General features: G+C 35.0%; 3 protein-coding genes across 3 annotated transcripts; 2 read left to right on the top strand and 1 right to left on the bottom strand.

Annotated features, from left to right (window-relative positions):
* Positions 1–22,835: 22,835 nt before the first annotated feature.
* On the top strand, positions 22,836–28,602 carry LOC110689842 (uncharacterized protein At4g18257-like). The gene is made up of 3 exons (XM_021866676.1): positions 22,836–23,232; positions 24,451–24,771; positions 27,939–28,602. Exons 1-3 carry the CDS (start codon positions 22,955–22,957, stop codon positions 28,102–28,104), a joined length of 765 nt encoding a protein of 254 aa, XP_021722368.1. The 5' UTR covers positions 22,836–22,954; the 3' UTR covers positions 28,105–28,602.
* Positions 28,603–28,913: 311 nt separating this feature from the next.
* Positions 28,914–34,023, bottom strand: LOC110689849 (pectinesterase-like). Its single transcript, XM_021866685.1, has 2 exons — positions 33,024–34,023; positions 28,914–29,883 (listed from the first exon to the last, which is right to left on the bottom strand). The coding sequence occupies exons 1-2, from the start codon at positions 33,961–33,963 to the stop codon at positions 29,192–29,194; spliced, it is 1,632 nt and encodes a 543-aa protein (XP_021722377.1). The 5' UTR covers positions 33,964–34,023; the 3' UTR covers positions 28,914–29,191.
* A 24,168-nt stretch (positions 34,024–58,191) lies between these two features.
* LOC110689371 (protein ALP1-like) lies at positions 58,192–61,047 on the top strand. Its single transcript, XM_021866153.1, has 5 exons — positions 58,192–58,276; positions 59,562–59,614; positions 60,232–60,462; positions 60,546–60,771; positions 60,857–61,047. Exons 1-5 carry the CDS (start codon positions 58,192–58,194, stop codon positions 61,045–61,047), a joined length of 786 nt encoding a protein of 261 aa, XP_021721845.1.
* The last annotated feature ends 11,042 nt before the right edge of the window (positions 61,048–72,089 follow it).

Genomic DNA, 72,089 nt, shown 5'->3' on the forward strand with positions numbered 1-72,089 from the left:
TAGTTGACAGCACGAGGGTGTGATGTGTCTATTTTATATAGTATTTTACCCCCGTCCCTTGGTCATAATTAGTAGTGTTTTTGGCTCTTTAGAGCCACTTTTATTACTAATTGGTGTTTTTTAGTGTTTTCGTAGATTTGGTTGACTTTTGCAGGGATTTATTCTTTTGGAGTATTTTCCCGAGATATTTTGGAGCAATCACGAGCATTAGAGAAACACGACCAGATTTTATAGCCCAGGGCCGGTTAGAGCCATCGAACCGGTGATTAAGGGCTCGGTATAGGTGATACCGGGGCATTTGGACCGAGTATTCAAGACCCAAAAAGGAAACCCATATTGGCCCGAAGAATTGGAGCCCAATCGTAGTCTAAATAGTGGCCCAAGAGAGCCGCCCGGCCAAAAAGGCTGGCGCCCGGAGGCGCGCCCGGCTGGGCGAGAGAAGCAAAGGTCGGCGCCCGGCCAAAAGAGGCTGGCGCCCAGAGGCGCGCCCGATCGGGCGGTGCCTCGCTCGATCGGGCGCGTGTTTTATTAGTTGACGCTTAACGTCGTTTTAATTTGTTTAAATTTAGGATTTCTTTACTCTCTTAATTATTCTCTTAGAATTCTCTCTCTAAACTTTTGTTCTTAATTCTTCCATTAATTCCAGATTACTTTTTGGTAACAATTTCTTCCCCTTTAATCTTAGTTATTTACTTTATTCCTTTCATCATGATTTATTTTATTACTTTGATTAGTTTAGTTTTTACCATGTGTGAGTAGTTTAATTTCTAGAGTTTATGGGGATCTAATGAATAATATGAAGGGGTAATTTATTGTTGTTAATTATCAATGCTAGATTAATTTTCTATTGATTTATTTAATGCTCTGTGACTAGATTAGGCCTATCTTTTATGCATGAGTTTGACAATATTGATTCAAGATGCGAAAGCCTGTTAGATCGATGTTGATTAATAAATTGCGAGAGCCTGTTAATCGTGTTATTTATGCAATGTCAATGATTGATTACTATGTTTTACCCTGGAGTATTATTTATTGGTGAACCTATACCCTAGATCCTTTTATATATTGTTTTCTCCTTATTCCTATTCTTTGTAGTTTAGTTTCATACTTATTTATAAATATTGGTTACTTAGATAATTTAGATTATAATAATTAATTAGGAATAAAAAGACATGTTTCCCTGTGGAGATCGACCCTACTTCCCTATCTACTTTAGTTAGAGGACTTAGGTATTTACTTTTGATTAGGGGATACGACTTTACCTTGTCAAAATTTGGCGCCGTTGCCGGGGAAACGGTTTTATTTTTATTTCTAATTATTATTAGAGTCTAGATTATTTTTAATTTATTTATTTATTTTTTTTTAATATTAGATTTTTTATTTATGAGTTGAAAATATCCATGCTTATGTCACTACAAGAATTATATAATTTTTATGCAGCACCTAACTACTGTAGTTGTCAACGTCTTTGTCATGAAAATCCTGAATTCCCTTATAGTGAGTTTTTTGTGCGTGCTCCGGATGATTTTAGAGTCTTTCCGTATACATATGATCATATTCGGAAACGATTAGTTGCTAATGAAAGTTATTGGAAGGCTCTTGATGAAAAAGTCTATGGACACTATAATAATATGAATGTTATTGAGGATGAAGAACCATCAGTTATAGAATTTGTGGTTGAAAAATCATTGGTTGACGAATCGGTGATTGAAAAATCATTAGTTGTAGAAACGGTGGTTGAAAATTCCTTTGTTGATAATGAGGTTATTCGTAAGGGTGGAATGTTCAAGTCATTATTGGATGATAAAGACAATGACTACCTCCATGTTCGTTCTATTAATTCTAAATTTTTAACGGAGGTAGTAGAAGGTTGTGGTGTATTTTCATCTCCCTCTTTTGATTTTTCTTTCTCCCTTGAGTTCTCTTTATGTGCTCCTAACTTTTTCTTTGTAGCGATAAATGTGCTTGCTATTAAGCCCTATATAGTGCTTAATGAAATGTTTGCAGGAGCGTTTGATAAGTTACTCAAGGCATTGAATTCTTCCGATTGAGAGAAGGAGTATGGTCGAGCGGGACCTTGATAAACTAGCGCTTTGCGGGAGGCAACCCGTATTTTGTTGTTTTTTATTTAGTTTTTTATTTATTTATTTGTTTGTGTGTTTTCTTTTTGTTTTGTTTTAGAGAGGTAGAGGAGAGTATATCTTATATTTGTGGGAGTGTGATTTTGTGCAGAGATACTAGAAAAGTTGAGAAAAGATCGAAGGGCTAAAGGAATCCCGGGGCAACGCAAGCTGCCCTGTCAAATCAGTAGCACGGGCCCGATCGGGCAGAGCTCGCCCGATCGGGCGCGCGTACGCGTCAGCAAACTTAGTAAACTTCGATAGGCCATAACTTTTGCGTTTCTCATCCGATTTTTGCGTGTGACCTGTTGTTGGAAAGCTCTTCAAGTCTAGTTTCCAGTGCAATTAAAATTACTGTATTATCATTTATATATCAAAAGTTATGATTAGAATAGTGCACCTGACTCAAATTTGAACTTTTTCCCACTAACACTTTGTTTCTTTCTTGCCCAATTTTGTTCCAAAGAGATGCATTGAAATCCTCAAGAATTTGGTGACTTTGATGTGGTGATGATGAAGTGTAGTCACCTTGACTACTAGCTTCCCTTTAAGACAATGACATTTTCTGATTTAGCTTGGGGGAAGGTTCTCGTGTTCGTATGGTACATCATTCACTCTCTCTCTTCTCTTTTTACTTTTATTTTTCTTAGTATAGATTTTATTACTTTCTTAGGATAGTTTTGTTCCAATGAATTGTAAATTATGCTTCCCTGTGCCCCTTACTTGAGAAAAATTGTTTTGATTTCTTGTATTTGATGATAAGCATTGTGGATTAGTTGATCATGATTTGATGTTTGATTGCCTAGAAACCTTAACTTGCGTCAATTTTGTCCAAATTCTTGTGAATTTAGTGCTTGAGTAGTTGATTTGGTAAGGAATGTGTGATAGTTCCATAGTTCCTGGTATGTCAATGAATTTGAGTATTGGTTTGCAACTATAAGTAATGTTTATATGATTCATTATTATGCACATTGTGGAGGACGAAGGCATTTGTTCTTTTAGGTAGCCTCCAGATATTGTAGATACATTTGTTCCCTTCTTGCTACCCATGTTGTTGCCTTGACTTTTTGTTGTTTTATTAGCCATATTACAAGCCTATTTTGCCCCATTGGTTACTAGTCCCAAGCTTGGCTTGGGGGAGCTATTAGTGAGTGAGGTGACGGAGCTTGTAGTGTGCTTATTATTTGCACAACTTGGATGGGCTTTTGAGAAGTTGTTTTGTTGTTATTCATATTTATTTTTGATGAGTTTGAGAGTTATATTTTCTTGAAAAAAATAAAGCATGATATTATTGAAAAAAAAAGAGAAGTTCAAGAAAAAAAAAATATGAAAAAAATAAGTGAACTTCGAAAAAAAAAATGTTCAAATGTTCCAGTTGGAGATTGATCAAAAGAAAAATAATTTTGAGCCTCAATGAAAAAAACTCAAGTTTGGATATAAAGTTTGTTTATTCACTCTATTACTTCATTATTATATCTTATGACTGAAATTGTAAGAGTTGGGATTATTTATTATGATTGGAGTTTATTTGGTTGATGTTAGAGTTGGTTATGTAGGAGATGTATGATCACTATTTATTTTGATCATGGGTTTTATTAGGATATGGCTCCTTTAAGCATAGTTTTCTCTCACTTATTCCCAAATTTATCCTACCCTTTACCCTAGCCTTACATTACAAGCTTTAAAGACCTTCCGACCTTTGTGCATAGAATTGTATGAATGTGAAAGTGTTGCTTATCAATGCAAGTTATGATTTGACATATTTCGAGTCGACTAGTAGGATTGAGCGTTCATTGTTTTATACACACGAGAGTGTGAGTTGGGAGGGCATTGTTCACATAAAGGGGTTGGATGGAGAGCGATCGAGTACATCTTTTACTCACCACGTAAATGAGAGTTGAGTGTGTGAGCACTAGTCTTGAATTCTATATGCTCTTGTGGTTTGCTCTGTTTGGCAATTGTTAGGGAAGATTGGTAATTAGATGGATTTGATTGGTTGACTTTGAAACATGTTTATTTGATTTACCCTGGATCGTTTGTGCTTGATTTTTACTTTTTGGGGTGAAGCATATTTATTGATTCATTGATGAGATCTTTGCTTAGGGACAAGAAAAGGTTTGGCTTGGGGGAGTTTGATGTGTCTATTTTATATAGTATTTTACCCCCGTCCCTTGGTCATAATTAGTAGTGTTTTTTGCTCTTTAGGCACACTTTTATTACTAATTGGTGTTTTCTAGTGTTTTCGTAGATTTGGTTGACTTTTGCAGGGATTTATGCTTTTGGAGTATTTTCCCGAGATATTTTGGAGCAATCACGAGCATTGGAGAAACACGACCAGATTTTATAGCCTAGGGCCGGTTAGAGCCATCGAACCGGTGATTAAGGGCTCGGTATAGGTGATACCGGGGCATTTGGACCGAGTATTCAAGACCCAAAGAGGAAACCCAGATTGGCCCGAAGAATTGGAGCCCAATCGTAGTCCAAATAGTGGCCCAAGAGAGCCGCCCGGCCAAAAAGGCTGGCGCCTAGAGGCGCGCCCGGCTGGGCGAGAGAAGCAAAGGTCGGCGCCCGGAGGCGCGCCCGGCCGGGCGAGAGAAGCAAAGGCTGGCGCCCGATCGGGCGGTGCCTCGCCCGATCAGGCGCGTGTTTTATTAGTTGACGCTTAACGTCGTTTTAATTTGTTTTAATTTAGGATTTTGTACGGAGTATAAATACTCCTCCGTAATACGTTTTTAGGATCTCTTCTTTTCCTCTTTACTTTTTCTTTACTCTCTTAATTATTCTCTTAGAATTCTCTCTCTAAACTTTTGTTCTTAATTCTTCCATTAATTCCAGATTACTTTTTGGTAACAATTTCTTCCCCTTTAATCTTAGTTATTTACTTTATTCCTTTCATCATGATTTATTTTATTACTTTGATTAGTTTAGTTTTTACCATGTGTGAGTAGTTTAATTTCTAGGGTTTATGGGGATCTAATGAATAATATGAAGGGGTAATTTATTATTGTTAATTATCAATGCTAGATTAATTTTCTATTGATTGATTTAATGCTCTGTGACTAGATTAGGCCTATCTTTTATGCATGAGTTTGACAATATTGATTCAAGATGCGAGAGCCTGTTAGATCTATGTTGATTAATAAATTGCGAGAGCCTGTTAGATCTATGTTGATTAATAAATTGCGAGACCCTGTTAATCGTGTTATTTATGCAATGTCAATGATCGATTACTATGTTTTACCCGGGAGATCCTATCGGCAATCTCTGCTTCCAACGTCTAAACCCTGGCCTGAGAGGTTTGCAGTTGCTCCTCGCAGCTCCTTAGCTTGGTCTAGGTGAGCTGAAATTCTCCTAACTGAAGCTGCAGGGCTTCCGCCCTCTCCCTTAGAGGAGTCACCTCACTGACCATGGCATCCCTCTTAGTACGAGCCTGCTGAACCTCCAAAATCTTCTGAGAAAGAATCAGGCCTTGATTCTGATACTCCTTCTCCATTGTAAGCAAGGCATTGGACAAGTCTCTAACAGACCTGACAAGCTAGGCAGAGAAAGAAAAGAGTAAGCCAGAATAGGAATCAATTAAAGAGAAAAATAAGACAAGGAATTAACAAAAGAATAAGCAAAAGAAGGAAAAAAAAAACAGAATCAGAGAAGAGAAGACTAAAAGCAAGAACTAACCTTCTGCAAGTCATGACAAGCCGTAGCCGCAGGGAGACTGACTGAGCAGCACGTAGAATCAGCTGGAAGATGAACTCCTTGAGTAAGACGATACCCCAAGGTACCACCCTTCCGGGGGTCGTCCACGAACAAGGATTCATTAGCCCTCACATTCATCTCAGGTCGAAAGGGAGCATTCTTAGCTTTAGCAGGGCACAGTAAGGGGCGAAGGTGGACATCAATGGGCCCAGTAGAGATTGAGGTAGCAGATAGCGGGTTCTCAAAAGCATCACTTAGGAATTGGTGAACGCAATGATTAAGTTCACTGGAATTCTGAGTATCTACCCCCTTGTTAGCATTCCCACCAGGAAGCCCAATGTTAGCAGAGTGAGAAGCAAAGGGATCAAGGCCAGAGGAGATGTGAGCCTTTTTCGCAGCAGGCTCATCCTCAGGAGGGGCAGAGGTCACAGGATCATTCTCCAAATCAATAATTAGCTGATCCTGCTTGTGAGTACCCCCTGCCTGAGAGTGCCCACCTCTAGTGGCGCTTCGGAGCCGCCCTCTCAGTCCGGAAGGGCGCGATGGAAACTTTGGAAGCTTCATGATAGTCTCATCAAGGAGCTGGAAATCAGCGGCTTCAGCAAAGGAACCACAGTATCCATTGCACACAGTAGCAGTATCGATATCAGAAGAAAAGAGTTTAACATGCTCACTAGAAGAAGTAGGCTTTACACCCGCAACAGTAGTCTCAACGTCATTAGAAGGAAACTTGATAATGCTATCCGCAAAAATCATCAGCGGTATTCTTTGGATCCTCATAAGCTTGATCAAGTTGTCTTTTGGAAACAGAGGACTGAGGTGCCACTTACCCGAAAACCGCAGCAGGCTGCTTCTTAGGAGAAGCACCATGCACCACTAACGCCTCAGATTCTGAAGCCGCTCTTTGAGAGGCGGGCCGGGTCTCGTGTCTACTCCCAATAATGGAGGATGGGGGCTCAGCTTCAACACGGCTAGATCCTGCACGGTCAGCAGTTGTCACATTGCCAAAGACAACCCGTAGCTTAGTCGGAGCTAGTCGCATCTCATTCTTCAGGGAACCAGCATACACCTCCAGTGTGTCAAAAATCTCTGGGGGATTATCAAGAGTAGCAGTCAAGGGATCCCTCCAATTGTCAGCCAGCCCAAGAATGCGCCTGTCTAGCTTGTCATAACCTGAAAAGGCCCACAGAAAAGAAAAAGAAGGCAACGAGGCATCGAAAATTGAAAATCGGTTTATGGAGACAAGAACAATGGAGGAATAAAAAGAGGGAATAATGAGCGCAATTACAACAACAACAAAAAGGGGTAAAAATCGAATAATGATAATTAAAACGAGTCAAAAGACACAATTTTGTGAGGAAAAATGCAAAAGAAGCTAAATTGGGTAAGTACATACAACAAAAGGTACAAAGTAAGTACCTTTAGAGAAAAAGTTGCAGAAAGCAACAGAGTACAACAACAATGGAAAACGCAAGAACTCGAACAAAAGAGGAGTTCAAAACTGCAACCAAGAGAAAAAGAAAGGCAAAATTAGTAAGAAAGCAAGAACAAAGAGGAGAAAAGTAAAAATGACAGGAAATTGAAGCAAAAATGAAGACGGAAGAAGCAAAAACTTACCACAACATTGGAAGGGAAATACGCGTCTGAGAACAAGTATAAGAAAGAAAGAGAATTTAAAATAAAAGAAAGAAGATGGGGAAGATGAAAAAATGAGGAAGGTAAAAATAAATGGGGGACAGTTAATTTAATACGGAATTAATGGGCGGTTGGATATGAAGTAAAACGAAACCGCCATGTCACTTTGGTAAAATCAAAACTGCAGGATTGGATGATCAACACGTGTCCCATTCATGCAAATGTTGTTCCCGCCCAAAAAAAATTATCAAAGAAAGACTTCAATAGGAGTGATCGAAATTCCTTTCTGCAAGATCGTCATTTCTTGGACTTCAACGGGAGTGATCGAAATTCCTCTCCGCGAGATCATCATTTCTAGGACTTCAGCGGGAGTGATCGAAATTCCTCTCCGCAAGATCGTCATTTCTCAGACTTCAGCGGGAGTGATCGAAAATCCTCTCCGCAAGATCGTCATTTCTCAGACTTCAGTGGGAGTGATCAAAATTCCTCTCCGCAAGATCGTCATTTCTCAAACTTCAGCGGGAGTGATCGAAATTCCTCTCCACAAGATCGTCATTTCTCATACTTCAGCGAGAGTGATCGAAATTCCTCTCCGCAAGATCGTCATTTCTCAGAATTCAGCGGGAGTGATTGAAATTCCTCTCCGCAAGATCGTCATTTCTCAGACTTTAGTGGGAGTGATCAAAATCTCTCCCTGCAGTTTTAGCAAGCAACGACCAAGTGTGCGCCTAGCTGGCAAAAATAGGGCCATCTTTAACACTCAATAATACGATAGAGCCCTCACCAATATTACGACCTGACCACGTACTCAAGTCTCTAGATCACATCACCAACCCAAAAATTGGAGGGGCTATGAGTGTGTAGGGTAATTTGGCCAGACGTCCTGCTGAGTCATGGTCGATAAGGCTAAACGCTCAGAATAGCTAGCATGAATGACCTCATACCATCTTTTGAGGGGCTAGTTGTAGGGGATAGCTCCTGCTGAGCTATTCCTTCCAACTAGGCTCAAGATAGGAAGGCTCCGCCATGTAAAGAAGAGTCGGCATGAGTGACCTCATACCACCTCTTGAGGGCCTAGTTGTATAGGATAGCTCCCGCTGAACTATCGCCCAGCTCCCTAAACACTCTCTAACTTAAGCATCGGAGGGGGGTTCCTCGAACCACCCCCAAGGGCAGTTTACGTGTGTTGCCTTGTGTAGGTTTTCGACGGGGCCCAGCTCACCCAGTAGAACCCTTGGATCCACACCTGGAACAGTATCATGATTAGGTTTATGATTTGATTTAACGAACAATTTATTGTTAAATTGCTTCCAATATTAATGTTTATTCTATTTTTATTTTTGATCGCCATATTGCATGTTAAAGGGAATATGTAATTGAAAATTACGCCTAATAAGATAATTTGGACAACCGGTTTAGGTTCCTTTTTAATCTTGTTGTTAATTAAAGTGATCACTAATATTTTAGAATTATGTGTTGTATTAATATTCAACCAATTTAGCATAATAATAGTTTGGAGCGAATCGAATATTTTGTTTGTATGCCTTTGAGATCACAGGAATACTTTTCACTATAAGAATCTAGTAGAGGCCAATACGGGCAAATGTGACTCCATGACTCACTTCGTACCATCATCCCCGATCCTCATTTCGTGGTCTGAACCATATGGAGTTATTAATCTCATGGATTATGAATGGGGTGTAACTTTCACCGGTCAATCGTTGTTGCCTTTCGTTGTCCCTTTATTCATGGTTGCCTTTTATGATCCGTGAACGGTTTACAAGTTCCTTAAAAACTTGTTGGCGGCTCCCTACTTTATTTGTCCCTAATCGTATTATGTCAATTCCCACTTCCTATGAGTGCCAAGAATATTCACCACATGCTTTGACGTAGGTGCACTTCAAACGACACCTACAATTATTTACATTCGCTTGTTTAGATTTCAATGTCGAAAGTTTAGATGTTTATTATAAAATCAATTAAATATAAATGTCATTATTTGTCAGGATGCTATTAGAGCTTTTGATGGAACTCTTATCGATGCCATTGTAAGTGATACCAATGGTGTGCCGTTTCGTGATCGACATGGAAAAAAAATTGGGATGCCTTAGCTTGTTGTTCGTTTGACAGAATTTACACATTTATTTACGTCGGCTGGAAGGAAGTGTGCATGATACCACGGTGTAGAAAGATAGTTTGAGAGATCCAAAATTTAATTTTTCCCATCCAGCTTCGGGTACGCTCTAATTCTTCAATTACGTATTAAATATATATTTTAATTTATTTCGTGTAAAATATTCTGAATATTCTAAAATCTATATATTTCAGGAAAATATATATTATTTGGCAGACTCGGCATATCCAAATACTCTTGGATATATGGCGTCGTACATCGGGGGAGTAAAAGTACATATGCCTGATTTTAGAACAATGTCACCTAGAGGATTAAAAGAACATTTTACTAAGCTACATTCATTGTTAAGAATGAAGGTGGAATGTTCGTTTGGACAGTTGAAAAAATGTGGAGGATATTACATAACATGCCACAGGCGTCACAAAAGAGTCAAATGTCAATCATTATAGCCACTTGCACACTACATAATTTTATTCGGATGCATAAGCTTAGCATACCAATCATTCAACATGATGCGAATATAGGAGTTGTAGACTCAACTATGTATGCACAATGGTGCAAATATAGTATGGACATAGTGCGACATCATATAGCACTCCGAATTTGGAGGGCTAATCGATTGGAAAGCAATAATGAAGGTGATACCAACCAAGATCAAAGCAATAATGAAGATGATGAAAATCACAATAATATGGAAGTGGATGGTCTATTCACCATGATGTTAGACTTTGATCTAATTATGTTCCTATTTTGATATGTGGTTGTTATAATGTGAAGATGTTAAACTGATGTCTTTTATCTTTCTACTATTAACATATGTTAAATGTGGTACACATTTATTTTTGTTTTCACTCACCTAAATCAATGGTATATGCACTTAATAATAATAATAATAATAATAATAATAATAATAATAATAATAATAATAATATTAATATTAATAATAATAATAATAATGATGATGATGATGATGATGATAATAACAATAATAACAATAACAATAATAACAACGACAACAACGACGACATTAATAATAATAACATTAATAATAATGTTGAAATCTGCTCTGCTCTACTATCCTGAAATTTGCTCAGCTCTACTCTGCTATAATTTAATCTGCTCTGCTCTGCCAAGAAGCTAAAAAGAACAGGACCTAAGTTTTAATATGGTCCTATTGGACGAGGAGGTATTATATCTTTATAAATTATTTACTTTATTAAATTTTTTTATAAAACTTTTTAGTTTTTGTTAATTAATTTTATGAAACAAAATTTTTGTGATTTAGGTAGCTTAATCAAGTCATTAAATTAACTTAATTTTTTATTTTTATTTACAAGATGATAATGTTCATGCCTCAATTAAATCCAACTTTGTTCAACACTTTTGTCTAAATTTTATTGAAGGAAAAGTTTACTTCATTTGATGCTTTTCAGTCGTCCCAAATAAGAAGTAATATCGCATTGTCAGTGACAAAAAGATAATGATTCAATTTTTTCCAAAATACTATTGTTCGGGCAATTGGGGACGATGAAAAATTTCCAATGCATAGATTTGATTTTGAACAATTACTATTTCTAGATCAAATTCGCAACAATTATTCACTTCATGTAAATATATTGATCTATTTTATAAAATTGTAAAGATTAATTTTATATACTACCTCCGTTTCATATTATCTACAACATTTTCCAAAAACGAATGCTACATATTATAAGCAACAAACCAGAAGTTTCCTCTTTTAGTAAATTTTTTTAGGGAAAAATTATCGGCATATCCTTACTAAATTTTACTTAACTTCAATAAACAACATATTAACTCTTTAACCCAAATTAATTTATCCATAATTAAAACCCTAATCCACATTCTCTCCTCTCCCTTACAACCACATCCACCACCAACATTACCAATTTTTCTCTCTCCTCCCTCTCAACCACTAGCAGCAGCAACCCTTCTCTCTCTTCTCTCACAACCACCACACCACCACCACTACTCAGATTAAGTTTCCAACTATTTCACTTTACCCTTGCATGTTCATTGCCGCCTATTTTTCCCTTTTCAAAGTTGTCGCACTTCACTTTATCATTTATGACTCGCAATTTGGGAAAGGTGAAATTTGATGATAATTTTAAACAATACGAGGTAAGGTCTTGGTGGTGCTGCGTTTTGGATCTTGGTGGCGGTGAGGTGGGATTTTGATTTGTTTCCTTGGTTGTGGTAAGTTGGGGTTTGAGATCTAAATTAGAAGTGGTTTCTTGGGGTTTCAGTCCGTTGTAGGTGGTAAGGTGGTTGTTTCAGTTCGTCGGTGGTGGTTGGCCTGGTTACGTGGGGTTTTGGTTCATTGGTGGTCCGATACATGGGGTTTCGTTCGTTGGTGGTGTGAATTAGTGGTCTAGTGATAAGGGGTTTTGTTCGTTGGTGGTGGCTGATGACGTAGGGTTTTAATTGGTGGTGGTGCAAGTTGGTTGGGTGGGTTTTGGGTGGTGGTGGTGGGGTTTCAGATCTTAGTGGTGGTGAGAGGGTGGTTACAAGGTGAGAGCTGGTGGTGTTTACTTTCTCTCTCATCCAATTATTCACATGCCCCTTTTTTATTACTAATCTTTGCTTCAAAATTTTTAGCCTGGGGATTGTACAACCAAGTTTGTTGCATATCATATAAAACGGATGTAGTATATTTAATTTTGCTAATATTTCTGTGTTCTATTTACCCACTTTTATTAGATGGAGTAGTATAGTTGTGAACAAAGTTGGTGATTCTATCGAAATAGAGGATAAATGGTTTATTTATATGTTTTTATTATTTTTTTAATATTACTTCTTGCATATATTTATGTGTATCTAATATTTTTTTGTGTTACATATATTTATGTATATTTTTTTAATGTTCGTATCAAAATATTAATTAGGTGGAATAAGTTACATAAAATTAATTAAAAAAATATCTTTAAGAAACAATAGAAAATTAATCAAAATATATATTATATGTATGATATGATCTAATTACAATTTGTGTGATTTAATGGGAAAATCGTGCATCACATGGGCTTTCATCTAGTGTTATCTATTTTAAACCCCATTATTTGATTTTAACCCTACACTAATTCATTTAATTTAATCTCCCCCCCCCCAAAAAAAAATAATTAATTTAAACTAGGTTGTTGTAGCAAAAATTGAGTATTTCAAGAGTTACTCCTTACTTTTTAAATGTTTATTTTTGCATAATATCATTTATTTTGTAAAATACTTTATCGTGATTCAATATTTGTATATTACAAGATTAATAATTGTATTACCTTCTAATTAACAATTATCAAATGTTAATACTAAGAAGCATAATTTCACTTTTATAAAAAATTTCACAATTGATCATGAGTTAATATTATCAATCCTCCGTTTAAAAATAATTTTCTCTCTTGGAATCTTTTGTGTAAAATTAATATTAAGGAACGAGATCATACTAGTAATGCTAACGAAATATATATTATAAAATAAAACGAAGAGTAGTTCTAAATCTACCTACAAGATATAACAAGGATATTATTACATAATCGATAACTATTTTATGAATGAAAATAAACACAAAAGCGAATAAAATTGCATCAGTAATCTTTGGACCAAATGTTTAATTATATACCTATAATATTTTATTTAATGAACTATCGATCCAATATTTTATTGTAACCCTTTGATTGTTTGACCTGTTATTTTTACATTCTGCTGCTTTATTTTAAAGTTAAATTTATTTATATAACAAAACAATTTTTACTGGTATCAGAGTAAAAAACTTAAGGTAGAATACAAAACTATAGTAATGTTAAAATTAACCAAGTATATAACATTTTCGAAAATATATCGATACTAGATTAGTGTTCGTGCGATGCACAGTAGTAATAATTTTTTTCCCATAATTAATTTATGATATAATATAAATTTGAGGCCATTTTTATGAAATAAACCGATGCAATGCATATAAGAAAGATGAAATAGTATGGGAAAAATTATTAAAACTACAATTTAGGGAAAAAAAAATATATTATTGTTGATTAGTTGTGTTGAAATATTTTAAAATACTATAATTTATATTACATTAATGATGCATGTTATTCCCAATAAAACTATACAATGTAGATGTTGCATGGCTTTTTATTAAAGAAATAATTTAGTTCAAAAAAAATTGCAATGTACTTCCAAAAAATAAGATAAGTAGAATAATTTAAATAAAAATAAAGTTGACGTCATATATTGTATTGGCGGGAAATTGTTTTAATGATAGCTTGACATATGTCCAAAATGATTAATGTAAGTATTACTTGTTTTAGTAATAGTTTATATGAAGTAGACTTTTTGAAGGAAAAAAAGAAGTTATAATTGGTTAAATTGTTTCAGAAATACTTAACAGAAAACTAACTTAATTATTATTGGTTCACAAGGGTTCAAATTAATACCATGAATAGATTTATATTTTTCCCCACTATTGTACAACTATATAAATAATGGTAATATAAATGTTAATATGTATTTTTGGCTCCGTTATTTTATACACTCCACAATATTTCAACCTTATAAATTATAGCTTATTTAATTTTCCCTTAATGCAAAGGTATCAAAATCTTGTGTAACTATATTCTAAGTAAATCCCTCAAAAAAAAATATTCTAAGTAATAGAACACGAAATAAAAAGGAATACAATTATTATAAAGATAATACATAAGATTAGGAATAATATTTTTATGATTGTATTATATAAATATTCAAAAAATAAAAGATTTTTGCTAAAAAGAGAACGAGAGTTTTGGAGGGAAAAAACAGCACCAGGAAATGACACTTATCATTCATGGTGTCACGATCTAAATATTTTGGCTCGGGTCGTGTGGCGCACACTCGTCAAATGGGCAACGCGGGTGCAAGCCAATAGTCTTGAGTGTTACGAGGTTAGTAATAACACAATTAAAATGATGTATTTGGGGATCACTCTTATCTATTCGGGAGCAAGGGTGAGAGCGAGGGTCGATCGGGACTTGTAAGGATCGATTGGGCCTTGTGAGGACCGATCAAGTCAAAGTGCTCACAAGCGGGTCCGACGACAAGTGTATCTTTTGGAGGGTCTCTAGGGGGGTGGTGGCACTTTGAGATCTGCATGACTGCAAGCACTTGTACTAAGAGCTTAAACAACAAAAAGATTCAAAGCAGGTAGGAGCCTTTTGAGTTCATTGATCACTTGTTCCTTAAAGAACTTTAAATAGAATTTGCAAAGGAAATCTAGTGAGCACTAGATTGATAGTAACACAATAATTCTACTTAAAGCCTCAAAAAATAAAGAAAAGCCTAGAAAGCTATACATAAGCAAAATACAAGTAAAAAAGACAAAGAATATATAAGAAAAGAGGTGGATTATAAGACCTGGTGCCCGTTTTAGTATTATGTTATTGATGAATGTCTTTAGAGAGCATTATCAATTAATTTCATTAGTGTTTTTATAATAATTTTTTGATTTGTAATTTTTTGTTAATTGTAATTTAAGAAACATTACCAAATGATATATTATTCAATTTTAAAACATCTCTTCATTTAAGAAACAAATTCTATTCATTAGTATCATGATATAATAGTTTAGTAACACAATAGTGAGATTAATATGCATTAAAATGCAGTTTGACGCCTTAGCTTAATTAACCTTGCATTTAGGCACGTAAACCCAATTACTCCCCCCCCCCACAATTTTCCCTATTTCATTTAGTGATATTAATATGCATGAATTAATTAAAATGCATTTTGGCGCCTAAGCTTATTCTCCCACTCAACCTTGCATTTAGGCGCATAAACCCATTTACTCCCCCCCCCCCCCAATTTACCCTTTTTTTTTGCTTGTAGTGAAGTGGCAGCTACCCATTGAAAGTGTACGTTGACCCCAAATACACTAGATTTATGTGTAGCACCTCTCAATTAAGTTACGGTTTGGCATTGCCCTCAACTATTGTTAGGCATGGGATATCATGACATGACACATTATTAAGTGTATTCTTTAGTATGTGGAGTCGAACCTTTATTATTATTATTATTATTATTATTATTATTATTATTATTATTATTATTATTATTATTATTATTATTATTATTATTATTATTATTATTATTATTGATTGGTGATTGTTGATGATTGTGAATTGAAAAAGGGGTGATATGACTTCTATTTATAAGGAAAATAGAGGGTCGAAGGAATAGAAAAGAATCCGAATTCGAATCGAAATAAAACTCGTCGGTCAGTAGTTTTAGAAGATTTTGTTTTTATCATATGTTTTGATCTAGAATTCCAAATAAGTCGTATAATATGTCGTTGGAAATCTCTTGAAGTCTACTTTCCAACCAATTAGAATCAGATTAAAATCTTTTATAGATAAAAAGATATGTCCGAAATAGTGGGACGGTGTTTGTTTTGGATAGAGTTTTGTATTTCTTTCATATCTTTTTCGGAATTAATATTATAATATATCATTGGAAAGATAATTTCAAGATCTATCCAACCATATAAGATTTGGATAAAAATTATGAGGCACGAAAATAATATTTGACTGTCTTTGAAAATCTTTAAATTTGAATAGAATTAGGACTTAAAAAAAAGTTTTAAAAAAGGAAAGTTTTTATTCAATTTCAAATTATTTAATTTTTATCTTTTCAAAAAGGATAATTAAGATAATTTAGAAACTCATAGAAGCTTATAATTAAATACTAATTAGTTTAGGAATAGGATTAAACCTTTGGACCCTCCACATGATCATTGGTCGTAGGTAAAATACGGTTTGGGTCCAGTTTAGTATTTTGGCCATAAATTCCTCATTATTCATCGGAATTGGGCTTATAATATATCATTGGAAAAGTCTTTCAAGCCCCATCCAACTACACTATTATTGAACGCATATCATGGACTAGTCTATATGGGACTGGATATTTTCATAAATAGAGTAACAAAAGGAATATTTTTGAAAACAGAAAGAAGTATTTTTTTAATTAAAACAACCGCATCACAAGACTTTTCACATTTTCACTTTGTTCGATAATCAAATGACGTGAAAGATATTAATCACTGGGTTTGGTTTTTGGGGAGACACATTTGAGTGTCTACAGAGTCTAACTTGTTTTGGGGTATTTTTACCCCCTTTTATAGATAAATGAGAGACCAACAAGTGACCCAATTATAGGTCGATACGTGGCATCATGCTCAGCTAAATAAAGGCCAATAAGAGCATGACACATGGCCTAAAGAGAGATATAAAAAAAAACGGGCTCAAAGCCCATTAAAGAAACATGCCTAGCATGAAGGAAACCCTAATACACGTGTCAACCCACGTATAGGGCAGCCGATCTTCATAGGTTATGAAACCCTAGGAGCATGATATCCCATTTCCCTATAAATACCCCATCATTTCATGATGTAAAACAGGAACACACAATTCCCAAAGGCACTCTGCCCAAAAATATGCTCTTACTTCTCTTCTCTCTATGAAATTTTGTTTTCCGGTCAATAACTTGATCGTCGGAGGCGGATCTTCGGTAAACCGGAAATCCATTGTTTTGCAGGTGTTCAGGCCATACGAGTGTAGCATTTCAAATCTGTCTCCCGAGGGAATACATACCCCCACCAGTTATCCAAAAAATGCCTGAAACATAACTCACACCTAGTACAAATGGGATCAAAATTGGCAATTTTTGTGGCTAGAATAGAAGCAACAAGAAGGATAGCATGGTAAGTGTTCCACGTAAGCATTTTATATTTGTAGGGTACTTTGACGTGCCAAAGCTTTTTCCATTTGATATGAGGGGAAGAAGGGTGGGGAGCAAAATTAGAAGCAAGGTAATAAGCACTGCCAATGGTGAATTGGCCATTAGTGGTAGAATGCCAACATATAGCATCTTTCACAGCAGCAATAGACGGGAGGGGAATGCTTTCAATCATAGAACACGAATGGGCAGGAATGATATGTCTAACTCTTTGCAAGTCCCACTTGCTATTTCTAATCACATTACTAACTCTCCAATGAGCCGATCTATCCGGAACATCTTTATCAATGACCAAATATAAGAGAGCATCTCCCACCCAATGGTGGAACTAAACCTGGGCACGGGCCAGGTTGGCGCGCGTGCCGCCCGGTACGGCCCGCCGTTCGGCGCAGCCCGAAGTCAAGCACGACACGGCACGAAGTTCAACTCCCGTGCCACGGGCCGTGCCACGGACAGGGTTGAGAATTCCCAGGCACGGCTCGGCACGAGCACGGGCATGGCCCGCCGTGCTGGCCCGCAGGCACGGCCCGTAGGTACGGCCCGCGGGCCAACGGTAATGTTACCGTTTCATCTAGCTCTAATAAGCCAAAAAAACGGCTATAAAACGGCTAGTTTTTTGCCAATTTGCTCCCCAAAAATTCTATAAATACTCACCTCCATTTCATTCCCAAATCACAAAATCACAATCTCTTCTTCTTATCTCTTATATTCTCTAAATCTCTAATAATCCTTATTTTCTTAAATTCTCTAATTATTCTCTTAAATTCTCTAATTATTTTCCTAATATTGGAAAAAATTAAAAAGTTCGTAATCGTAATTAGTGGAGCGTTGAAGCACGGTTGTAAGATATAAACTAATCTTAAATTTATTATTGTTTTATTGTTATTATTAGAATAATCTTGTTTAATTATTATTGTTGTTAATTGTTATTGTTGTTGTTATAATTGTTGTTATTAATTATTATTATTGTTACAATTGTTGTTATTATTTATTTTTGTTGTTATTGTTATTGTTATAGTTTTTGTTATTAATTAATATTATTGATATTTTTATTGTTAAAATTGTTGTTATTAATTATTATTATTATAGTTAACCACTTTTTATTAAAAAATTAATTGTTAATTATGGCATCGAACAACCCATCATCTAGGTCTAGGGGGAAAGGCCGACTTATCCGTAGTAGTAGTTCTAGGGAACCACCAAATACAACGAGCCCCCAAATTACGAGTCAAACCAATGACCCCATTTACTTCCCCCCGGGCTATGAGCCATATAATACGTCGGGATTTCCAGCACCACCACTAAACCAATTTCCACTACCACCATACCAATTTCCACCTAATTATATCGGTAATCAACAAAACTATTGTTCTAGCCAAGGTAGCCAAGAAAGTACCCGAATTCCCTCCGGTTCTACCCCTTCTACTGCCACTCCCACTAGTCCCACTACTAACCATCACACACATCATGAATGGTTAACCGAAACTAAGATGCTACTTTTGAAAAACCGAAGGAGTGAGGTATGGCGTTATTTTTTCCTAAGTAAAGATGGTGAACAATGGGCAAAATGTAAAACATGTAATAGTGTATTCACGGCAGTTACCAAAAACGGGACGGGACACTTATCTAGACACATGAAAGCTTGTGCAAAACCAGCTAGTGATCCAACCCAGCCCAAAATTTCCCAATTCCATCCATACGGCTTTACATACAACTATGAGAGGGAGAGGGATGAACTAGGAAAAATGATAGTACACGCCGAACAACCTTTTCTTTTCTCGGAAAGTGACGCATTCAACACCTACATTAACAAAGCACTACAACCCCAACATAAAAGAATCTCTAGGAAAACCGTTCGTTCCGCCGCAATGAAAAATTTCCTAGAGTACAAAGTCCGGTTACAAGCCGAATTGAGTAACCTTAACTGTAGAGTATCTTTAACAGCCGATTCTTGGGATAGTGGTTATAAATATCACTATTTATGTGTGACTTGCCATTGGGTAGATGATCAATGGATGTTACAAAAAAGAATAATACATTTTAAAATGCTGGAATACCCACACACCGGCATTAACATTGCTCACCATTTAATGCAAGCAATAGACGAATACAACCTTCGAGATAAAATGATGTCTATGACTTTTGATAATGCAACCTCTATGACATACACAACTAATCTTATCAAACAAAACTTAACCGATGTACTATTAGACGGTGAAGCTCTCATACTAGATGTGTTTGCCATGTACTTAACTTATGTGTACAGGATGGAGTTCGGGCAATTGGCCCATACTACAGCAAAATCAGAGATGCTATTATGTCTATTAATAGCTCTAACATGAGATACCAAGAATGGAAGAGTTTTCTAAAACAACAAAAGATAAGGGTAATAAAAATTAGAACCGATTGCCCAACTAGGTGGAATTCCACCTATGACATGTTAACAAAGGCAATTGAGTACAAGGGCCCGTTAACATTATTTTACAACCAAAAATTTCCACAAAATGCTTTGTATGATGATGATTGGAAAAACTGTGAAAGATATATGCAATTTTTACAGTTATTATATAACATGACGTATTATTTTTCTACTGTTTACAATCCTTGTGCTCAAAACTTTCTTTCTAATGCATGCTTACTCGCCCAACTTTTCGCTGATCATCGCGATCAAAGTGATTATGATCAGTATCTTCCAGCAATGGAAAAAAAGTGGCGTAAATATTATAGTGAGATTCCTTTGATTTATATTTTTGCTTCCATATTAGATCCTAGGCAAAAGTATGAAAACACATTATGTTAGTTGACATTTACTTTCAATGCATGTTTCTTGACGATGATGTAGAAAACTATAAGACTAATGTGAAGGATCAGTTTTTTGCTTTATATAGAGTCTATGAAGCCAAATATGGCACCGTTCCTCGCTCAGGGCCTTCCCAACCATCCAAAAACGTAAGTAAGAAGGCCAAACATTTATTTTCACAAGCTACTAACTTGATTTCAAGGTTTTCAGGTGATTCATCAATCAGGAGAACGCAAAGCGACGTCTCGGAGTTGCAGATGTACCTGAGTTACGACTTCACCAAAGGCATGGACGACGATGAGATAAACAGCCTCGACCTCCTTGCATGGTGGAAACAACAAAGCTCGAAGCATCAAACTTTGGCGGCAATGGCACGAGACATTCTTGCTATCCAAGTTTCCTCCGTCGCCTCCGAACGAGCTTTCAGCGCATCCGGAAGGGTTTTAGACGATAGAAGAACAAGTCTAAAACCCGAAACACTTGAAATGTGCGTGTGTTTCAAAGATTGGTTGGATGCGGAAAATCGCTCACATGACCGTTCTTACGACCACAACGACAACGAAGAAGGAACCTCCGCTTCCGGTTCGGGTTCGGCTAGTTCCCAATCTATGCAACTAGCCGATGACCTTGAAGGCGAAGGCGAAGACGAAGACGAAGACGAAGACGAGCAAGAAGAAGGAGAAGAAGAATAGACAATTATTGTATATTGTACGATTTTAAAAATATCAATTTTATCATTTTCCAATTTTTGTTTAATACCATCATTGTATGATTTTTATCATTGTTATCATTGTACAATTTTCTCAACTCAAGTAATAATAAGATAAAGTACGCATTATTCACATCCAAAGTCCAATTTGCCTTTTTTCCCCGCTTTGTTACAATTTGTAAATTCATATTAAAAAAAAATAAAATTATACCAATTACTAATAAATCATAAACATTAAATTTTAAAGTAATAGTATAAAGTAAATATATAAATATAAATATTGAATATACAAATTATAAAACATAAATATTCAACTTATAATTATAAAATTCATAACTTAATAACTTATAACTTATAAGTTATAAACTTATAAGTTACCTTATAAAACTTATAATTATAATTTTATAACTTATATACATTATAAACTTATTAGTTTATAATGTTGTCATATTAAAAAAAAAAATAAAAAAAAAAAAAAAAAATTTGAAAACTGCACCAGCCCGCAGGCCGGCACGTGGCCGGCACGGCACGAGCCCGCCAGGCACGAGGGTCGTGCCGTGCCGTGGGCTGGCCTGTGAAAATGGCCGGCACGGCACGACACGAAATCCTGGGCCCGCCGGCACGACCGGCACGACACGAACCAGCCCGTGGCCCGCCAGGCACGGCCCGCGGCGGCCCGGCACGGCACGGTGCCCAGGATTAGGTGGAACCATAAACAAATGTCTTCTCCATCTCCCACTCTATACGAGATACCCTTCATAAGAAAATCCTTCCCTTTTTGGATATCCTTCCATAAAGGAGAGGCACTAGGGGAGGCATATCTATTAAGGAAAGAGGAGCGTTTAAAGTATTTGGCTTTTAAGATTTAAACCCACAACTTTTCCTACTCGTGAAGAATTTTCCACCCCAACTTAGCCATAAAAGCTAAGTTCCAATTTTTAAGGTTACGGATACCAAGCCCACCCAAACCTGAAGGAGGACAAATATTCTCTAGGCAAGTAATGAGAACTATCCACCTTGTTCAACAAAAACTTTCTACAACTTTTTTCAAGGTCCTCAAGGATTGAGCAAGGAAGGACAGTGGTTTGCATGACATAAAGGGGGTAAGAATTGAGAACGATTTTGATGAGAGTACATCTTCCGGCCATATTCAAGAGTTTAGATTGCCACCCTGTAATCATAATCCTTGGTTTTCATAAGAAGATCACTATAATATGCCTTTTTTAACTTATAAGGGCTAATGTTTACCCCTAGATATTTCCCAAAAGAAGGAGCCCCCATAGTATTTGAAGCATTAAGAATGTTCATTTGAGAGAAAAGACAAATTTTTGGAGGAAAAATGATTTTAGACTTAGAAGGGCTAATGAAAAAACCCGAATGGTTCCCACATTTCATGAGAGTGTACTTAATATCAAGAGAGACATTGGCAAAAAGGAAAACATCATCGGAATGAAGAGCAGATCGATTCACTTTCGTCAGGTGAGGTGTGATCCAAATAACTGGTTCGACCTGAAATCTGTACAACCCTTACAAAAGGAGTAACTCAACCCAAACTTGATTCGGTATATTAATACTCCCTCCGTGTTTTTTAAAGTGTTACACTTTCCAATTCCGGCAGTGTTTTTTTTAAGTGTTACACTTCCTTTTTTGGCAAAAAGCTACATTAAAAATATTATCTCTCTTCTCTCATGGTCTCCACCCAAACCCATTACTAATTTTTTATTATATTTTTCCTTTCACGTTCATTACTTTTCAATAAACTATTCACTCCACTATCTTTCTTTTACATTTTTTTAATACTCCAACAACCCCACTTACCTTTTATTTTATTTAAGTCAAGTAAATTGCTTAAACTATATATCGGTCAAAATGTAACACTTAAAAAAAAAACACGAAGGGAGTAACCCGAACACGAAATAACCCGAACCTAGTTGCCCCGAATCAATACGGTTGGAAATCTAATGGTGATAACGAAGCACATCCTTGTTTTCTTAAAAATCAAAACTACAAATTCGAAAAAGGCAAAAACGCAGAGATTGAAGAACTACTCAACAATCCCTGCAACTAAGAGAGAGAAAGAATCAACAACAATGGCAGAAGAAGAGGAAAAGAGGAAGACGGTGTGGGCAGAATCACTAGGATGGCTGACAGAATCCACAATTATGCCGAAGAAGCACAAAGCCATTGAAGGTGTTGGTGCTTCTTCCATCTTTGAACTCAAAGCTGAACTCTACAAATCCCAGGAAGATGCCAAGAAATCCAAGGAACTTTCTGGTGCTGATGTTGAATATCACCGCGCCAAGAAGAAGATCACTGCCAATAACGCCTTTTCTCGCAAAAATTCCGGTGTTGATGCGAGGGCTCATCAGTAATTCTCTCTCCTCTTTCTGGGTTTTGCTTATTCATTGATTTTCTGTATTTTATATTGTGCTTGAATGCTTAATTTTTGGGTTGGCAATTGTTTTGTATGATTGATTTGCTTAGAAATGATTGTTTTTTTTTTTTTTTTCATTAATTTTGTACCCAAATGTAATGTTATTAGGGTTTTGTTTTCACGGTTGAATTTGACAAAGTGGGTAAAGGAAAATTGCATTTTGTTTGGGTTTTGTGTTATGTTGATTAAAGGATTGTACCGTTGTGGTGCTCCACAACATATTGGGATGCTGATTTTGGGTTAGATTGAGTGAAATTGAGCTATATAATTGTTTGAGCTATGTTATAAGATGGAGACCAGTGATTGAAATTAGGGTTTGGGAGTAAGGATATGAAACTTAGTAAGAATTTGATGAATTGGTTTTAATGCGAGTTTGTTTGGAAAGAGATGTTTTATAGACACTTGAAATGTTTAAGGAGAATTTGATCCAACAAGTATTGTGCTTTTAAGTCGGATTGGTAGTATTTAATTCTTCAAGATGATTGGTTCTAGATTGATTATTTAGTGGTTCATGTGTGGTAATGTTATTTTTTTTTACAAAAGTAGATAGATAAAGAAGACTGATCACTGCTATAGATGATAATACATCTTGGGAACTCCATTGATATTTCTCTTTGATGTAGAAGAGTTCTTTTGGATATTTGACTAGGCATTATTCCACTGTAAATAGAATTAGGGCTTATGACAGGTGAAAGTACTATTTTGGTTTTTTGAGCTGACATTGTTTTGGAGGTTCCTTTTGTAGTTAAAATTTATTTGAGATTGTCAAAGAAGTTGGCTTGAGAGGGGTGAAAGAGCTTTCTCCTAGTTAACATGGAGCAACAGGTCTTGGTATTTTAAATACTGTAATTGGCTTAGGGCAAGAAAGTCACTGAACTAGCTTCCTCTGAAATCAATTTTCTGTACAAAAGTATGGCTGTTGAAGAAAGTTCTTCTCCTACCGACCCAGGCGACCCAGGAGAGGAGTTTCTTTTAGACTTTGGGGTTAATATTGGATTTGATATTTTGAGTGAAAAGAAAGCATTTCTAAATAATGTCCGTTTGGCTTCCAATGATTTTTTCTTGCTTCTTGCCTTTTCCACTTATTATGTCGCAGTTTGCTATATCTGCATTTATTTTGCTAGCTTACATTATTCCGTTATTACATCACAGGGATAAGCTAGCACTCAAGGCTGTTAGTGACGGTTCTGCTAGCTATGCAGCATTGGAGAAAAAGGCTGCGTTGTATGAAAAGCTTGCCAGGGGAGAGCTTTCAGATGAGGAGGATAAAGAGAAGTATTGTGTTGATTTTTTCCGCAAGGGTCAAGAGGAAAAGGGACATCAGGAATTGCAAGCTAATGATTCTTCTTCTAGTAGTAAAGTATCTGCAAAGATTGATGACTATGATGATTTTTTACCTTTCAATTCAAAGCCCTTGGGTTTGGGGCATAGTGCTGGAATGTTTGACATTGATGAACACAAACGTTTTGTCAGGCAAGTCCCTATATCAGAGTGTAAATACTTTGTTTTAGCTTTATGACATTACTCTCTTTGGTTTCATGCATCAACAAAATTGCTTGTGGGAAGTGATGTTTTTTCCTCACAGCTGATTTGAAGGAATTTCATTTCTCCTTGTCATTGATATGCAGATAAGCTAGGAAATTAGTTTAAATTTACACATTTTTTTGAGTGTGTTTAGGTACAGTCCATTGTCACATATTCCAAGTGAAGTTATTTTCACAATTATCATGGGTAGGAAAGGAATTAACAAGTTCACTATTGGTGTAATCAAACTAAGAAACTTGTAAACATATTAGGACATCCTCAAAAGAAATGGTAAATAAACTATGAGCAACTAAGTTGGGTTGACTTTAATTCCATTCATTTATGGGACAGATGATTGCAGGGCAGCATGGAGCCCCTTGTCTCCCATGAAAAGTAATTGCACAATTTTGTACTCAAATATTGGAAATCAAAGTGATGTTTGATTGTAATGTATGTAGAGTTGTAGACTATTAGAAGTTTGTAAGAATAGTTGAGACTCCACCTAGTTTGAAGCTCTAATTACACAGCTTTAGCCTTGTGGAGTTCCTTAGAGAAAGTGCTTTGATTTAAGTAATCTGTATTCTGTATAGCAGATGTGAGAATAAAAAACGACAATCAAGAACACATATATTGATCTTGAGGAAAACTGATTACCGAAGTTAGGCTAGGTTAAGAACTAGAGAACTTGTATACTTCCTCTGTTTTCTTTAATGTGCAACGTACACCTTTTCACGTATACCAAGGAAAAGGAGAAAAAGAAAAGGTGGCAAATTGTACACTCAATTCATTACTCTAATAAGCCACTAACTTAATCAATCAAATCCCTGTTAAAAACTGAAGCACCCTGTCTACATATCTACCACCACCTCCTGCCAATGGAAAATACCAGACTAGTTTCCGGCAAGAATAGTGTTTTCAGAATATCATTTAGAGGAATCCAATTGAAGAATGGACCCTAATTTAGCGAGTTTCTTGCAATGGCTTTTCATTGCATTAAACAACTGATATTAGACCATCTCCAATGGTGAGACTCAAATTTGAGTATTAAATACAAAATGAGTTGTTTTTTTACCTCCAATGGTGATACCATACTCACTTCTCAATTTAGCAACTCATGTGAAGCCTAATTTCCCAATGGTGAGACTCTCCAAAATATACAAATATCACTTTCAATTTGGCTCACCAAATCCTTTTATTTTTAATATCAAATATTGTAAGATTAAAAAAAAAAGGGTAAAACTTAAATAAATTACAAAATAATTAGAATATTGACTTGGGGCCCACACTTTTTGTCAAATGAGACTCAAAGTTGGGTATCTAAACTTAGCAACTTTTTTTTGGAGTTGCTAAGTTTAGATACCAACTTATTGGTATACATTCTAAAAAATACTCTCTCTCCCTTAAATATACTCACGTGAGTCTCACCATGGGAGAGGGTCTTATTTGCTCTCTCCTACTCTTTAAAAATCAATTTTGTTTTGCTGTTTTAGTGATTTTTCCTCTTCCTTAATTTAAAGTTTGTAACCTTGTAGACATAGAAGAGAGGTGGTGGTGATTAAATTTGTAGATCTGGTGGTGGTGACGGGCCGACGACAGTGTTCAAGACGATGGTGAGGGTAAATGGTGGTGATGGAATGAGGGTGTTGGCAATTCCAATGAGGATGTTGGCTGTTTTCTTGAGGTAAATAAGGCGGTTTAGGTTAGGGTGGGTGGTCAGTGGTCACTAGAGCTGTTACTGTGAGGGTGGATGGTCACTAGGGTGGGTTCGGTGAGGGCGGATGGTGGCTGGGGTGGTGGGTCAGACCATAGGTCCATAGCAGTGGGAATGGAGAAGGAAAGGGGTTGAGGAGAGAGAGTTTATGAAATGTGGGCAGGGTAATTAAAAAGATTAGGGGATTGGGGTAGTCAGATAAAATTAGGCTGGTTAAATAAGGGTAGTATTGTAATTTTTAGTAAAAAAAAATTCCATCTTTGGATGAGTTGCAAGTATTGTGACATTTTCATTTATCGGAAGTGCTGCTGATAAAAGAAAACGAGGAATTATATATCAAGAGTAATCCCACAATAGAAACAAATAAGGCCCGACTAATAAGCCCCAATAGAAAACCGAGGGGGACTACTTTATGAAAGATGAACAAAACATTGTCAACCCCTTGCTGGCTACATGATCCCAGAGAATCAGATATATAGTATTTATTCATTTTAGAATCTTGAGAAACTTATTGTTGTTAGACATGCATGCCATTTAGTACATAAGGTGATTCATTCCATACGGTTGCAGTATATCCTACCGCATACATATTTTGTGCAGAGATGTGGAAAATTTTTGGATGGAATTAGCACATAATTTGTAATTTACTATGTGGAGCATCTTTTTGTGGATGAATCACTTGTGAGGACAAGCATTGTACCATATAGGTTGTATTTTGAAGGCATCTTGAGCTGCTCTTAAATTATTTGCTGCACTTGCCTCATGGGGTATTTTATCTTTATGTTGTATTTTTGAAAGTAAAAATACTGTTTGGGTTAAATTATGGTAGGGTTATTCTTTAGTGTTGATCCTCTGCAATCATGGACCTGTTCCCTAGATCTGACAGGCAGAGACTACTACTGTAGCCTCACCTCTCCATTTCACCTGTAATTAAACTGAATTTCTCGTAAGGTATTTATTTGTGCTTGTACTGTGCTTGCAATCTGATTGTACTACGAAATTATGAATTAGGTAATCCTGTGCATAATCACTAACTAGAAATTCCGAATGAGAAGGGATTGGAGGAGAAGGGCTTGCACAATTTATATTCCTGCTAACATGATAGAAATTTAGCATCTAGACACATAATGTTGCAATTGCAAATTTCAGTGGATCACAAGCTTGAGCATTTAAATTGATTAATTGCCTAGTAGCTAAGAGCTGCAAATTGAGCAGGTTAATGACTAACCACCATGAATGGTTGGGCTAAACTATGAAAAACTTGGATACAGTTTTGGATGCAACTACTTACTGCATACTGTTATGATCTTGTTGAATTTCCTTTTCTTTTGTGTTTATTTTTATGAATAAATGTATAACATATAGATTTCTTATTTTCTACCTTTTTTCCAATTGATACTTGTAGGGAAGTTCATGAAGAGGTGAATCAAGCCAGAGTAAATACTTCTGAACTGAAGTTACGTCGGCAAGAACAAGCAGCAGCTCGTCGAGAAAAGCTTCGACAGGCTTATATTAGGAAGCAACTAGAGAAGGTGAAGTCTGCGACAATAGCAAAACAGGAGCAAGCCTAACCAGCTAATGCTGCTGTTGAATTGCTTTGCGTATTAGCTGGTCTGGTGACTCCTTAACTGTTGCTATTGTGGGTATCAAGAACCTTAAGCAGCTTGCCAATATTTGTGCAAAATAGCTGAAAAATCTGGTGCAAGATACCAGGCCTTACACTGCCATTGGCTTGTAAGTAGAGCTATTAGGGCAGCATGTCAATCGAGGCACATACATAACTTTTAGAAGCCTTGAAGCACAATAGTCAAGACCCAAGAATCAAAGATTCATGTATCTGAAATGATGCGTCACAGTTAACCTAACTGTGGTACTGAAAGAAATTTGGAATTATGAATTCACCTTGCATGCTCTCCATATGATACTTTGTGAGCTATGTTTGTAGATTTACCCTCATTTATCATTGTATATTTGTATTAACCACCCTGATATAGTGATATGTAATGAATTTAATTGTGCAAATTCTTAAGACAGCATATAAAAGCTTCTCTTAGCTACCAAGCTTTAAACGTTGTTTTAGTTATCCAAGCTGACTTGAAAAGAAGATACAGTCATTCATATAATGACCCAATATGGTTCTACTCTATGCTTCACAGGGACAGGTATGACAGGCGCTTTGCAACTGTTGGCGGCCAGTGTGTAATGGCTAATGCCAGTCTCATGCTTTTCGGTGAATATAATTTGTTAAGGCACTAAAATTCAGTGCGAGAACACCTTCCTTGTGTGAAAACAAATTTGCAAGTCCTATGTTCTTTAAATGAAGGGTTGTTCTAAATTATGATTTATTCTCGAGAACACTACTGCAAATTAAAGCTTCAAGCCAATTCATCTACTATTTTCTTAAAATTACAGGAAGTATGCTTTTACAAATATACATTGGGTTCAAATAACAAACACAACAACTTACAAATAATGACAAAATTTTTACATGTTAGTAATATATGATTTGAGCTCGCTTAAGCCCTTTCCACAAGCTATAGATTGCAGCTATGACTAGCATATACAAGTACTTCGTAATAATATACAGAGTAATGTTTAATACAGTATGATTCTTCAACAGAAATAACTTATAGAGACGGAGCATAGTTAAAAATATAATCACAAGCCATATGTGAATGGCACTCCAGAGGCAGGAATCCACTTATCCCCTGCCAAAAATCTCCCAACAGTAAACCTTCCAGCCTCAATCGGACTGCTAATGACATGGTACCCGGGCCACCTGACTCGGCCACGAGTACTGGCTCCGGCACCATAGTTCATATACTCCCCATAATAGAGAGTCTTTAACGCAAAGTCCCCATTCCACGGGGCCCACCCGGCTTCATCCACCATTCCATCAATGTTAGACTTCATAACCACAGTTCTTGAGTACATCTTCCAAGGCCTCCCTAGGAAGGTCTGAAATGAACCTTGGACAACCTTAAGGTCCGGAGCAGCCTCGATGATCGAGCCGTGGATCACGATCCCCGTGTTCTCATTAGGGTCGGATCTTCCTTGGGCTGTAACTGTGTTCATTTGGTTGATCATAGGTCTCCTTGCATAGATATTGCAGTTTTGGAGGACAGCAGCCGCGTTACCAAATATAAAATCGACTGTACCGTAGATGTCGCACTCTTTGTAGAATTGACGCTTCGAGTGGACATAGAGGGTGTCTTGGTACCCTTTGAAGCTACAACGGTAAAAAATGGAGAAATCAGACCCAGACCGAAGGGCAACTGCTTGGTGTTTTTGTGGTCCGGCTGTGTTTTCAAATGTTATGCCTTTTGCTATGAAGCCATTCCCTGAAATACCTGCATGATATTTACAATAATAAGTAATCTATCTAGCAAGGAATATTTACTACGTAAAATATACTTCAAAATATTGTTTGGTAAGGGAGAAGCTTATTACTCCCTCTATCCCTAATTGTTTGCTCCACTTTTTTTTTTTTAAGGTGTCTCCAAAAAATTGCCCCATACTACTTTTGGCATGTTTTCCCACTTGCACTCTCTCTTTTTCTCTCCTCATTGATATTTGAGTCAACCCATGTGTACCAATTTTTTGCACAAAGCTTTAATAAAGTGAATTTATGGTTTGGGGCAAACAATTAGGGACAGAGGGAGTAAATAACATTTACTCGTAATAATAAAGATAACATTAAATATAATAGCGCTTTAAAAGTGACAGATTACATTTTTCAAAATGTTAGCATAGTTTTTTACAAATATGTACAACTTTGGTTTTAGCGCGGGAATTAAGAAAGTTATAAATTTTGTAAAAACTAATGATTAAAAGTACATATGTGCATATGGGGTTAGAGACAGATATGGAGAAAGAATTAGTAGTTGGGAATAATTAAAGGGTTAGAGAAAGTGTTGGGAATTAATGTTAAAAGTACAAAAAAGTAAAGGAAAAAAGATGACAACTCATAAAAAGAGGGTAATAATGTCAAAAAAATACAACCTTTAATAGAACTAGGGTATCCTACGCGCGCGATGTGCGCGAAAGAGTTAGCTCTTGCATAGAAGTTGTATTAGCGCGTAGTTACACCTTTGGTTTGGGTGGTAAATCTGGTAGTTTTAATACGTACTATTTGGTTTATGTGCCTATATAATGGTTTTGTAGAAATAATATAAAAAACCACCAAAATCTTAAATGATAATTATTTTTTAAAACTCTCAAAAGTTTGACAGTGTTATTTCAAAATTATTATTAAATAATATTTAATTGATTTGAATCCCTTCATATCTTAAGCTAGTTTAGAACGAACTCTTAATTGATTTGCATGATTCAATAATACTTAACGTATTTTTCTTCAAACGAATTTTTTGTGAGCTTGGTCATACAGAGTACTAATATATGAAATGTTTGTTGTAAACTTAATAATGTAAGTTCAATGTTCTACGACCATCTAATATCTATATCTATATCTAATACTAAAGCAATAACCACTTAGTTATATTTTTCCTCTTAAATTCTCTCCATATTTAATACATTTTTTTTTTCTATAATCGATTTCCTTCGATTATAGGATTTTAAAGTTATTTTTACCTCTTGATAACATCTGCTCAAATATCATTATTTAATATGACTGTCATTTAAATTCCACGTTTATGTGCGTGCCATCAAGTAATGTACAATTAAAAAGCTAATAAACCTTAACAATATTTAAAATAATTAAAGGACAACAAAATTGTAAATAAGAAGAGCAGGCACGAAGGAATAAAAATAAATCATCTCATGGTAATAAATAAAGTCTTCGTACATGCAATTTTTTTTTCCTTTTTAAATAACAATAATAACATATGAAGTACAAAACATTATAATTTTTTTATTTTAAAAAAAGGCATTACAAGTTTTTGTTAAAAAAAAAAAAACTTTTTATTAATTGATGGTATGTTTAATGGAAAACAAACCCAATTAAATATATTAATGAGAGTAAACATATTAATGAGGGTGAAAAAGTAAATATATATTTTTGTACACAATTTTGTGCATATTTTTGAGGGTATAGTTGGTAGCACACTATTCCTAAGAGTTATTTTCTACTTTTTATAAGGTAGGGAAAAGAGTCATTGTATTTTGGTTTACCAAAAAGGAAATGAGGCTTTGTATTAAGGGACGTAGGGAGTATTTTATCATTCCAATAATCACTTGTGTCAACGTATTCACGCTACTTTAACATCTACTCTTCGCTATTAGTTAAAAGGTACCTGATATCGTTAGATTTGTCGAACATGACCTTCTTTTAGGAACTTCGAGTTATTAAGGATTATAATAATCTAATAAAACATGAAATTTAACTTACCTTATATAAACTTAGTTGAATTTGACTAAATTTTTGTAAATTAGTTGTTATTTGAATTTGGATAGTCTTTATATTTCTTGAACTTAAATTATTATAAGTTATTGTTCTCGAATTTATCTTATATGAATTTAGTAGAATTCATCAAAACTTAATTTTCATGAATTAAATTATAAGCAAAATAAAATAGCAAAATCTTAGTGTGTTAATTATTAACAATGGATGGAGGAAGTAAACAAATAAAATAGCAAAGTCTTAGTGTGTTAATTATTATTGTATGGAGTAGTTCTTTTTCATGTGAAAAAGGAACTGAGTACCATCATGGTCACTACATAAGTGCATGGGTATCTTCATGTAGCAACTATAGCTTTTAAACAATTGAGTAAACTAAAGTAACCTTACCATATGACGATGTACTTGGAAAAATTTAAACAATAACAATTCACCAGTAGTCAATTTAATGTAATTACTCCTTTTGATTCTTTTTGTTCTCGTTTAAAATCTTAGTACTATTTATAAGTTAACATAATAATCTTTTAAATTACTCTTAATATATTAAACACAATAATAAAGTTATGTTACTTTTATTTTATTTTATTTTTTTGACACAATGCTACTTTTATTTTATTTGCCTTTAATTTGAAAGTAATTTATTACTATTATTTAACTGTTATATTTATTTATATTAAGGTCAAAGTAATATTGAAAAACATGTATAATCATAAAGGAAAGAACATTAAGATTGGAGGGATTAAGAAACAGACGTGATATTTGTTTCTTATTGTCTAGGTTTTTTGAGTCAATTGTTTTTTTTTTCTTTGCTTAGACATAGAGAAACACATTTAATGCAAGCCTTGTCCTACGAACATCACGTAACATGGATTAGAGACATGCTCAATAGTGAATAGTAAAATACAATAATGCAAATAAAAGCTTAAAAAACTTCTTAATTTAATTTAATTTTTTTAATTGGTAATTCATATGGATTTTTGATGTGATATACGTTGAATATGCATCATATATTGTAGGACTAATTACTTATTATTAGACGGCTTATATATAACTCAAAATTATTGGAATTATTTATTTATATTACTATTATTTTCTAGGAATTCATAATGATGTAAAATTAATTAATCAACTCACCAAAAGTTGCTGATCGAAAGGTGGTGGAACCATCAAAGACATTCTTGTTGCCCGTCACAATTGTGGCATCAATTCCATCTCCTATTAACATCAAATTTATCATCTTCTTTGTAATCACAATGTTCTCTTTGTAAATACCGGCTTTTACGTGTATAATAAATCTCTCTATTCCATTTCTTAGGTGTTTTGTAGCATCTATAGCTTCACATATAGTCTTATAATTACCCGTACCATCTTTAGCCACCACTAAGTCCACTTTCATAGTTAAAATGGACGTATGGATTAGCTTATGATCGCGCTTGGTCATCCATGATGGGATTCCATGGGCTAATAATCGTCGATGACCACCACTCCCAATAACACCACTTGTACGTTTCCATGTGTAGGGCTTGGATGGTATAGTTGAGAGGGCTCCGTTTATTGCAAGTGCATTAGTAAGCAATAGGGAAAAATTCGTCGATGTGAAGGTGTACATCTTTGAATTCATGGGCACGTTAAGATCACTGAACCCATCTTTGCATGTCTCTAGGTTGGTACTAGCTGCACTTAAAGATGTTTGAATGTCATCTTTTGTTATAGAATGATCATGACTTCTCGAGACTAAGATTGTGTGGTTCATCTCATGTATTGTATCCTCGTATAGCTCTAGACAATCCTCCCAGGCAACCTTGGCTAGCTTGTCAAATGAACTAAAGTCCATCGACGAGACCAACCCATGGACCATTAGGGCATGATCAAGGGTTATCTTGAGAGAACTATCGCGAATTGCTAATAAGGTAGACTCTTGCAATGATGGTGGGACATTTGATATGATAAGTGAGTTGCATATTTGAGGGTATGGAGTTTTGTTACATAAGTTTATATGTGCATGTATCTTATTAGGAAGACATTGGATTGAAGGAAGTAAAAAGAGAAATGCTAAAACAAATAGCTTTTCCATGAGGGTAACACTAGTATATGCCTATATGGTCAAGAAAATCTAGCTAGTTTATAGGGTGTGCAAATAATTCGTTAGCACTTTTTCATTTCTCAACTTTGGAAATAAATGTTTGTATTTATAGAAAGTTGATTTTGTTTTTATGTGGTTAGAAATTATATATGTCAAGAGATTTGTGTAGTTTGGGAAAATGGTTATCCATGTGAATTAAGAAAGCGAACTAGGTATGCGTTGTAATATAGTGTATGATGATGTGTACCTTAGTGGAAGGATCATGTGATAATTTATGGTCGTTTTGAAATAATGAAATTATTATTAATTTTTAATTGCATATGGGCGGATAAGATCCGACAATCCAAATAAGAAATTAGCTTACGATATGTTCTCTTCACTTGAACTATTATTTGTTGTTATGATTTTAATTATTTGAAGTTAGTCTTTTCTAGTTTGATTTGACATAATATTCATGTCAGTCTTGACCTAAGAAGCGATAAAATAGAAGTAGCTAGGAGCCTAGGACCAAGTAGTTGTGTTGGGCCAGCTTTTAGTTTAAAAATGCTTATATTGGACTGTCCAAAGCATGTAATAATATTTTTCGAAACTTCAAGCCTAATATTTCTACTTTTCCTAGGATAATTTTAGGGCTAGGCTATGTTAGTCATGATTAAGTCAATCTATCTTATATGGATGCATTTGACGATATTTAACTAAATCGTTATCCCGTACATGGGGTTGAATTTGTATTTTCAAAAACATTGTCAAATGAAGATAATCTTGTCAAAAAAAAAAAAAAAAGAAAAAAAAAAAAAGAAGAAGAAGATAAGATGATCTAATTGGCAGTAAGGCCAGTAACCTTATAAGTATAGGCGGAGAAAAGGAATAATTCCGCCTCAAGGGCCCTTATGTGACCAAAGACTACATTTTTCCTAAAGTGTAGGCGGAGAAAAGGAATAATTCACAACTCTCATTCACAAAGCCGAACTATTATGGTTAGACCAAAGACTACATTTTTCCTTAAGTAGTTGTTAAAGGTTCAACTTAATTTTGGACAAATATCTCATGCATTAAGATACTCCAATAATTGCTAAAATTATACTCCATTTTTTGAGTTTTAAAGGAATCATATCATTTTAAACTTTGTCACATCATGAAAAAATTTAATGTGAAACAAAATAAATAAAAAGTCCAAACGGCATCATAAATGCAATCTTCAGTTATGGAGAGGACAAGTGGAGAACCACTATATGAGATTTCGTAAATCTTAAGTAATAGGCTCACAATTACAAAATGTTCATTTTCTCTATAATCCCTTTTATTAAAGATTGAAGAATACAAAATTAGGTGTCAAATGGTTTAATTTCGTCTTCTAGTCTTTTAGGAATACATACAGGCTCTATTTTCAATCTTTAACCTATAAAAGGTGTTATTTCATTCATCTTATCTAAAAAAGTAGGAATTTAAACAAGTCGAGACCAGCATAATATAACCTTATTCATGTTCATATTCATTTAATTTCGTCAAGTTCGAACTTTTAGTGGAGCTCAAAAATTTGTTTAAGTTTTACACTTTTATGTTTATTTAACATTTGGAATTTTTTTAAAGATAAACTATAAAAAATTCCTAATTATAAAGTCTATCTACAATTTTATTTGACAAGAAATTTGATTCATCAAATTATATATATCAATTGTGAATCAATAATCAATGTCAGTTATTAACTGATTGAAGGTTGTGCATTTCTTATAAATATACAATTGGTTCATGTTAAAACTCATTCATCACTGAATAAGTTTAAAACTTTCAAATTTTGTTTAAGCTCGGTTCGTATGTATATTAAATAAACAAGCATAAACAATCGGCTTTTTAACCTAATAAAGTGATATGTTAATATAATGAGTTTACATTTAAAATAAAAAATAAAAATAAAAATCCTCTTGAAATGGGAAGGAAAAGAACGGTAAGTTGGTAACCCTTTAACTTCACACATAGGCATTCGATTCTTAGATTGATCTCACTAGTCTATCATTATGACTCTCTTTCTCTTGACCCACTCTTTCTATCATGGTTTAGCACCATCGTCTAAACCTAAAATCAAACACTATTACACAAACGACTATTGTTGTTAATTCTATCCAAATCAAACTACTAGCTAGCTTGACAAGAAGTTTATATGATCCTCATTATCTCTAGGTGGCCCTATTACAAGCAGGGCTGCAGGCTAAGATGTAACATTAATATATTTAATTATAATAATTACAAAATTATTAGATAAGGATCGGACAATAGGAGTTAATATGGAGGTATAACAATTAGTTCTTAATAATGCAATTCTTTACGATATATGATAGGAAAGGATTGTGTGATTACATGATACTTGTACAAATTAGTTGAAATTGCAATTCCTTTGACGAAATCTGCATTATTATCATCTATAATTATAAAACCAAACAAATAAATAAAAAGCCTGAATTAGGCCAATTTATAAGATTATCAACAATAATGACATAATTGGCAAGTCAAAGACAACTAGCTACTGCATTTTTGTAATGGAAAATTTGCGCAGAATAAACCGATATTTGTCTCATTCGTCCAAAATGGTATCACCTTTCGATTATTTTTTTAATAATCAAACCTTTATACCCAATTTGCTTAAAATAGTCCTAGGTGCCTTATAACCGATTGAGTAGGTTTTTTTTTTTTAATTAGGTTTAATAATTTAAATGTGTCACCATGTAATTGGTCAAAAAATAAGTTACGGAGTATAATTTTAATTTTTTTAAGGGAATGATTATTACTAGGAACATTATTTAATTATGTTAAAACTAACATTTGGTTTAAAAATGATAAAATTTAAACAACCACCATCAGCCCTAGCTTGCCAACCACTTCCTCACCGCCACCATCGGCACAAACCCTAGATTCCCTGTGCCGGTCGCCGCTCCTTCCCCTACCCTTGTCTGTCACCTCTAAACCACCACACCCATTCCTGTAACAATGGTGGTGATAGTGAGCGGGTGAATATGTGTGTGTGCGTGCGCGCTGAGGAGTTATTATGACAACAGGTTGAAATCAAGGTTTGGAAGGGGAGGGGCTAAAATTGAGGCGTTGGATGGGGAGGGGGTCGGAAGTGGGACAAGGGAAGGGAAGAGAGGTCAAAAGCGGGTGAGGGAAGAGAAGGGGGCTGGAAAAGGGGCATGGGAAGGGAAGGGGGCTGGAAAAGGGACATGGGAAGGGAAGGGGGCCGGAATAAGGATGGCGGAAAAGAAGGGATTGTCAAGGTGGCGATAGGGGCTGTGGACTGGGTTATTTATTTTTTATTATTATCTTTATTTTTCAGTTTTTTTTTTTTTTTTTTTTTTTTTTTTTTTTTTTTTTTTTGTAAAGATTTTTTTTAATTTAATTTTTTCCAATTTAATTTTTAAATTTTTTTTGACCAATCACAAGGCGCCACGTGTCAAGTAACTTGGTATAATAATTTAGATGACCTGTTGTGAACATTTTGAGCGAATGAGTATAAAGGTCGGATTACTAAAAAAATAATCAAAAGGTGGGATTATTTTGGGCGGAGGAGATAAAGGTCAGATTAATCCAAGCAATTTTTCCGTAATGGAATAAGACCATAAAAATTTACTTAAATTATCAACTATATATAAAACTTCAATGGTATATCACTCGTGTCACACGTCACACGTTTAGAGACATGTCTATTACACACACATACCATGCTATTTATAAAATGAATGACTTTTATAGCATACATTCAAATGTAAAATAGGTTATGTAAGAAATGCTAGTTAAAGACCTTAGTATTTTGACCCTTTTTTTGGGTTTGTGCTCTTTTCTTTTGAGAGTTTATAGGGCTTGGACTCTATCTATATATATTTATAATTTTCTAAGACATATGTTGAATACCATGTAAAATTAAATGGAGTAATTTTTATGAGACAATGTGATTAAAAAGAATATTACAGATAATGTTTAAACATTGATAGAACTAGATATAAAAAATAAATAAATAAATTATAACTATAAAGGCGTGCATATAAATTATTTCAAAATGCATTAAATATCTCTATAATATCTATAAGGTAAAAGCTAATGAGCACCCCCAGGGCGTTAGATAAGATAATTAAAAACGGAAATATTAGAGTAAAACTAACATTAATTACACTGAACGACCCGTGATTTTGTCATGCATTGCTAACTTAATAGTCTTTCAACCAATAAAATTATTTCTTAACTAACGCCCCGGAACGCTCGTTAGCAAAGATCATATATATAATAAACACCATCCAAGTCATATAATGATGTATTGAAAGCTACACCTTTCATTAAAGGCATCTAGTAGTACGAGCATATGATCATCCAAGTCAATTTATGCACCCTAAGTTTACATAATCCACACTCAATATCTCGTGAAACTTTAAGGATGTTAGGTTTGATAAGATAATTTCAACGTCTAAGCTTTATGTAATTGTAACATTAAACACTTTGTTCGTCATTATTTAGGTAAATAGCTCTATCCAAGAGTCTTGGTTGGTGAAATTTGATGTGTATACAATTAACAAGTCCATATTTTGCCATGTGTATAATAATCAAACTCTTTTTTGGGTAATAATTAGCCAATAACAAGAGATTATTCACATGTTACATAATCCAAGGTGTTGGTGATCGGAAATTTAATGTTATATTGAGATCATTCTATCTTTGGACTTCTATCTATACTAGGGTATCCTACGCGTGCGATGCGCGCGAAAGAGTTAGCTCTTGCATAGAAGTTGTATTAGCGCGTAGTTACATCTTTAGTTTGGGTGGTAGATCTAGTAGTTTTAATACGTACTATTTGATTTATGTGCCTATATAATGGTTTTGTAGAAATAATATAAAAGGCCACCAAAATCTTAAATGATAATTATTTTTTAAAACTCTCAAAAGTTTGACAGTGTTATTTCAAAATTATTATTAAATAATATTTAATTGATTTGCATCCCTTCATATCTTAAACTAGTTTAGAACTCTTAATTGATTTGCATGATTCAATAATACTTAACGTATTTTTCTTCAAATGAATTTTTTGTGAGCTTGGTAATACGGAGTACTAATATGTGAAATGTTCGTTGTAAACTTAATAATGTAAGTTCAATGTTTTACGACCATCTAATATCTATATTTATATCTAATACTAAAGCAATAACCACTTAGTTATATTTTTCCTCTTAAATTCTCTCCATATTTAATATATATATTTTTTTCTATAATCGATTTCCTTCTATTTTAGGATTTTAAAGTTATTTTTACCTCTTGATAACATCTGCTCAAATATCATTATTTAATATGAATGTCATCTAAATTCCACGTTGTTTATGTGCGTGCCATCAAATAATGTACAATTAAAAAGCTAATAAGCCTTAACAATATTTAAAATAAGTAAAGGACAACAAAATTATAAATAAGAAGAGCAACCACGAAGGAATAAAAATAAATCATCTCGTGGTAATAAACAAAGTCTTCGTACATGCAATTTTTTTTCCTTTTTATATAACAATAATAACATATGAAGTACAAAACATTATAATTTTTTTATTTTAAAAAAAGGCATTACAAGTTTTTGTTAAAAAAAAAAACTTTGTATTAATTGATGGTATATTTAATGGAAAAAAAAACAATTAAATATATTAATGAGAGTAAACTATTAATGAGGGTGAAAAAGTATATATATATTTTGTACACAATTTTGTGCATATTTTTGAGGGTACAGTTGGTAGCATACTATTCCTAAGAGTTATTTTCTACTTTTTATAAGGTAGGGATAAATTCTCTCCATATTTAATACATTTTTTTCTATAATCGATTTCCTTCGATTTTAGGATTTTAAAGTTATTTTTACCTCTTGATAACATCTGCTCAAATATCATTATTTAATATGAATGTCATTTAAATTCCACATTGTTTATGTGCGTGCCATCAAATAATGTACAATTAAAAAGCTAATAAACCTTAAAAATATTTAAAATAATTAAAGGACAACAAAAGTGTAAATAAGAAGAGCAACCACGAAGGAATAAAAATAAATCATCTCGTGGTAATAAACAAAGTCTTCATACATGCAATTTTTTTTCCTTTTTAAATAACAATAATAACATATGAAGTACAAAACATTATAATTAATTTATTTTAAAAAAGGCATTACAAGTTTTTGTTAAAAAAAAAAAATTTTGTATTAATTGATGGTATGTTTAATGGAAAAAAAAAAACCAATTAAATATATTAATGAGAGTAAACATATTAATGAGGGTGAAAATGTAAATATATATTTTTGTACACAATTTTGTGCATATTTTTTAGGGTATAGTTGGTAGCATACTTTTCCTAAGAGTTATTTTCTACTTTTTATAAGGTAGGGATTATAATGGGAATTCTTACGTACGTGATAGTGTGATACTTCGTAGTACATACATGATACGTGAGTAAAGGTAAAATATAGTCCCTAAACTATTAAATTTGTACACTTTTAGTCTCTGACAACTTTTTTGTGCACTTTTGGTCCCTCCTCCATCATATTTGATATTTTTCAGCCAAAAGTTGAGGGACGAAGCCTAGTCACCAATAATTTAGGGACCATGACTCATTATATTATTATGTTTTAAAAATTTTTTTATGTCAGAATTTTATTTAACACCTCCATTAATAACAATAAATAAATAAAAACAAAAAAAAAATTCCTTTATTTTTTCTTTAATTAAAAAAAACTTCTATTCTTATTAAAAAATTATATAAAAAAACCATGTAATTCCCTCATCACCATTGCTGCTACTCAATCCCCACCGCAACTACCACCAAACATAGCCCCTGCCTCCCCTAACCTCCCGTACCGCACCATTACCAACCTTGCAACTTGCATTAATTCACAACACCACCACTTCTGCTACTCCTCCTCTCATGTCGCCGCAACCGCATCTACCCCTTCGTGCATCTCCACCACAACAACCTAATTCATGCTCGCCATTGCAATCCAAACCAAAGCCTAAAATGTTTCATCAACCGAAGTAATTTTAAGCCTTGTGTACCACCCGAATCACCATTAATTCTACCATTAGAGAACAATTACATCTGCATTAACCCAGAAAAATCCTTAAATTCGGCCAAATTCAACCCATTCTTAAACACCCTTAAGTGCGAGCAATTGTTGATGCAAGCTTTTGTGGGGTCATGGTGGGAGGATTAGGGAGGATTCAGCGGAAGTTTTGAAGGGGGAAATTAGGGTTTGTTCATTGTTTTGTTGGTGGTTGAGGTTGAGTTTTTTAAGGGGTGGGAGCCAATTTTTAAGGGAGTTGGAAGCCATGGGTAAAGGGAGGAGAGAGAAAATTGAGAAGGGGGTGTTAGGGAAGAAGGGAAGAGTGTAGAAGCCATGGAAATAAAGCTTAATTTTATTTTTTCCTGCCAATTTTTTATATACAAAGAAAATTATTATTTTTAACTACTTTTGATTTATAATTAAAGCTAATTTTAAAATAATGCTGTTAAAAAAAGAGTAAAAATGACAAGTAATTAAAAGATTCTTTTTTCATAAATTTAGAAAGAAAAAAAAGGAAAAGCAAAAAAAAAAAAAAATAAGTCAAGGTCCCTAAACTATTTTGTTGACTCATAGTCCCTAAACTAATGCTTAGTCAGCATAGTTGTAGACACCCATTTGTGTCTCCCCAAAACCAAACCCGGTGATGAGTACCTTTCACGTCGAGTCGTAATCGAATGAAGTGAAAGTGTGGAAACTCTAGTGTTGCGGTTTAGCTTTTAATTTCTTTCTTTCTTTCTGTTTTTGAAAATCTATTTTAAGCAAAACAGCCAATCCAGTTTGGTTTGGACCATATCAAGGGTGCAATAATGGTGTAGTTGGATGGGGCTTGAAAAGAGCTTTCCAACGATATATTATAAGCCCAATTCCGATGAACAATGAGGAAATTATGATCAAATTACTAAATTGGGCCCGATTTGATCTTTATATGTGGCCCAATGATCAAAAGGAGGGCCTAATATTGATTTATCATTCCTAATGCAGTTAGAATTGATTTTAGTCTTCTAAATTCTTCTAGAAGGTTCTTTTCATTCCTAATTCAATTAGCATTGATAAATTGACTTTGGTTGACTTTTTAGAGTTTTAATCATAATAAAAGAAGTGTTTTTAAGGAAAATACTATTTTGCCATTCTGTACGGCTAAATTTTATCAAAATTAAGAAAACGCATGAAAACGACTATTAGCGCCTGACGCCAGTTATTAGCGCTTGGCGCTAAGGCTTGGAGCATGGCGCTAACCTTCAGCGCCTGACGCTAATGTCCAGCGTCTGGCGCTAATCAAGTTTTATTCTCGCCGAAACTCTGATTCGTTTTTCTATCCGTTTGGCTGATTTTCTCTATAAATAGCCTCCTAAAACCTCCGTTTTTAACCATGAATTTCCATCAATTCATCTCATCAAGAATTTCTTGATTCTCTCTCTTTCTTTCTAAACCAACCATTTTACAAACACAATTCCTCATACATTAGCACTAGACATACCTAGCATTATTCGAAGTTGCCTTCGCCCTAGACGTGAAAGGTTTTAATTTCTAAGGGTTTGGTCCCAAATCTCTCTTTCAATTATTATTTAATTTAATTGTTTGATTTATTATTTTCCTTGAAGTTACTAACGTGTGTATTTTGTTATTCGAAAGAGGTACGAGGCATCCGAGTAAGTGCTTTAATTGATTAATTTATATTATGATATAGAAATCATGTCTAGGTTGTCATTATGATTCCTAGTATCATGTTAGGATGCTTGATGTTTTGAATGACAACAATGATTCCTAGTATTATGTTTAGGGAAAAAGGTTATAATATCAAATATGCTTATTATGATTCCTGTGATGCTTCCTATTTTCTTTCCTAATATTCATGTTAGTATCATGTTAGGGTTAAAGCTTTGATTTTTATTGTTTAGTGACATGTTAGTGTTTGTTATTAATCTTGTTGGTATCATGCCTAGGATCTTGCTATTATTATGCTTTAATATGATTATTATGATGATTATTATAATTATTATTGTTATGATTATTATTATGTTGCTTGATCACACCTTTTATGTATGTTTAAAGGGAATTTGTACTTGTAATCACACTTAATAAGATAATTAATAATCTTGTTTAGGGTTAATATGATTATAATTCAAGTGATCGCCAATAATAGATTTATTTGTGCATTAATATTCAACCAACATAGATAAACAGGTTTAGGGTTAAACCTAATGTTTGCATGTTAGTTAGAAAGCGCACATAAATATGATCAGAATAAAGTAGAGGCCTATTATTAGGGCTGGTTCAATCTCTTTTAGGTTGGATTTGTACCTTCATCCCCGAACTACCAGTCATGGTTCAAGACCTATTAGAGTTGACGATCTCCTGGATTGTTAAGGGGTGTAACCTTCACCTCGTGAACGGTTTACAAGTTCCTTAAACTTGTTGGTGACTCTTTTGCTCTATCTTCTTTCCCTTTGGACGCCACCATGCTTTAGTGTATGATCACAATGGGGTTCAAGTTTGGGGTAATGCTTGAAATATTCCCTGCAGTTTTTGGCAACTCCACTGGGGAGGATTTCTATTTTAATTCCTGAAATTTATTTCGGTAATGATTTAGAATGAGTGGATGAGACTCGAAAAGTTCTAAGTATTTCATGTGCGTAATTTTGATTAAAATTATTTTCATATGCATAAAAAAGATCTCATTGGAAATACCATCCGTAATGAGTTAAAAACATAGGATTTTTACACGTAGGAAATTTGAGGAATATCTTTCACAACTAGGATCGAAATAATGCTGCGCGAAACTGGAAAATTTTATCGAGCACAGAAAGCTGCTGAGGCATGTAGGAACTAGCGTCAGATAACAAAGTCTAGCACCACTAATTTGACTCTAGCGCCAGGAGACAACTTCTGTCGCCAGGCGCCAAAGCCAAATCGTTGGCGCCGGCCTCTGTTTGCTGGCGCCAAGTTCTTCCAATACCAAGCTAGAAATATGTGTTCTAAATTCGACCAGTTTTTAGCACTGTTTGCTCGATCCTACTTCCTGATTGAGTTTTTCTCACTTTTTTGAAACTCATATGTGTTATACATATGGAAATAACCCTCTGGGAATTCATGCTCCATCTACCTGATTGAACGCTTTGTGCAACAAAGGGTACATCCGAGAATGTTGAATTCACCAAACCATGGAAGCGAGTTTTTCTTAACTCGCGGTGTCCCATCCACTCGCGCCAACCCTTCACGGGTAGGCTTCCGCGCGGTGCATCTGGACAATTAACCATGGACCCTCTTTGACTAACCCATATCCCAAACTTTAGAGAACTAGAGCCATGGTTTGGTTGCAAACTCATTGCATCATATTGTGCCTACTTGACTAATGGTGCATTACTTGTTGTGCATACTCTGTGTGATTTTTCCTAACCATTTGGTTTGACTTGTGTTTGTAAATAAGTCTAAATAAACTGATTAATGACTAAAAGAATTTTGCCTAATTAATTAATTTGAGTAATTAAAGTCTAATAATTTAATCAGAGTTGACTTAGTACGACTTTAGACATACCCTGTAGAGTAATAATACCGAAAGCAGTTCCAGATCGACGTTCCAGCAATGGCGCCGAGATTTGGACTGCAGCGCCACTCTGTGGAGTGTAGCGCCTGGCGACAGTTTTTTCGTCTGGCGCTACACTGCACAGTGCGGCGCCAATCCTGTCGTTTTGGCGACAGTTTGGTACGTTGCTCGAGTCATCACTTTGTGTCTAATTAGAAAGTTTGCTAATGAATTTGATTATTTTTATTAATAATGATACCTTCGTTAAGTCCTTAATTGAGTATAGCCACATGGTCATGACACGAGTCCTAACATGTCACTTACACTCATTAGTCTTAGCACACACTTTGAGTATATATCATCATGACCATGTCTTAGGTTCAAGCATGAGTCGGTTCTTTCCGTCATTTAAGTTGGGGGTACAGTCTATTCCTAATTTCATCATATCTCTCCATCTACATCATCTTTCTTCACATCACAACCTTCATTCTTCCTACCTTCTTCCATTTATGCATGTTGAATAGAGTTGAGTCAAATAATTAACAATGAATATCCCTAATTTCCCTTTCCACAGTACTTGTTCAAGGAAAGAAGGGCGTTTAATCAAGGACAACACCTTTTTTCAGGTCTTACTTTTCGATAAACTGATTCGTCAAAAGAGGAAAGCTAAGAAGATAATGGCAACTCAAGAAGAGTCAACGAACTTAGGAATCAATTGACTGACGTGACTGAAGCGTTGAAGGCTTTAGCCCTCAAAATCAATGACCCTGTGAAGCAACAACAAATGAAGCTTATGCAAGAAAGCTTGAGCAAGCTATCTAGTGATTACAAGTTTCAAGGCATCAGTTTCCAAGGGGTCTTGGTGGACAAGGAGCTTCTTCTGCAGAAGTTCAATGCCACGACATCCCAAAATTCAAGGCAACAAATAATCCTTATCTTCACTTAAGAGCCTTTGAAACTATAATGAACATTAAGGGGATTGATAAGAAAGTCTTCCATTCCTTGTTTTCCTTGTCTCTTGAAACCGTATGCAAACAATGGTTCTTCTCCCTTGATAAAGAGAAAACCTCTACCTAGGAATCGATAGTAAACGCTTTCATTGATAGGTATAAATGCAATATTCAAGTCTAAACCGATTATAGACAACTCGAGATGCTGAGACAAAAAGAGAATGAAGGCTTTACTTATTTCTTCAATAAGTGGAGGGAAATTTCCGCTAAGATGATTGAGGTGCCCACCGAAAAAGAATTTGTGAGGATGTTTATCAAGAATATCCAAGAGAAGTATGCGAAGCATATAAAATATCAACGCAATCTGAATACTTTCAAAGCCGTTTATGACATCGGAATTGAAATCGAAGACGACCTCACAAAGCAAAAAGCTACTAACAATAGTAACCACGGTGGCTGGAAAGGAAAGAAGAACGAAAATCCTTCTTCTTCCAAAAACGCCCACTCTAGTAACAATGTTAGTACCTATGATCTCAGTGAAGTTTTAGACATGGATAACCAAGGACCTAAGAAGCAACTAAGGAAAGACTTCACCCCCATTGGGTTGAGCTACGATACTGCCTTCGATCGACTCCATGATAAGGGACTCATAACTCCCATTGTACCTATTTAAGATCCCGCACCTAAAAAGAGATTGCCTAGTTGGAATCCAGATGAACACTGCAAATATCACCAAGGAAGGGCTCATACTACTGAGAGCTGTTGGACGCTAAAGGAGGCTATCCAACATTTGATCGATAATAATAAGCTTCACATGCCTCCAGCTAGTAAGAAAAGCGAGTGATGATAAAGAAAACGACACAAGATAAGAGACGAGCTTCAACGACGAGATTTTGTGACCTCCTCTTTTCCTGTTTCTTTTATTTACCCTTTCCCCAATAATTCTAGAATAGGCACCTTTCTTTTCTCTTAGATTAATTTTGTAGATTATTTCTTTTTTTCTTTTTAATAAAATGAGTATTTATTTCCTTGCATATGATCATTGCATTGTACTGCATTAAAGCAAAAAAAATAAAAATAAATAATCCATGTCAAACTAAGCACAAGGTATACCAATAATTTGAGGCATCCCTTGTAGCCACATCATATCACCTTTCACCCTTCAAATATGCAATTCTTTTTTGATAAACCACTTTGAGCCTCGTCTAACGATAGACCTTTCATTTTTCAACCCATATCTACCTAACCTTGGGATGGGATGGTGTGCAACTTATGCAATTTTCAATTTCATAAAAAGCTTGAGTGACTTCAAAATATTAAAATAGCAAAAAAATAAGCAAAAAAAATAAATAAAAGTGTACGAAAGAGCAAGTGTTCCAATGTCTTTGATATGAAAATATCTTTGATATGAACACGTCTCAAATTGCGTTTCTTATCGAGTGCTCGGTACTGTGCCTGAGAAACATGAATGCCAAGTGAGTGATAGACCGCATGATCGGGATTGCCCACACTAATAAAAATAAAATAGATGCTAAAGAAAAAGAGAAAAGAGAGCTAAAAAAGAGTTAAAAGCCTCAAGCATAAAAGTATAAAGATTCAAAAGCAAGGTTTCACACCTTGGGGGCTTATCTAGGGTCTTGAGCCTTTATCCCTTTCTTTTATAACCTTTAGCCTAACCACGTTACAACCCTTAAAAAGACCTTTTTGAGGTATACACACACTTGTGCGAGGTTCGGCTAGAGCTACGTTCGGCCTGATTCCAAACGGATACGTAGGCAACCTCACATCGAGGTGCGACCGTAATAAACATGCATTCATATTCACATTCACGCACCATGATCATATCAAGGGATCTCCAATGCTCATACCTATCTACTTAGAGCTAGACTTGGGGGCTTGATCCTTACATCATTAGCTTACCTAGCCTAAAGAGTCACCATCATTTGACTCTTCTTGAAATAATATTTTCCCACACACTTAGCCCTTGTAGCCTAACTTTAGTATCACTTTCACACACTGCACAGATACATGACAAAATATACATCCCTTAGGAACCCTTTGTCATGAAATCTTAACACAACGCTGACGCATGCCTTGTCATATCACTCATCACTCATCATTGCATCACAAAGTACAAAGTGCTTAGCCTCCGTGCCTAAGTTACCCAAATACTTTCATGATGGAGTCAACAATTGAGATAGCCTAGGATGAATTAATCCTTGCACAACATTTGACTAAGCTCATTCAACATGCACCTTCAAAAACTTTGCTTCTTTCTTTTTCGCGTCTTTCTTTTTCGGGAGAAAGTCGATACCCTACACAAAAATGACGGAAATTTTTTGCTTTTTTGCATTTTCGAGTCGCACGATCACAATACAACACACACACGGGTCGTGAGTCACACGTGTCATTTTCACTTTGAGTCAAGTCAACCTCGAGTCAATCACAGCGAGTCAAGTTTATACCTTGAGTCGTGTCAAGTCAACGAGTCAAGCGACATTAAAACTTAGGTCAACCCTAAAATAATTAAAGAGATTAGCAAAGTCCTATAGTCAAAGATAAATACAGGTGCATCCCAGCGGCAATAAGAGCAGAATAGGGAAGACCCTACTCCAGCGCCAAACGACAACATCTAGCGTCTGGAAACAGATTTCAGCGCCTGGTGCTAGATCCCAGCGTCCGGCGACAGAGCCAAATCGCAGCGCCAGAGGCATTGCAGCGGCAACAGAACGCTCAACCACTCAGAGCAGTTATTTCAACCTCTTTTAGAAATTTCGGGTTCCTTGGTACGCCAGTTATCCCCTCTAAGCAATTTGATATGATTTAGTAATCGGCTTGATTACAATTGCATGAAGTGATCGACCTGATGAATGATCGTCTCACTTAGCTTAAAGCGCCTAAGCATTGGCTCATCAAAAGCACCGACATAATGGTTCATACAGCACAGGCACCGACATACTGGTTCACAATTCTTAGCACCGACATACTGGTTTACAAGCAGCAGAAGCGCCGACGCACTGGCTTAAAGCAAAGTTCAAGCGAGCTTTAATGATCGACAAGCGTTGGTCTTCGGTAGTTTTCTTCGGAATATTATCGCAACAACTGAGGATGACTTCAAAAGAGGTTATTTTATACAACATTCACTAAGATTGTGGAGGTTGTCACCAAGAATTGAGAAGATAGCACGAGATGGGCGGTCTTCGACGACATTCGCTAATATTGTGGAGGTTGTCACCAAGACTTGAGAAGATGGCACGAGATGGGCGGTCTTCGACGGCATTCGCTAAGATTGTGGAGGTTGTCACCGAGATTTGAGAAGGGCGGTTCGTGATGGGGCGGTCTTCGGCGACTTTTGCTACGATTGGGAAGGTTGTCGCTATGATTCAAGAAAAAGAAGCTCTTTGTTCAGAGACGCGTGGACACATCCAAAAAAAGCTCTATTTTTCAGAGACGCGTGAACATCAAAACAGAAAGATGGCGTTCCATAGATTGTGAAAGGTTTTCAACAACAGCAATGCAATAGCAACAAATCAGTTACCTTTCACAGATGTATGCTCGACGGTGCAACATACGTGTTTCTTAACTCTTTTATCTGTTTAAACTAACGCTAGTTTGCAGGTATCGGCGTTACATGAGTGATTTAGGATCGCAGAACGTTCTGAATCATTCTCCGTCCCTATCGATACTTTGACTTTCGTTTTTAAAACTTGCGTTTCTCAAAACTCACTCAAAGTGGGGGCTTCTGCAGACACCCATTTTTATCTCCCCAAAACCAAACCCGATGATGAGTACCTTTCACGTCGAATCATAATCGAATGAAGTTACAGTGTGGAAAGTCTAGTGTTGCGGTTTAGCTTTTAATTTCTTTCTCTCTCTGTTTTTTGAAAACCTATTTAAAGAAAAAAGCCAATCTAGTTCGGTTTGGTCCATATCAAGGGTCCAATAATGGTGTAGTTCGATGGGACTTGAAAAGAGATTTCCAACGATATATTATAAGCCAAATTCCGATGAATAATGAAGAAGTTATGGCCGAATTACTAAACTAAGCCCGGTTTGATCTGTATATGTGGCCCGATGATCTAGAGGAGGGCCTAATATTGATTTATCATTCCTAATGCAGTTAGAATTGATTTTAGTCTTCTAGAAGGTTCTTTTCATTCCTAATTCAATTAGCATTGACAAATTGACTTTGGTTGACTTTTTAGAGTTTTAATCAGAATAAAAGAAGTGTTTTTAAGGAAAATACGATTTTGCCATTCTATACGGCTAAATTTTATCAAAATTAAGAAAACGCGTGAAAACGGCTATTAGCGCCTGACGCCAGTTATTAGCGCCTGGCGCTAATGTCCAGCGTCTAGCTTTAATCGAGTTTTATTCTCGTCGAAACTCTAATTCATTTTTCTATCCGTTTGTCTGATTTTCTCTATAGATAGCCTCCTAAAACCTCCGTTTTTAATCATGAATTTCCATCAATTCTTCTCATCAAGAATTTCTTGATTCTCTCTCTCTCTTTCTAAACCAACCCTTTTACAAACACAAATCCTCATACATTAGCACTAGACATACCTAGAATTATTCGAATTTGCCTTCGCCTAAGACGTGAAAGGTTTTAATTTCTGAGGGTTTGGTCCTAAATCTCTCTTTCAATTATTATTTAATTTAACTGTTTGATTTATTATTTTCCTTGAAGTTACTAACGTGTGTAATTTGTTATTAGAAAGAGGTACGAGACATCCAAGTAAGTGCTTTAATTGTTAATTGATATAATGATATAGAAATCATGTCTAGGTTGTTATTATGATTCCTAGTATCATGTTAGGATTCTTGATGTTTTGAATGACAACAATGATTCCTAGTATTATGTTTAGGGAAAAGGTTATAATATCATATATGCATATTATGATTCCTGTGATGCTTCCTATTTTCTTTCCTAATATTCATGTTAGTATCATGTTAGGGTTAAAACTTTGATTTTTATTGTTTAGTGACATGCTAGGGTTTGTTATTAATCTTGTTAGTATCATGCCTAGGATCTTGCTATTATTATGCTTTAATATGATTATTATGATGATTATTATAATTATTATTATTATGATTATTATTATGTTGCTTGATTATATTTATTGTTATTGTTTGATCACACCTTTTATGCATGTTTAAAGGGAATTTGTACTTGTAATCACACTTAATAAGATAATTAATAATCTTGTTTAGGGTTTATATGATTATAATTCAAGTGATCGCCAATAATAGATTTATTTGTGCGTTAATATTCAACTAACATAGATAAACAAGTTTAGGGTATGTTTGCATGTTAGTTAGAAAGCGCACATGAATACGATCAGAATAAAGTAGAGGCCTATTATTAGGGCAGGTTCAATCTCTTTTAGGTTGGATTTGTACCTTCATCCCCGAATTACCAGTCATGGTTCCAGACCTATTGGAGTTGACGATCTCCTGGATCGTTAAGGGGTGTAACCTTCACCTCGTGAACGGTTTACAAGTCCCTAAAACTTGTTGGCGACTTTTTTGCTCTATCTTCTTTCCCTTTGGACGCCACCATGCTTTAGTGTATGATCACAGTGGGGTTCAAGTTTGGGGTATTGCTTGAAATATTCCCTACAATAGTCCCTAAACCTTTTCCTAGAAAACACCTAAAGTGGTGGAAGAGGGACTAAAAATGCACAAAAAAGTTAACAGGGACTAAAAGTGCACAAATACGAAAGTTTAGGGATTGTATATTACCTTTACTTATGATACGTCGGTATAAGTAGATGCCGTATTTGGATAAAAATCTAAAATGTTAGGATAATTGAAAGCAAAGCTTGGTTTATTATTCCACCATCATATGATATTTATACAAGCTACTGCCTTGAGCCATAAGGATCAAAACCTATCAAACCTAGGAAGTTTATCATACTTGCCTAAGATAATACTAACAATATAGCAAATAAATATCCTTGTCAATCAATAAGATATTCACTAAGATACTCTATTATCTTTTCCTAATACACCGTACCCCTCTAGTTGGAGTACTTGAATCAAAGACACCCAACTTGCTAAGGAGATAATCAAACTGTTGTTTGCCCAAGGCCTTCGTAAAAATATCAGCTAGTTGTTCATTTGTGTGCACATGAGTCGTGGAAATTAAACCATCTTGTATAGCTTCACGCACAAAGTGACAATCAACTTCATTATGTTTTGTGCGCTCATGGAACACTGGGTTTTGTGCAATGTGAATAGCCGCTTGACTGTCACAGTAGATGGGTATAGCAAGTGGATGTTGAACACCAAGATTTTAAAGCAACGCTTTTATTCGCTTCATTTGGACCGATATTCCGCTTTAGTAGAAGACGTAGCAACCGTGGCTTGCTTGTTTGCCTTCCAAGCAATTGGGCAGTGTCCTAGGAAGACCAACCACCATGACAGAGAATTCCTAGTTAGGGGGCAGGCTGCCCAATCCGAGTCGCACCAGCCTCGGAGAGTAAGATCGCCATCTACCCGTAATTAAATGCCTTTGCCATGGGTACTCTTTAAGTATCGCACGACTCTCATAACAACATCCCAATGCTCTTGTTGGGGTGCTTTCATAAACTGAGAAAGAAAATGCACCGAGTATGTTAAATCTGGGCGTGTAAAAGCCAAGTACACCAAGCGCCCTACCAACCTTCGGTATGGTTCTATATTTGTAAGAAACGGACCAGTTGCACGAGCTAAATGATGGTTATGCTCCATTGGGGTATTAGCCAGTTTGGACCTCATTAAACCTGTTTCCGAGATTATATCTAGAGCATATTTTTGTTGACATAAAAACAATCCCATAGTACTTCTAGCAACTTCAATGCCTAAAAAATATTTGAGAACTCCCAAATCCTTCATATGAAAACAAGTACTCAAATATTGTTTAAATAATTTGAGAGCATGAGAATTGTTACCAGCCACAATTAAATCATCAACCTAAACAAAAACGTTGAGTTGAATAGACCCCTTGGTATAAGTAAACAAGGAGTAATCCGAGTATGATTGGAGAAAACCATATTTTTTCGAAGCCGTAATAAGCTTGGCAAACCAACACCGAGGAGCTTGTTTGAGGCCATATAAAGATTTTTCGAGACAACAAACTAGACCCGGTTCATCAGTGGTAAAACCTGGAGGAAGTTTCATGTACACTTCCTCATATAAATCACCATGGAGGGAAGGCATTGTGGACATCCATTTGATGTAATTCCCAATTCTTCAAGGCGGCTGTAGCAAGAAATGCACAAACAGTTGTCATCTTGACCACCAGGGCAAAGGTCTCATCATAGTATATGCCTTCGGTTTAATGATTACCAAAGAAAACCAAGCGATCTTTTAATCTCTCGATACTCCCATCAGAGTTGTATTTTATTTTGTACAACCATTGATTACCAAGGGCCTTCTTTTCAGGAGGCAATTTCTCCAATGTCCACGTGCCATTGGTCTTAAGAGCACGCATTTAATCTTTCATGGCCATCTTCCAACCTTCATCTTGCATTGCTTCTTTAAATGACCATGGCTCTTTTCCTGCACAGACTGCTGCAATAAAATTTCGATGCCTTGTAGAAAATTTATCACAACTAACATAATGTGTTATAGGATAAGGCATACCTGAAGGAGGAGTAGCAATTTGACCGGGTGATGTAGCGGATGGACTATTATGAGTAACATGAGTGTCAACAAAGTCTCGAAATTTTTTGGATGGGAATTTTTGTCGATATCCTCGTCCCATCAAATCAGCAGCCATGACATCCTCATGCACCTCATCGTATGTAGGATCCATAGCAGGGGAGTGAGGAGAGTCAACAGCCCGGTGTGTCGTGGGACTAGCTGGCGGAGTGGCAGCAGGTGGCTGCTGTTGCGGCTGACCCTCGTCACCCTCCTCAAGAGTGGTGAAAAAATTCAAATCACCCCCTATATCAACACTAACATCCATATGATCCATTGCAACCTCAATATTAGTGGCTTTATAATCTAAACAAGGGTATACATCCTCATAAAACCGTACATCCCTTGACACAAAGAACTCCTTTTTATCTAAGTCAAATAAATACCCTTTTTCCCAAAAGGGTTCCCAACTAAGACACATTTACAACTACGACTCACAAATTTATCACGCTTTGCCTTTTGATTATGGGCAAAACACAAGGAACCAAACACACACAATTCATTAAGTAAGGGTGGGTTGCCAAATAACAACTCATACGGGGTTTTGTTGTCTAAGAGAACTGATGGAGTGCGGTTTATAATGTGAGCTGTCGCAAGGGCACACTCCCCCCAGAAATAAATTGGTAACCCCCCTGAAACCGAAGGGCACGAGCAACATTAAGTATGTGTTGGTGTTTTCTCTCAACCCTCCCATTTTGTTGTGGGGTACCTACACAAGAAGTTTGGAAAAGTATACCTTGTGCCAAGAAATAGTTTTTCATAGAAAAAAATTCAGTGCCATTGTCACTCCGCACTATTTTTATTTTTTGAGAGAATTGTCTATCAATCATGGCTATAAAGGACATAAGCATCTTGTAAACTTCAGTTTTATCAACCAATAAGTATATCCAAACAACACGAGAATAATCATCTACTAAAGTAAAAAAATAGTGAGCACCACAAGATGAGGGTTCTGTGTAAGGCCCCCATGAATCACAATGAACTATTTTAAAAATACGAGATGCTTTATTTTCACTCAACGGAAATTTATCTCTACTGTGTTTAGAATGATGACACACCTCACAATCTTCATTTAAATGACCCCTAGAATTGCTAAGAAAAGGAAGTAGCTTTATAACTTTCTCGGAAGGGTGGCCTAATCTACGATGCCAAAGCTTCAAGATGGAGGAGTCTTCAACTGATACTGCCGCAAGAGATGCCTTTTCCCGAAAATAGTACAATTCATCCTTGAGGTTACCCATGCCAATCACCTCCCTCGTGCGTTGGTCCTGTATAGTACATATATTAAAGTTAGTTATGACATCACAATGTGTGGTAGAGCACAATTGTGAGACCGAAATCAAGCTACTATTTAATTTAGGAACAAAAAGAACATTATGGAGAGTAATGTTATCATTGAGGTGGACAACTCTCTCCTTCATAGCAACCACATTCTGACCATCAGACCGACATTGCAAGGAGGTACATCACGTACATCCAACAAGCAAGAAAGATTATCAGTCACATGATGAGAACAACTGTTATCAATAATCCACTTTCCATTCACAAGATGAGATGGTGGTGGAGTGTTACCCATGACGGCCATGACAGCTTGCCACTGCTCGGCATAGAGATGTGGAAATTGAGCAGGGGAGGCAGGCGGATAGCCTAGAACGCCGAGGTCAGGTGGGGCAGCAGCAGTTGGCGTAGTGCCACGCCCTCGACCAAACGAAGACTGAGCACCATTGTTGCGCCTTGTAGTCCCTTCCTTCGAACCAAAATTTTCAGTGTACCAAGAGGGAACATCGTGCTTGTCAAAGCAGGTGGTAATATCATGGCCTGACTTTTGACAATAAGTGCAGATCAAGGCTGCCCTTTCTGCTCATGAAAGTCGCGGCTTGACCTTGCTCTCCGTATGAACCATAAATCCAACCACTTCAGGAGGTTCTTCCTTGATGCTAGCAATTCCTCAAACGCGTTCTTCTTGAGCGATTGTTTGGAATGCCCCGTTTAATGACGGTAAAGGGTCTTGAGATAACAATGTAGAGCGCAAGGCTGCATAATAATCATAGTAGAGGCTAAGAAGGAACTGTTGCAAACGATCTTGTAGACATCCAAATGTGTCTCCCCAAAACCAAACCCAGTGATGAATACCTTTCATGTCATTTTATTATCGAACAAAGCGAAAGTGTGAAAAGTCTAGTGATGAGGATGTTTTTATTAAAATATCTCTTCTTTCTGTTTTTGAAAATATTTCTTTTCTTACACTATTTATGAAAAACGTGCATTCCAATTTAGTTTGGTCCATGATATGGGTCCAATAATAGTGTATTAGGATAGGGATTGAAAAGACCTTTTCAACAATATATTATAAGCCCGATTCTGATGAATAATGAGGAAGTTATGGCTAAAATACTAAACTGGGTCCGGTTTGGTTTTTATATGCGGCCCAATGATCTAGAGGAGAGCCTATTATTAATTATCACTTCTAAAGCTATTAGGATTTATTATACTATTCTAGAATACTCTAGAAGGTTCTCCTAAATCCTAATGGAGTTAGGATTGATAATTATGTTTCAAAGAGTTTGAAATTGAATAAAACTACTCCTTTTAAGAATCCTTGTTTTGTACGAAATGGAATATGTTCAGGTTTTATTTTCGTGCCTCATAATCTTTATCCAAATCTTATATGGTTTGATAGATCTTGAAATTATCTTTCCAATAATATATTATAATATTAAATCCGAGCTATAACAAAAAAGATATGAATGGAATATGAAACTCTATCCAAAACTGACAACCTTCCACTATTTTGGATATATCTTTTTATCTACAAAAGATTTTAATCTGATCCTAATTGGTTTGAAAATTAGAATTCAAGATCTATCTAACGACATATTATATGACTTATTTGGACTTTTGGATCAAAAGATATGATAAAAACAAAATCCGTAAAAATTGTCTTGCAGCGCCGGAGGACATGCATGTCGCCTGGCGACAACTGGCGACAAGTCATGTTGTCGGCGACAGCGTCTTGTTTTATTCTTTTCAAAACTATAATTCTTTATTTATCATATTTGGCTGATTTTCTTTATAAATAGCGTCCATAGACCTCCGTTTTTAAATCATCAATTCTTCTCACTAATTATGACCAACTCTCATCAAGAATTTCTTTATTCTCTCTCTCTTTCTAAACTAGTCTTTTACAAAACACAATTCCTTATACACTGGCACTAGACATACCTAGCCAAGTTTGAAGTTTCCTTTTCCCTAGACATGAAAGGTGTGCTATTTCTTAGGGTTTGGTCCCAAATCTAGTCTAAACTTTCTTAATCTCTATTTCAATTATTTAACGGGTTTTTCACCTTACGCCCCTGAGTTTTTTTGTTTATTCACCATATACTCCTAAACTTTTTTAAATTCATCATATATTTTCGAGTTTTCATAAAAATACACCACATATCCTTGATGACTAATTATTGTTAATTTTGTCAATCATTAGAGTTAATTATGAACCGAAACCACTCTAAATATATTTCCCAACCCCCGAAACCACCTACATTCCTTTTCTCACCCCCAAAACCATCATAAATTTCCTTTTCTCATCCTCAAAATCAATCATACGGATATGGTTATGAAGATTTGGAGTGGTTTTGGGGGCTGGAAAACGGAGATGAGTGGTTTGGTGATGAGGGTGGGAGATATAAGGTGATTTCGAGGTATAATTAATCAAATTCTACTCAGATTATCTTATTATTATTATGGGTATGTAGTGAATTTTTGTAACAACTTAGGGGTATATGGTGAATTTGAAAATTTTTATGGGTATATGATGAATAAACAAAAAACTCAGGGGTATGTAGTGAAAAAATCGATTATTTAATTTAATTGTTTGTTTTATTATTTTCCTATAAGTTACTAACGCGTGTATTTTGTTATTAGAAAGAGATACGAGGCATCCAAGTAAGTACTTTAATTGATTTATTGTTATTATGATATAGGAATCATGTCTAGGTTGTTATTTTAATTCCTAGTATCATGCTAGTGTTTGTTATTAATATTGTTAGTATCATGCCTAGGATCTTGCTTTTAATATTATGCTTTAACATGATTATGATGATAATTATGATTATGATTATTATTGTGTCGAACTATATAATTAACGTAGTTTGTTAATTAGCAAATTGTTTCACGTAATTTGTTAATTTAATCCTTGCTCTCTCTCCTACCTCTCTCCTGTGCCGCCATTAGAGAAGCTGAAGTCAAGCTTTTTCTCTATCTCCAATTTCTTTCCTCAGGTATGCTCTATCTCTCTCCGATTTGTTGCTTAATCCTATAATCTAATGCTCAGATTATTGTAGTTTATTAGTTGCAATTCTAACCCTAATTTCTGTAATTTGATGAGATTTGTCAATTTAATCAACCCTAATTTTTGCAGTTTGATGAGAAATAGCACTGATGGCTGCGATTGTATTATTGATCCAAAATATGATTGAATTCTTGAAAACCTATCAAAAGCTCTTAAAACAAAGCTAAATTCTAGCCATGTAACTCGGATTTGAATCGAACACTAAAATTGATCTAACAAGCCATTTTTTATGCTGTAAAACAGATGTGTTGGTATTAAAGCGTTGTAGTTTGGTCTTTTGAGTGACATTGGGGATTAATGGAGGTTTAACATTGCTTGACTTTGGAACTAGATGTATTGCAAGGAAACAAGTAACTCTTACCTAAATAGCACTGAGTTTGATTTGCATGTTTTTTTTCGTGATTTGTGTTGATATTTTAATTAAATAGCACTGCTTTGATTAAATAGGGTGGTTGTTCGATTTTATAGCTGCCTTTGTTGAATGATTTGATGCTTGAATTTTGCAAAGAAAGATACTATTGAATTGGCTTACAAGCTGTTGATTAAAAAGTTGTTGCTTACAAGTTGTTAATGATACTATTGAATTGGCTTAAGATAAACAAAGTTTGAGTTTGGGTATTGTTTATTCTTCCAGCTCATAATTGAAAAGATGTCAGAGGAAGTCTCTACCTGGGAGTCGCTAAAACGTGTAAGGGATGATGACGAAGATATGGAGTTTATTGTCGTAGTTATAGGTTTTATTATGATAGTAGTAGGTGCATGTTATGGTCAAAAGTATAGGCTTAAGGAGGTAACATGGAATGAGCATGAGCGTGCCTTAACTAGAGCTACTTGGATGAACACTTTAAAAAATGATAGGATTTTTCGAGAGCAATTAAGGCTTGACATAAGTTGTTTTAATAAATTATGTCATATATTGCAAACTAAGGGAGGTTTAAAGACAACAAGAAATGTCACGGTAAAAGAGATACACTACAACATAAACGAGCAAAAGCAATGGTCTAATGCAACGGTTACAGCTAATACAACGGTCTAATGCAACGGTGATAGCTAATGCAATGGTCCAATGCAACGGATAAAACTAATGCAACGTTTTTGTAAGCTATTGTAACGTTCCTAACATAACCGTTGCATTAGCCTATCAAATGCAACGGAATTTTAGGCTACTGCAACGGTCCAAAAATGACCGTTGCACTAGGTGCTAAAATGTGAAAATTTAAAAACGCGCCTTGTTTCCCGCTCCCATTATTTTATCGAAAATTTGAATCGTTATTCAGCGGGACATCATTATTTTTTGAAATAAATTCTTACCATGTACATACTCTTAATGTTTATCCTCTACTCTCTTTCTCTCTCCATATCTGTCTTGTCTCTCTCTCTCTCTCTCTTCAAGCTCCAAACTTCCAACATCAAGCTTCAAATACTTTCAATTATCATATCTTTTTTGTAAGTTTATGTTTTGTGAAATTTATTTCTTTAATTTTTTCATATTTGAAGTATTAATATGTTTAGTACAATTTTACTTAATTTTTGTTTATAATTATTGACATGCTAATTTTTTTTATAATTAGCTATTACTAATCAATGAATATTTAGCTAATGCCTTGTTGTATTTAATTATTTTATAGTTAATTTATGTTGGTCATGATATATAGTTCTTTTCAAGTCCTTACTATTTCATTCAATTCTTCTACTTCTATTAATTATGTTTTTAGAATATTTTTCTCTTGGGGATTTTGTTTCATTTGCTCATTAGTTTTTAGATTATTATTTATGGGTGTTTCTAAATTTAAGTGTTATTTTTGGGTTTGTGGTTTTATTTAATTTTTTGACATTTAAATTAATTATATAGGCTTGGTTGGTATCAACATACCATTGTACTATGACAAATATGTATTATTACCTTCTCTAACAAATTTATCTAATAAGAAATTCAACTAACTTTTATTTTAATGTAGAGTGATGTGATTAAATGATTTTATTTTCTAATGTAATTAGTTGTTTGTTTTATGTATATAGGTACATGGCGATATGATGATGAACAACATGGTGTATATCAAGGAGGAAGAATGGTGATGGGATTATTGTGACAATATTGTTGGACAATTAGATACATATAAAATTAGGTTTTATAATCTCCTTAATCCTTATATAGGTTTATATATTAGTAAATATTTTGTGAACTATTTAGATAAATATTTTGGGTATGGAATTGTTTGCAAAGTCAAATATCAATGTAAAATTACTTAATGTATATATACATATTTCTAGAGGAAAAATAAAATGGTTGTTATATAATTTTGTTTACATTATTTGTTCTTAGTAGTTTTATTAATTATTTTATTTACTACGTGCATTAAATAATAATAATAATAATAATAATAATAATAATAATAACAATGCAGCGGTTCTATAGAAAGTAATGAGTGTTGCACTAGAACTAAAAGACCATTGCATTAGGTCTGCTACAACAGTCCGTAGGAATTTTAAAGAACCGTGGCATTAGGTTTTATTAATCGTTGCTTTAGGCCCTGATGCAACGGTCCATGGTTGATGGCATAGGACCATTGCATCAGGTAAAATGAACTGTTGCATTAAACCTAATGCAATGGCCACAAATGCTACGGTCCTTTAACCGTTGCAATAGGTCTATAGCAACGGGTTTTTGCCCTATTGTAACGGTTTTTAGGGGTTGCATTTGCTCATTTATGTAGCAGTGATAGTTGCATTGTTTCTTCATATTCTTGCCCAAGATTTGAAAAATAGAACAATTCAAGCTATCTTTGCCCGTTCTGCAGAGACCATGAGTCGTCAATTCCATATAGTCCTCCAATCTATTTTGAAGATTGGAAAGCATTACATCAAGCAAGTTGACCAAACCACTAGTTTTGCCGAGGATAACAAGTGGAAATGGTTTGAGGTAAAATCAATATGACTTATAGCTTAAACGATATAAATTTCTTTTTATTAGCCTATGTTATGTATTGTGAAATATAATGCTAGGGTGTTGTTGGAGCTCTTGATGGAACACACATTAAGATGACCGTCCCTATTGAGGATCGTCCTCGCTATCGAGATAGGAAAGGTGACCTTAGTACTAATGTCTTAGCGGCTTGTGATTCTGATCTTCGTTTCACATATGTCTTACCTGGTTGGGAAGGGTCCGTATCAGATCCTCGTGTGCTTCATGATGCATTAAGGAGGCCTAATGGGCTTAAAATACCAAGAAGTAAGAGTTTAGATTTTTTTTTCCCTCATAACTTAGTAATTTTATATTGAATCTTATATGATTAATCTAATATTTGATAATGCAGACAAATACTTTCTTGTGGATTTGGGCTTTTCAAACTGTGAGGGATTTTTAGCTCCTTACAAAGGAACTCTTTATCATTTAAATTTGTGGCGGGGAAACACTCCAACAAATTATATGGAACTTTTGAATTTACGACATTCCTCTGCCCGAAACACTATTGAGAGGGCTTTTGGGTTGTTGAAGAAACGTTAGAGCATTCTTAGGGATCCTAGTTTTTTTGGGAAAAAGACTCAAATTATGATAATTAATGCATGTTTCATCCTCCATAACTTTTTAAGAGAGGAAAAAATGGAAGAAATGACTCTTATGCAAGAGGTAGAACAAGATTTGCTAAATATGGAAGTAATCGATGTAGAAGAGGAAGAAGAAGAAGAAGACTATATTACCAGTGCTCGGTCAACAAAAGAGTGGAATGAGTTTAGGGATAGACTTGCCAAGAAGATGTTTAAAGAGTATCAAGGGAGGAGACTTCGAATTTTGACTACTTAATGAAATGGATAATAGGTGATTAATGGTTTTGATTTCTTAGGCTATATTTTACTGTGGTTCTGTTGTTTCTTATCTATTTACTACTGCCATGTGCATTTTTTGCTATTAGGATGTACAAATACTTTCTGTTTCTTTTATTCAGCCTAAACTGCTATGGACTCAGCTCACCCCTGTCAATGTAACAGTATAATTCAGAGAGTTACATGACTGCATATTAATGTTTTCATCACATTTTTATTTATTTATTTAATTTTTTTTTTTTTTTTTTTTTTTTTTTTTTTTTTTTTTTTTTTTTATCTTGGCTGTCTGCTAATGTTTACATTGTGATATTTAGGAACAATGACTTCTAAAAGACAAGGCAAACAACCTATGGGTCCTCCTAATAGAAGAGGATATGTTTCGTGGAATTCAAAAATGGATGAGATACTTACTTCTACATTGTTTGAGCAAATAAATGAAGGGAACAAGGGTGATGGAGATTTCAAGTCACAAGCATATCAAGCCGTGGTTGACAAGTTAAGGGATGACTTGGGCATGTCTATAACTGTAGATCATGTTAGGAATCGGATTAAGGTTTGGAAGAAGCACTATTCCGTTATTACTGAAATTCGAACTAACACGAAGTTTAAATGGGATGAAAAAAAGAAGATGGTGGTAATCCCTGCAGAACAGCTTGCTGATTGGTATACGTACTGTACGGTATGCTTCATTTATTTCTTGTTTCAATGAATAGACTATAATATGAAGTTTTATTATCTGTTTCAGCTTGTTGATTGTTAATTGTTCTGCTTCTAGGCTTGTTTAGGCTTATATGTTAATTTAGGCTTGTTTTATATGTTAATCTGAAATTCTAGGCTTGTTTACCGAACTGAAAACCTTCCTATTTTCCTTTGAACTGAGCCTCTACAACATTGACCTTCTACCTTAAAAATAACTTGCATATATTGCATAAGGATATCATTATCTCAGAAAAGCCAAATTGAATTTACAAGTTTCTCTTTTTAGTGCTAAGGATTACATGACATCTTGGCTTCTAACTCTTGTAATACAGTACTTATGAACCCTCTAGATTGATTGAGGGCCAAAATAAGTTTATGATAGACAAAATGCTGCTACTGATTATGGTACAATTGTACCAAGTAAGACCCCATTCCTGATAAACAACCGATGTGATTTCATTATTTATTGTTGTATTTTAAATTTTGTACTGACATTATAGTCATTCATGCTCATGTTAAGGTTGTAAGTGTGCTGGTGGAGCTTGCTCTCTTAACTTTAGATATGCCTAATGGTGCTGAACTGCTGACCTTCTAACCTAGAATCAAGAGGAGTCAGCATTTCCCATTGAATCCCATTGAATTTTGCAAAAAACTTGAGTGTGCTTCTATAACCGAGATAGTGGGATTGGAGTATAATATTTATAAAATGTCATTGGTATAGTATTTATGATCAGCTCTTCTGATGTACTTGTAATTAGAACTTGATCAAGAATGTTGCATTTCTTAGAAGTATATTCTTGATGGCTTGCTATGCCTCTCAGCAGTATATTAAAGACGCTGCATATCAGATTATAGTTTGTTATTGTGCTGCTTTTCTGATTATAGTTTGTCTTACATTGATGTTGATTATTGCTAATGTAGGATGCTCCCCAAGCCGCTGCATATCAAAATAAATTCATTGAGAATTGGGATGATATATTTACTTTGTTTGCTTCGGATAGAGCTACTGGTGAAGGAGTTGAGCAGCATGAAGAAGCTGCTGCAGCAATGGAGAATGAAAATGATAATGCAAGTACCTCCGAGGCTTCTTCCGGAGGATTAAACAAGAAGCTCAAAAGAGATCGTCTAGCAGATGCAGTGAGCTAATGCAAGGAGTATGTGAGCAGAGCGCAAGGGCCATCGAAGCCAACTTCACAGGAGATCTACGAGGTAGTCTCAAGTGTACTTGGGATCTCACGTCACCAAGTCCTACAAGCTGTGAAAAGGTTCATGAATGGGACGGTGGATGGGTTTGAAATGTTAAAAACTCTACCGGAAGTGGAAAAATTGGATTGGGTTTTATTATGTATTAATGATTAGTATTTTTATTTAGATGATTGTGAACTAAAACTACTAGCTAGATCTTGATATGTTGTCTTTTTGTTTAGAGTTTGTTGGAAAAATGTACCTTGGTTTAAAATTCAGAATTTGAAATTCCTTGTATTTCCAAACAGATATTAGAATTTGAAATTCAGGATTTGAAATTCCTTGTTTTGCCAAACAACTTTTAGAATTTGAAATCCAAAATTGTAAATTCTTAACTTTCCCAAACGTGGGACTTGGAATTGAAATCTAGTAATTGAAATTTCAGAATTGAATTCAACTATTTGAAATGAAATAGGTGTTTCCAAACACAACCTTACGTAATTTATTAATTTATGAATTATTTCATGTTATTTGTTAATTGACGAATAACTTATATATAATTTGTTAATATCATGTTGCTTGATATATATTTATTGTTATTGCTTGATCACACCTTTTATGCATGTTTAAAGGGAATTTGTACTTGTAATCACGCTTAATAAGATGATTAATAATCTTGTTTAGGGTTAATATGATTATAATTCAAGTGATCGCCAATAATAGTTTTAGTTGTGCATTAATATTTAACCAACATAGATAAACAGGTTTAGGGTAAACCTAATGATTGTATGTTAGTCAGAAAGCGCACATGAATACGAGAAAAATAAAGTAGAGGCCTATTATTAGGAGAAGTATAATCTCTTTTAGATTGAATTTGTACCTTCATCTCCGAACTTCTTGTCTTGGTTCCAGACCTATTGGAGTTAACGATGTCCTTGATCGTTAAGGGGTGTAACCTTCACCCTGTAAACGGTTTACAAATTCCTAAAACTTGTTGGCGACTCTTTTGCTCTATATTCCTTCCCTTTGGACGCCACCGTACTTTAGTGTATAATCACAGTGGGGTTCAAGTTTGGGGGGCCGTCTCCTCCAGTCATAGCTTACAGAAGAAAAAAAATTTAGAGATTAACATGCTCCGATACCATGTTAGGATAATTGCAATCAAAGTTTGGTTTATTATTCCACCATCATATGATATTTATACAAGCTATTTCCTTAAGCCACAAGGATTAAAACCTATCAAACCTAGGATGTTTATCATACTTGCCTAAGATAATACTAACAATATACAAATAAATATCCTTGTCAATTAATAAGATATTCACTAAGATACTCTATTATCTTTCCCTAATATTAAACAAATCAAGTCGATGTAAATTAGTGCATAAAGCCTTTTGAGAGAGAAAGAGATATTAGTCTTGGAAGTTGGGACTAAAGTTTAAATAGGCTCTTATAAATAGTATGAAGACATTTATATCTCTATAAATATTTGTTTACTTATTTACCCTCATTAATAATAACTGTTTTTTTTTTTTTAAAAAAAATTTAGGAAAACTACACTTTAATAATCTCAACTTTGGCCAATTTACTTTGAATAATCTCAACTTTCGATTCTTCAGTAAAAATCCCAACTTTAACCTGTGTTTTCCTTCTTCAGTCCCAATTACCGGTAACTTAGAGAAAGGGTTAATTTTTTTGTAAAAAAAATGTTTTTGCCATACATCGCTCGTTTATTGGTTCAATTTTTTTTGGAAAAATATACTTAAATAATCCCAACTATGGACGATTTACTTTTAATAATCTCAACTAAGGTTTATTATCTAATAATCCTAACTATGTTATGTGTTTGCCTCCAATAGTCCCAATGACTGATAACCCATTAAAGAGTTTTTTTTTTTGTTTTTTTGGACTTAGCCACGTGTCAATACATAAGTGGTCTAATTTTTTTTAAAAAAATAATTAAAATAAAAACATAAATAAATAAATAAATAAAAAATCCCAAATTACATAGCCACATACCCCCACCGTCAAACCCTAAACCCCACCCCTAACCTTGCCAGAAATCGGCAGCGATCCCCCTTAACCACCTACATTGACCGACCAACCCCTTCTAACCCACCCCCGACCCCCGAAACAACCTCCAAGCAAACCTCGTTCCCAAAAACTCGAATTTTTTGAGGTCGAGGTTCGTTGGACTGGTGGTTTTGGAGGTCAGGATTGGCTGGGCGCCTAACACTAGTAGAAAAAACTAAATGGGAGGCCCCAAATGACAAGTGGTTTTTAAAATTCGCTTCGAAAAACCCATTTTTTTTTAGAAAAAAAAACCTCTGATATGGATTGGCAAGCGATTTTGGGTTGAACCGCATGCCATTATATATAATGACTAGCGGTTAAACCTAAAACCGCTTGCCATTTAAAAAAAAAAAGTATTTCTCACTCTCCTCTCTTTCACTACACTTAGTCGAATTTTTTGGCAAAAATTTCGACTCCCACTTTTCACACTCTTCTCTTTCACAAGCAGCACTCCTCTCTTTCTCACTCCTTAGCAGACTCCGACCACCACCACCACCACTCCCTTCCCTCCCTTTTCTCTCTTTTTTTTTATTTTTTTATTTTCGTTTCTAGTTGCTCATGTTCGAGGTTGCTCGTGCGTGGGTAGGTTCTGCTCGTGGGTAGGTGTTGCTCGTGGGTTGCGATTGTTTTTGGATACTGTTGTTGTCTTCCTAGTTGTTGGTGGTGTTCGTGGGTGGGTGGTGGTGTTCATGGGTTTAGAATTTTCGCCCCACCACCACACCTCTCTCTCTCCTTGCCCTAACATATTGGAGCCGCACCTCACCTCTAACTCTCACCCCACAATCCTTCTCTTTCTCACTCTCAAATTAGGGTGAGTTCCTGCTAAATTTTACTTCCATATGTATTAATTGTATGTTTATTCCAAACTTTAAAGTAAAATTTAGTTAACACGTACAATTTTATCTTAATTGTTTTATTAATTTATTGTTTATTCCATAATGTTAATTGTTACTTTAATTGTTTAAATGTTTTACACATATATTTTTTTGAATATAATAGTTATTAGTTAACATGTTAGTTTGTTAAATTTGGTTAGTAAATTATAATGTATGAATGGATTGTTATGAATGAATGAATGGATTGTTATGTAACCTTAGTTTGATTGTAGGTAGTTTAATTAGCACTATATGAATGAATGAACTTGTGTATTTTTGAATGTCAAATAAATGCAAATTATTTAATGCATCACCATTTGCCTAGATACCCGTTCGAGTCTTTTTCAATAGGAGAAAGTCTTGAATAGTCCTCGGTTAGGACTGTTCTTGGACATTTAATCTCACTTAGGTAGTAAATATATGTCTCTTTTTCAATTTTAAGGAATATCTCGGCTTATCATTTTCTCACCATGTTCTTTGGGTGCATATGTAGGTAAGTAATTACCTACATTGTGTACTTGGAGAATTGGGGGGGGGGGAATGCTGTCGGATTTCATTAAAATTGAAAAGTTGACATACATTCACAAATGAGATTAGACGTTCCAGGATGGGTTAGGTTGGAATGATAAGGACCTTTTGGGAGCATTCATTTTTACACGATATAGATGATATATATGCTATGTACTTTGATTGACATAATATATGTTACATTTATACATTATTTGAAATGTGTTGGTATGTTTAGAAGAAATTTAAAATGTCAATGGATTGCGGTTGGATGTATGGTAGACATGATACATTGAAATTCTTTAATGAGGTTCAAGAGTTTTGCTAGAGTGCTTCACAATATCAGCTCAGAACAGGTGTCAATTATCTTTTTTGTCCTTGTGTCAATTGCAATAATGTCACAAGGATCGATAGTATTGATACCATCATGGCTCATGTACAATATCATGGGTTTAGGCCTCAATATCATGTGTGGGTTTGGCACGGTGAAAAGGGATCGTATAGAGGGAATGTTGTTGGGAATGAGACACATGATAACAGTGTCGAGATTCATGTTGAAGAAGAATATGGGAGTGATGATGGTGGAGATGGTGATGAGGAGGGGGATAAGATAAAGGATGGTGGTAGTGATCATTTGGATGAGATGATGCGTGATGTTGAAGGTGAATTTGGTGACCGATCTTGTAATACCCGTAAATTTTGTGATTTAATAAATTTTGTTTTTCTATATAAGTTACAATTTAATTTATTATTTTATTAAATTATAAAACCTATTTTAAGTCTAGTAGGATTCTTTTATAAAATATTGTTAAAAAGCTCATAACCCTAATTATATTAGGTATTATTTGCAGCTTTTATTAAATCCCTGGAATTTCACTTCTTTTTCTTCAATTCATTGCTTTCCCTTCCTGTGTGTTTTCTTCATCAAAACCAAATCACTTTTCTAGTCATGATAGCCCATTATGCATGTATCATTATTGGTAATAAGGTAATCACACGATTCCCTGCAATTTGGAGTTGATTGATTTACGTTTATTTTTATATGTAATCAAACAATTTCTATATTGTTGTAGTTGATTGATATATACTCTTGTGTTTTATTCTATTTGGAGTTGAAGTGTTTACCATGTAATCAACTATGACTAAGATGATAATATTCATTATTTTATAATTTTATGCATAATATAGAATTCGTTTGTTGCTATTGATTTTGCATATTATATTGGCAATTATGTGCTGCTCCTATACTACTGTTGATATGGATGATTGTAAATTTGTAATATAATAGTTTGAAATAAATAAATTCATGATGTGCTTTTTTTGTTGTGTATTTGATGATTTGTGACTTCGTATGATTTGAGTTATATTGCTACTTATATGATCCCCATGGCAATTTAGTTTATATGACTTTAATTGATGTGAACTTATGGATTATCGTAATTGTGTCATGACATTGTATTTAAGGCTGTACAGATTACGGTTTAGACCGCACCAAATCATAAACCAAACCGCAATTTTGCAATTGGCGGTTTGCGGTTTTAAAATTGCGGTGCGGTTTTTGAAAATGACCAAACCGCGGTTTGCGGTTTGGTGCGGTTTCCAAAAAAAATTAGACCAAACCGCATCGCAAACCGCAATTTAATGCGGTTTGCGGTTTTTATACTATACTTTTATTAAAAATATATAAAAGAATTATAATATATGAGCTAATCATTGACTATTAGTTTATTAAAGGTTTAAAAAAAAAGAGTTTAATATTTGAATTATAAACTAATAATTATAAAATAAAATAAAAGTTGTGTTTTAATAAGAAAAATTGTAATTTTAATAAAATATGGTTAAACCGCACCGCACCAAACCGCATTTTGCGGTGCGGTTTGGTGCGGTTTGAAAAAAATTACAAACCACACTTTTGCGGTTTGGTGCGGTTTAGGATCTAAACCGCACCGCGTACATCCTTAATTGTATTCGAATATAGAGTATTATTTTATTAAGGTTTTAGGGATACTAATGTGGAGTATTATATTGGGTTGAGATTTGATTATATTTGGGTTATTAGTATTATTTCCCTAAGAGTTGAGATATTTATGAATCGGATTGTCATGTTATTTGGGAATCTGTGCCATTGTTGAGATTGTTTATGAATAATTATTTGATCGATATATGAGATCAAAAGGTTGAAGAATTATTATTTTGTTCTTGGTTTGAGGCTCGGCGTTATATACCTTAGTCTTTGGCATGTTGGTAAGGAGATGATAATCATGAGTTAAGACTGAAGTACAATCTTTATTATTTATTTTTCTATGGTCCCTTACAGTGGGAATTGGCTCATATGTGGTCTGGTTCAAGATGTTTTCTTGTTATTGAGAGTATTCAAGTTTTTATACTTGTTGGTTTGTTATTCGAATTACCCATGTCCAAGGCTAGGTATAAAACAAAGAGCATGGCACACTTATTGGTTATGAGTTGAGTAAAGGATTATTATTATTCGAGGTTGAGTTGATAAAGGTTATTTTCAGAGTACAATGTGTTATGTAGTTTTGAACTACATTATTTAATTGAGCTAGAAATGTTGTTTATCCTATTATACTCTGTAATCTGATGTGTGGTGATTACTCAGTTTTTTTTGTTGACGTGTGTGTTGTTTTATTGTGCTATTTGTGTTTTCGGCCATGTCTTTTTCTTATGGTGACCCTGCGACGATCTATTTTGGAATTTGTCCTTAATGGTGAGCAGTCAAGATTATAACATGTTGATCCAGTGATGGTCGTAGCTAAAGGAGCTCATGTGTTTCGATTAGTTTGTTATAACAAGTTTAATTTATAAAGTTGTACAAATAGCTCACTTAGATTTATTAGGTTGTAATTATTGGGATTTTTGTAAGCCTTAAGACTCGACAAGTTGTTAAGTGTGGCGGTAATACCTCCGATTTAGGTGTATGCTTCCGCAAATTTTATTTAAAGGTCGTTTATTTTCCTTTAATTCTTGTTTATTATTAATTAGTCAATTGGGGGTGTTACAGATCTGATGTATTTGAGTCATTATCAGAGGATGTCAAAAAGCCTTTGTGTCATGGGTCCAAAAAATACACAAAACTTTCAGCCGTGCTTACACTTTAACATTAAGTCTAACCATAATTGGAGCGACACTAGTTTCACTTCTTTGTTGACTGCGTTATGTGACATGTTGCCAGATGGGAATGAACTTCCTAATTCCTACTATTATTCAAAAAAACTCATGTGTCTATTTGGTTTGGAGTATAAGAAGATACATGCATGTTTTAATGAATTTGTTTTGTATCGAAATGAATATGAAGAGTTGGAGGAGTGTCCACGTTGCGGTAAGTCGCGTTACAAGCGAACAAGTTGCAATGCTGGTATGAAAGGACCTCCTGCCAAGGTGTTGTGGTATCTTCTTATTATTCCAAGGTTAAAGCATCTATTTTCAACACCAAAAGATGCTAAGAACTTGAGATGTCATGCAGAGGGAAGAAAGAAAAACGTTTTGTTTAAGCATCCTACTGACTCTCCACAATGGAAGAACATCGATATGAAGTTTAGGGCATTTGGTGATGAAGTTAAAAATTTAAGGCTTGAGTTGTGCACGGACGGTATGAATCCATTTGGCACTCTTAGTACCAAACATAGCACATGACCGGTACTTTTAGTGATTCACAACTTGCCTCCGTGGTTGTACATGAAATGGAAATACATAATGCTTTCACTTTTGATAATGGGGACAAGGCAACTTGGAAACGGCGACATTGATGTTTACCTTGAGCCCCTTATTGATGATTTGAGAAAGATGTAGGACGAATGAGTTTCCGTATTTGATGCCCATAAGAACGAGATGTTTCTATTGCATGCATCCCTTAAGTGGACCATCAATGATTTTCCCGCATATGGAAACCTGTCCAGCTACAAGAACAAAGGGCATAAAGCATGTCCCATTTATATCGATGACACACTAAACGTGTACCTTGATCACTATGGCAAAGATGTGTACGTGAGAACCCGGAGATTTCTTAGGCGCGATCACCCATATCATAGGCAGAAAAAGGCCTTTAATGGGAAAGTTGAGGAGGGGTTGAGCCTAGGCCATTGAGTGGAAATGAGGTTTTATGCTAGAGTGAAGGGTATACCATGTGTTTTTTGTAAAACAACGAAACCAATAGACCTACATGCTCTCTTTAAAAAGGAATCAATCTTTTAGAAGATTGAGTACTGGAAAGAACACGGTGTTAGACATTGTCTAGATGTGATGTTGTAACACCCTAGAAATTCCTTTTCTTTTAAAATACATGTTTGAATATCTAAGATATTACCGCCACCGTGAAAACGGCTAAGTCAACTATCAAGGATACACAGCGGAAGACTAATTTCAAAACAAGTCAACTTGAAAAGTCAACCAACAAAAGTAAAGTCAAAAACCAAAGTCAAACGAAGTAAAATAAAACCATCCTACAACTTAGAACCATTATAGGCCCTTATTAAAACCAATTTAATATGTAAAACTTTTGCGTTAGTCTCATGAGTACCCATAATATAAAATAACCAAAACATTAAACTCATCATAAACTAATAGAAACTAGCGTGATTCGCTCTTCACTCATGCCCCGTCATGAACATGCTTCAATGCCTAAAAAGCTTATCTCTATTTGTTTCCACTACTCTCCATTAAAAATGGGTCATCATATAGCCAAGATAAAGACAAGGCCAACAAACACACAAAACACACAATCAGCAAAGCTGAGTACATAAGCGTAATTAACACACTAACATGCACTTACCTATCAACACACACTTACCTCAATGCACCTGTTTACAAGCACACACAACATTCAACAAGACTTCTCAACTAGACCACTAAATAATTTATTTAGTGTTGGTTACGCATTGAACGAGTTTCCCACTCAACCTCCCCCAAATAAATTGAGGTTACTGACACGAGAGCTAACCGTGCCAGCATCAATAACCACACATAGGTGGCGGAATTCCTGCGCATAATAATAATAAAAGGAATGTACAGCGTCCTATACTCTTGTAGAAGTTATGGTTAAATATAAAACCCCATAACTCCCCCCATATGTTCATACTCAATGTATATACGTTCCAAGAGTTTTGGTGCGTAATCTCTTTCACTTTACGTTATTTACCGATTATTAAACTTGGTGATGAATCTCAAACCATAATCATTCAATCAACAATAATTATTCAATCAACCAAATATACCAATTTAATTCTTGAATAATTAGTGACCACATAATATTTAATGTTGAATCCTTTTTAATTCTATCTCGGTGCCAATGACACCTTAAACGCATAAAGCGCCACAAATCCTATCCCTCGTTATTAAAAACATCTTAAGGGGCTGTTTGGATGAGTTT

Source organism: Chenopodium quinoa, unplaced genomic scaffold (assembly GCF_001683475.1).
Source record: "Chenopodium quinoa cultivar QQ74 unplaced genomic scaffold, ASM168347v1, whole genome shotgun sequence".
NCBI classification, from domain to species: Eukaryota; Viridiplantae; Streptophyta; class Magnoliopsida; order Caryophyllales; family Amaranthaceae; genus Chenopodium; species Chenopodium quinoa.

Bases quoted from the DNA above. Each gene is read 5' to 3' on its own strand.
- LOC110689842 (XM_021866676.1), top strand. From the start codon at position 22,955: ATGGCAGAAGAAGAGGAAAAGAGGAAGACGGTGTGGGCAGAATCACTA. The intron at 23,233-24,450 runs GTAATTCTCTCT...ATTACATCACAG, and splicing joins GTTGATGCGAGGGCTCATCA to GGATAAGCTAGCACTCAAGG. The intron at 24,772-27,938 runs GCAAGTCCCTAT...TGATACTTGTAG, and splicing joins GAACACAAACGTTTTGTCAG to GGAAGTTCATGAAGAGGTGA.
- LOC110689849 (XM_021866685.1), bottom strand. From the start codon at position 33,963: ATGGAAAAGCTATTTGTTTTAGCATTTCTCTTTTTACTTCCTTCAATC. The intron at 29,884-33,023 runs GTGAGTTGATTA...AATATCATGCAG, and splicing joins CTTTCGATCAGCAACTTTTG to GTATTTCAGGGAATGGCTTC.
- LOC110689371 (XM_021866153.1), top strand. From the start codon at position 58,192: ATGTCAGAGGAAGTCTCTACCTGGGAGTCGCTAAAACGTGTAAGGGAT. The intron at 58,277-59,561 runs GTTTTATTATGA...TTATGTATATAG, and splicing joins GTTTATTGTCGTAGTTATAG to GTACATGGCGATATGATGAT. The intron at 60,463-60,545 runs GTAAAATCAATA...ATATAATGCTAG, and splicing joins ACAAGTGGAAATGGTTTGAG to GGTGTTGTTGGAGCTCTTGA.